This window comes from Lycium ferocissimum, chromosome 1, assembly GCF_029784015.1.
Source record: "Lycium ferocissimum isolate CSIRO_LF1 chromosome 1, AGI_CSIRO_Lferr_CH_V1, whole genome shotgun sequence".
NCBI classification, from domain to species: domain Eukaryota; kingdom Viridiplantae; phylum Streptophyta; class Magnoliopsida; order Solanales; family Solanaceae; genus Lycium; species Lycium ferocissimum.
The window spans coordinates 71,267,945-71,340,033 of NC_081342.1; the positions used below are offsets into that span (position 1 = coordinate 71,267,945).

Below are 72,089 nucleotides of genomic sequence, written 5' to 3' on the forward strand. Positions count from 1 at the left end.
TCTTTAATTAAGACTTGATCAAATTTCTCATGCCACTGTTTAGGAGCTTGCTTAAGGCCATAAAGTGATTTCATTAATTTACAAACTTTATTTTCTTGTCCAGTAACAATACATCCCTCAGGTTGAACCATATAAATCTCTTCTTCTAAATCACTATTTAAGAAAGCTGTTTTTACATCCATCTGATGGATAAAGAGCTTGTTAATTGATGCCAAGGCAATTAAAACTCGAATAGAAGAAATTCTAGTCACTGGTGCCAACTCCTAAGGTTTTAGAATTAATGTCTGATGAGATTTAATTTGTTAGTTGAGGTCGTGTCGAAAAGTTCACTTTAGAAGTAAATCGCTCATCACTAAAGGCGACTCCATTCCCGAATTCTGGAGTCCTAACTCGAACTCTAGTTAAGGTTTGTAGAGGTACTTATCTCCCCACAACAATCTTTGGTGGTAGTTAATGGGAAAAGGTCCAAATTTGCTCTTGAACTTCGTGAAATGGTTTAAAAGTATCATCCGTTAATAGTTGGGGTCAAATTATATACACTCTTGTCGTTAAAAGATTGGTCCAAATATGCCTTGTTCAATAATGCAAAAGCGTTCCATACACGGACCTTTTCTTAATTACAAAGGAAAATGATCAATTTTGTAGTTGAATAATGTAAAATAGTCCAAATTTGCCACAAACCTTGTGAAATTATGCAGATTTTATTTTTCTAATCAGCCACCATCCATCACCACTCTAAATCAATCACCACCATAACAATTGATTCTCACAAAAAAAAAAAAAAAACATGAAATTTTCACACAAAAATTACACCATTCGAGCGATCTATCTCATACCTTCGTCGATCATTATCACTTTCCCTTATCACCATTTTACAATAGACCATTGTCTCTCAATCATTGTAACCGCACCTCGACAACCACAACATTGCTATAAATGATTTAGAAGCTAAATACATTTAACTAGGTTTGTGGAATTAGGAGGTTGATGTGGAGCTCCAACATCACTATTAATAATTTGAGAAGGATCATTAATGTGTTCCGGCAGAAGTGAAAATCCAGCTAAGTGGTGCAATTAATTATTGTTTGAGTTTCATTTGGGGTGATTTAAGGCTTGAGGGTAGTAAATTTGAGCTAGGAAGTAGAGACCTTACTATTAGAGGTAGGTAGGGGTGTACAAAGTAAACCGACAAACCGCACCAAACCGATAAATCGAGTCAAACAGAGAAAAAACACTGATTAGTGGTTTGGTTTGACTTGATTTGGTGTTGAAAAAAAAAAACTCGACCATAATTGGTTTGGTTTTAGCTAGTCAAATCGAACCAAACCAACCCGACATTACATGTATTCAATTTTTAAAATATTTTATACATAAAAAATATTTATTTGTAATGTAATTTATAAATATTTCTTAAATATTTTCGTAGTTTTTTGGCTATTATCATATTATTCAAGCTTGAACTTAGAATTTTGAATGTGAATAAGTTTTACATCCTATGGATGTTAGTAACTCATATAAAGTCCAAATCAAAACCAACTCAACACTAATACTAACAAAAGAAATTTAATTTACCACTAGGAATGACAATAATGCTGGATATCTATTCTTTAGTTTTGCATAATTGGTTTAGAGAGTGAAAATACATAACTTCAGTTTTTTTTCCTTGTCATGTAATCAATACGTATTAGCCGTACTTATTTTAGCATGACTTTGTATTTTTAGATTATGGTCATTTTCTTTATGGCTTATTAATTAGCAATATTTATTTTAACCGATTTTATTATCTTTTGTTGAATATTTTAATACAATGTCATCTCTCTTCTCACATTTTGTGTTATTTTCTTATGAAACACCTTAATTACATAGTTGTATCTTACTAAGACTAAAGAAATATTTGAAGTAAAAGTTATATGTTTTGTATCAAGACTATTCCGAGAAAACCCGAGGTTGAAAAACCCGAATTTTATTGGTTTGGTTTGGTGTATAAATTTAAAAACCCGACGCAATTAGTTTGGTTTGGTGTTTAAAAAATCCAAACCAACCCGGTCCATGTACCCCGCACGGTTCAGATAGTTGTTTTATAAAATTTATATCATATCAATTTTTTGATTTTTTTAAAAAAATTTATATAGCCAAAATTAGACTTTTTGAAATGTCCCATCATCTCGGTTTCTCTTCCATATCGGTATGATTCGATTAATTTTCGGTATTTTTCTTAAAAATGTCATGTAAAAGCCACAAGAAGAAGTTAGAACACGATATCAAGCATATTTTTGTAGGACTTTGGCAAAAATTCTTAAGACATTGTTACCGTTTGAAAGGTGATAAATCAAGAAAACATGAAAGACAATATGAATAGAGATCCATCCTACTATTTTACAGTAGTATAAAACAAAATTTAGACAAAGACAACATTTTGATTGCATCAGCGAGAAGAAATCAATCAACATGGGACTCAAGAACTAAGTCTACTAAGATTAAGTATCTAATAAGAGAAATTTAAATCATATGAGAGGAAAGATATCTATTATGTTGTAGCTTGCTACTCAAGATCGTTGGAATATCTTGTGGCTTACTAGTTACTAATTGAGATGCTAGAACTAATTTAGTTTCATAAGAAAAAGCATAATACAGGCTTTGAAGTTGGGACTTTGGGTGTTAATTACCAGTTGACTTGAAGTTTTTTTCATCATCCCAGGCCGAAGGCGTAAATTGTAACGTTTCGTTATTTTTTGTACTTAATATATAAAGTATATTTTATACATATAAATTTATTCAGTAAGATTCGGTGTTTTTTCAATTTAGTTTTACAAAATTAATACCCTACCTAATTTTTTGGTATAGTTATAAATTTATATAAAAATCTATGGTTTTGTTAAAAGAAACGTAAAAATTGATTCGGTACGGTTGGTTATGTCGGTTTTTATAAAGCCATTGACACCCCTAATCGGAGGTTCTGACTGTTGAAGAATATGATGTTGCTACTACCGAAATAGTGACACCCTTCTTCAAAGTTCGGGGGAAAATCTGGACCATTTCGCATAGTTCAAAAACAAATTTGAACATCTTCCCATGTGAAAAGGTCCAACTGTTGGATTGCTTCCACTATTAGTAAATAAGGATATATTTGGACAAATCTTGTAATGAAACGGGTATATATGATCAAAATTATTGACGGGAGCATATTAGGGATATATTTTGACTTTTCCCTATCAGTGAGCATAAGTATGGTTGATATTAATTATAAAAAATATATAAGATATTGATGATAAAATTTCATAATTATTTAAATTCAATACATATATTTAATTAAAAGACCAATTTCTTGAGTTAGTCCATCTAGTTAGGCTACTAACGATGAGCACAATTTTTTTTGCCCATGGTGCATTAAATTTCATCTTACCTAACGATTTAAATTGTGTTACGTGTCAGTGACAATGTGACATGATGCACCAAGTCAAGCAAAAGGAATAATAAGATTATGCCATATATCAAATAATGTGACATATCAAGCAAACTTAAAAGACCAACATGTACCCCCAGTTGTCACTGTTTTAACTTAATTGATCAATGATACAAATCAATCAATTAAATCAAAGTATAGAAATTAATCTTCATAGCTCTTATTCTTTACAACTAACTCTATGGGTCCTCCATAACCAAAAGAGGGTCAAAAGTATCACGAAGCTGCAAGAGATAGTTGCGAAGAACAAGAATTAATCAAGCTATCAAAAGTTTAAGATCAAGTATAAATCTCAAGCTCAAGAAAAATGATAAATCAAGATTCAAGGTGTACGAGCTCAAATCATCTGTTGTTTATGCTAATTAAACTCAAAATTATTGTTTGTGGCAATAGTAGTTGTCAAAGCACTTGACTCAAACTCAATATTATATTCTATGATAAGCATTCGCAAGCACTTAAATTAAATCCAAATCTATCAAACTTAAAATCAAGTTTAAGACCCTTACCTCGTTTGAAAGAGAAGAATCAGAGGATATTCTTCGCTAAATTTAGCATCAATAATATGGTACTCTAGCTTTCTTAGTTCATATCATTATTAATATAGTCTTAAAAAATTTAAATATAAGTGTTTTTGCTAATAATTCTTGTTGTATGGGTTCAGATTGAGAATTTACGTGGCAAAAAGGAAAAATAACATTTTACAATAATTTTTACAATCCAAATTAAATACCACTTACGAAACATGTTCATCATTTTAAAGTAGACCACACACTAGCGTGTGCAGATCCTTGATAAAGGATTTAGCTTAATCCAATATTTTCGACGAGTAGCATGAATTTATATTTTTAAATTTATCAAAAATTTCAAAAATATTAAATTGTAATCCATAATTCTAAGAGCGCGATGAGTTCAATATTAAAGAATTTCAAAAGATCATTTTATTTATCAATCATTATTGCCCACCATGCATTTAGTATTACACTAGTTGTTCCCTTTTTGCAATTGTCATGGAAAATAAACAAATCTTGTCCATCATCCAGATTGAAAACATATGCCAACCTAATTGAACCATATTCGAGTTTCCTCTTCTCAATTTCAATTCAATAATTTAATGCATTGTTTCATTCAAATCACAGTGTCCATTTTTCTAATCTTTCATAGTCGAATTCCCTCTTCACAAATCATACTTTCTGTTGTATATATACAAACGCCAAAGTCCATTTTCCACTTCTCAAATTTGCAAATTCCTTTTTATTTATGACTCGTGATACATTTTCCCCTTCTCAAAAGGCAATTCCCCTTTATAGCGACGACCAAAATAATTTAAATTGCATTTCTTAAATACACAACTTATAAACTAATTATTTTATGTGCATTATTGTATTGGCATGCAATTCTTTCCTCCTGTCATATCCCAATATTCATGAATGACAATTTTTTCTATTTCTTTATGAAATGTTTTCTTAATTAGTTCAAAGAATTCTTCTTGATTTTGTCTTATATTTTCTTCAACTTGAGAGGAGCTGCTCGCTAAAGGAGAAAAAGGTAATGAAATGCATGCATTCTTTGAATACACATTGTAGATAAATTTTGTAAAGATTAAGAAAAGCAAATCTATTTTTTATATGTAATTATGTGCAGCAAGCCACACAAATATCATATTACCAATCGAACAAACGTTCTAAAATAAAATTAATTAAAAATACGATAAGTAGAGGATTTTACATGGATTAACCTCGAATCATGGCCCTTTATACAGAAAGTGCACGAGAGACGAAAAAAACTCTCACCATTCTCAGTATATAGCATAATGATACAAATCCAATTAATGAATATGACAAAAATGAAATAGCTATTAGGAGAGCGAAAGATGAAAAGTTCTAATAGATATGTATTTTTACAATGGCTATTAGGAGAATGAAGATGAAAAGTTCCAATCAATGAATACTCTCTCCATCCATGTTTACATGTTCATGTTTGACTTGGCACGCCCCTTAAGAAGCAAATAAATAAAATGTAGTTTACTGTATTATTCTTAATTATTATAAGTCATCAATGTTGAAAAATGAATTGGAGTACTTAATAATATAATAAGCGTAAAATAGGTATAGAACGAATAATTATCTTTTACTTTTTCAAGCAGGACTAGTAAAGGCAGTGGCGGAGCTAGGAATTTTGTTAAGGGTGTTCGAATTCATATAATCTATATATTAAGGGTATTCAATATGTAATATATGTCTGGAACACGTAATAATTGACATGCCTACACTGTATAATTTATCGGCGAAGGGTGTTCGGTTGAACACCCTTGTCGGGCTGTGGCTCCGCCACTGAGTAAAGGTGAACATCTATTTTAGTATGGTGGACAAGTAAAAATAGATGGAGAGAATAATAAATAATTGTCTTACGAAGGGTCATGCATGCATTCAAAAGGACGAGCGGAGACTAAAAATGAGAATTACGGCTCCAAATCGAACTATGAGACTCTCCAAAACTAATTTATATGCGTCTTAAGATGAATTCAAAATAGAAATTATGCTCTAAATTTTTGCCATATCAGCATCGACACATGCCCTGTGATACAATCCTAAGTGGCACAAATGACTCAACTACTCAAACTTCTCCAAGGATTTATGTTGGAAGCAGATTCATGAAGGATGAAGCTTTGGGAGCATTTAAATGGAGTCATTGGAGGGCCTTCAAGCTATAGGAGATAGCATGGGAGAAGAAGTCAAGAGTCCAAGTCCCAAGGCTTGCCTCTTAAAGTGGCTGTTGCAAGCTTGGGTGATTCAAGGCGGAAGATGGCTATTTGCGCAAGGGCTATTTGTGCAAGTGGCTACTTTGCGCAAGGAGGGTTATGATTGCGAAGGCCATGCGTGCAGGTTGATTAGAGGGCCATCTATGCAAGGAGGGACGTGTTTGGCGAATCATGCGCCATCCGAATCAAGCTACACTAAGAAGACTAGCCAAACAAGGCCCTTACTTCATTAAGGGTAGCATTGTAATTGCCTATTAGTCTTCTTTACTTAGCTTGTCTTTCATTTCATTTGAGGAGCTTTTGATGAATTATGAATATTTTGAGTGTTTTAGGGTTATCTCTAGAGAGAGAAATTTGTGAGAGGCCTTTGGTAGGCTCTTGTTGATTCTTGTGTTGTTGAGAGGTTGGTTGCTTGGGATTCGATTCCCTTGAGGTCAACTTAACAATTTGGTGTTTTTTTTTATGATAATTTAGAGGTCTTAGTTTTATATAACTTTGGTTGCTAAATTGAATCTTAAGTTGTGTCAAATTATCTATCTTTTCGTTTCCTTTTTGTTTATCTTCTTAATTTTGAGAAATGGGAGTCCATAATTAAGAAGATAAACAAAAATGAAAAGAAAAGATATATAATTTGACACAACTTAAGATTCAATTTAAAGGGAGGCGTTCTCTATTAAGAATTTTTCATTCCTAAAACTCGAACCTCAAACATTTGAATAAAAGTGGAAGGATCTCATTCATCCCACCATATTCTTTGGTGGTGCTCACTTCACATGATAGTTGAGTCCAGGGGCGCATTTATGCTACAGGGATTGAGTTGTTGTGAGTTACGTTGTGATCCACTAAATAAAAGGTTGGGTCACTGAAATGGAGAATTCATGCTTAAACTCTTTCTTTTTGGCTGAAGAAGAGACTGTATCTATATATTTCTAGCCATTAAAAACTCTTTTCTTTTTCTCTGTGTGCATTGGGCACTATTTTTGTGTCATTTCATTTTCCTCAATCACTAGGATATGTGTTATATGATATGACTAATTCCACCTTCTTTGTCAACGGGAATGTCATATTCAATGAAACAATGTCTTCTTTCCAAAAAAGGACAAGAGTGGATTCTTCCTTTGTGCATAATCCATCTAGATCATACGAAGAAGACTAGAATCCTATTCACATATAGTTCATCAACAGCTATGTTCAATGTACTCCTGATAATGCAGTAATGAATGACACTATCACTAGCTATGACCACACTAGAAAGATACCAGCTGATGTTTCAAATGAACCTACACAGATTCCATAACCAAATCCTATACTTCCACAACAACCACAAAATCCTGGTCCTATAATTTGACTGCCTCAAATCCAGATACTATTGCTCAACAACAACCATAAAATCCAGATCCTATAGTACAACAACCACCAGTGGCTAAAAGAAGATCACTAGAGGGAAACAACCTGCCATTTAGATGAAGGACTTTGTTTCTCTTAATATGCACACAGATGTCCCATACAGTCTAGATAAATACATTGGTTATGATCAAATCAAATCAAAGTACCAAGCGTGTTTGTCTGCTTTCTCTAGCATTTCAAAACCAACAAGATATGCTGAAGCTGCAAAGGATCCTAGATGGATAAAAGCCATGCAAGAAGAAATCAGTGCATTAGAAAGCAATCACACATGGGACTTAGTCAAATTACCTTCCGGAAAGCCAACTATAGGCGGCAAATGGATATACAAAGCAAGTGGTGATGTTGAAAGCAAAAAATATCATATAAATTGGGACGGGAGGAGTATATTGAAAATGAGATTTACGGTGCATAATCTGAATCGTGGTGACAATTTCAAATCATAGTTAAAAAATAATAATTGGGCAATTAATCCCATACTTTATAAATTTCAACAAACTTGTTTGCTGTCCTTTTCATTAAAACCACCAAAGTGGACAAAATCCTAACTTATGTACTCCCTCCTTTCACTTTTGCTTGTCCACTATTCCTTTTATAGATTTTCATTTTTACTTGTCAATTTTCACATAACAAGGTAAGACAAAAAAAAATTTCGGTTTTACCCTTAACATTTATTACTCATTTCAAATTATTTTCCCAACTCCAATACAATTATACACCATTTAATAGGGGTATGGTGGTAAAACACCTATCTTAATTATTGTTCCTTAAACAGCATGAAAAGTCAAAATGTAACAAGTAAAAGTGAATGGAGGGAGTACTTCCTATATTTATGGTCTATATATGCTCATTGATTGTCTTATAATTTTTCTGTCCATTACATCAAATCTCCACGAAATACAAGACTCTAATTTATGTTCCTACATTTTGGTCTATGCTCACTGGTTCTCTGTATAATTTTTTCTCGTTGGGGATGTAATTTATATATGCTTTGATAAGAGATATTTACTCTTGCTAAGCATTTAAGTAATTGCAAGATAATATATTTTAGGATTCAAATGATCACGAGTCAATTAATAGATTAGCTTTGAGTTGAAATTAAATCTTGGACCAACCAACTTTCACGACCAAAATGAAAATTGAAAAACCATTTCTTCGTCGCATAGACTTGGTTCCAACCAATCTTCATGACATAAGAAAATAAGTAAATAAAAAAATATCCTTTCTTTTAAAAAAATTCATCTAATCTACTAAGTAACAAATTATCAAAAATTATATTAGCTACGAGCTATTTAGTGATGGGCTAACTATCAATTTTTTTTTTTTTTATTAATAGTTTGAACATGTGACCTCAAGATCATAGAGTCTCAACCTACTCTACTCAAGTCATACAAACAATCTTAACTGAGCTTAATTAAGTTTTATTTGCGATGTAAAAACTAACTGTAGACAAACTAATTGACGTTGACAAAGTAAAAAAAGAAGAACGGTTATCTAGCGGAGTCATATAAATTACATTGAATTTCTAACATTTTTTGCTTTCAATAAAATTAAACATCTTAATTCTGAGGTGCATTTTAGAATTTTTCATGTTATTGTTAGATAAAATATGAAACGCATGCGACCTTAATGCTTATCCTACGTACTCTTACTTGGACTTATGTCTTTGTTGTTATTATATATATATATATATATATATATATATACACACACACCTCCATTGACTTTTATTTGTTCACTATATAAGTAATAATTTTTTTTATTTATCTTTTATCTAACTTAATTTTGGAGGATCTATAGTGTGTCCAAACTTCCCCTCCGGCGTGACTCGAATCCTGGACCTACTGGTTGTGGGTGGAGGCACTTTATCAACTGAGCAACCCTCACTTAGTCTCTTGTCAATTGTCATTAAAAACAAATTTTCATTTTTACTTGTCCACTTTAACATATATCAAGGAAAAAAATAATTTTTTTTGTCTGTTTTACCCTTAACATTAACTACTAATTCCCCAAATCGCTTTCTAAGATTCTTTGTTATGCTAATAATCATGGGTATTACAATAAAATATACACTTCATTAGAAAGAAAAAAAAAACTACAAAGTTCATTGTAGATAAGTAAAAGTGAACGATTGCTGAAGTATTGCAGCACATTTACTGTGCTAGCTTTAAGGCTTTGTTTGCCTTTTCGGATCCAATGGGCCCATCTCCAGCTTATAGTAAATGGGTCCAATGGACTCTCCCAACCTACAAAACAAACCCTTATGTATTTGCATAAATGGCCTTTTTGAGATTGATGGCTAGCGATAGTTGTGGTGCACAGTGCAGCGATAGCTAGTGGCGCTTGTACGCAATGAGGCTAAATGTTATGAATTTAGATTGGATATGATACTTTTGGTTTGGATTTTCAATTTTTGAATTGTAGAAATTACAATCCAAAATAAACTCAGATTTGGATCGAATTTTTTAAGTTTAGTTTCAGATTGATTGGTTTGGATGTTTCCAATTTTTGTTCAGGATCTATGAGTTGAGTTTTTTTCTTCTTCTTTTGCTAAACATTCAAATAAAGTATTCATGTAAAGTTGCTTTAATAATTCCTCATTCCCACCACAATCATCCAAATATATAGTAGTATTCATGCAAGCAATGAAATCACTATTAAAATTATGATACAGGAGAATTAATAAGGCTTTGAGATCTAACAAGTCCAACATAATAAAACCATATACAAAAATAAAGTACTCTAACAATAACTTAGAGCCCGTTTGGATTGACTTATAAGTTGCTTATGTTCTTTTTTTTTTTTTTGAGTGTTTGTTGGCACAAATTTTTTAAAACATTTTGTCTTTAAAATAAGCTCAAAAAAATAATTGGACCCATTTAACTTAGCTTTATCTAAAAGCGATAATTATGTTCGAAAACAACTTATAAGTTCAAAAAAATAAGTTGGACTACCCCAACTTATTTTTTTTCAAATTATAAATTGAAAAATTTTTAGTATAAGTCAATCCAAACGGGCTCTTAGTAACTAGTACGGGATATATGGACGAACGTCCACTCGAACAGGATATTGAACTTATTAGTATGGGCCATGTAAGCAATACATGTTTTATTTTTGGATGTCCCAAAATTCGAAGTCCCAAATCAAAAATCCAAACTAAAAATCCTAAAAATATATATTTCAGTTTGGATTTCGATGTTTGTCCAAACTATGCCCACCTCTACTTGTTGGCAGAATTTTCTTATACATGCACTGGTAGAGATAACAGGTACTCAAAAAAATAATCAAGGTGCGTAGAAAATGACCCAGCACCGCCCTAATTAAAAAAAACTTAAACAAATATAGGTATGGAACTTCCATTTTTTACTAGAGCGAGCATCAAACTTCACTTTTACAGTCAGTTTCAAAATTAGTACCACAAAACATAAGTAGGCAACCAACATGTCAAGGACCAACTGCTGTTAAATATAAGTTATCTCACTTTTTTTCCTCCCAAAATAAGATCTTGCAAGAAGCAAATTAAATGAACTGGATGATAAAAGATAATACTACTAAGTAGAAACAAAGGGAAGCTATGTTGCTCGGACTCACATATCCATATCAAATCCTTCACAAATGCACTACTTTTAGAGGATGTACTTTAACCAAAAGTCAAATTCCCAATTGGTTTTGCACTTCTAAGATGGTCTTAGCAGAGTTCCTAAGTTGCTGACTTTCCTCATCAGTAAGATGCACGTTGGTCACACCCAAAACTCCACTTCTACCAAGCTGTGCAGGCAAACTCAAGAACACATCGCCGCCATCAATACCATAGAACTCCTTCGCAAGGACTGAGACGGGGTGAATCCTTCTCTGGTCTCGAATGATTGAATAAGCCAAGTTAGCCACAGAGTAACCGATTGCCCACGATGTGTAGCCTTTCAAACTGATCACTTCATATGCACCTTGCACAACTTGTTTGTGGATTTTTTCTAATGTCTCCTTCTCAAAAGCAATTTGTTGCCTCTCCAAAAAGCTAAGTACTGGAACTCCTCCAACACTAATACTGGACCAAAGTGCCACAGAGCTGTCACCATGCTCCCCAACAATATATGCCTAGTATAGACATCAAACCAATTAAGCTAAATTGTATGCTAAAAGTTGCCTCAATAACTATATTCAAGAACAAAAGTGGAGTTGAATATCAATATACAGCTTGACCTCTCTATAACAGTCATACTCTATAACGATATTTTAATGTAACGTCCAAGCTTTTTTTTTTTTGGAACCGATTTTTCATGTTGTTATAGTATATGTTCTCTATAACAATAAACCATAAATAAACATAAATGCAGTTTGAAGAATTGAAAGGTAATTGTAGACACAATAAAAACCATAAATTCAACTCCTTCACACCTATACTTTGAAGACTGATAGGTAATTGTAGACACAATCAACCATAAATTCAACTCTTTCACACCTATACTTTGAAGACTGATAGGTAATTGTAGACACAATCAACCATAAATTCAACTCTTTCACACCTATACTTTGAAGAATTGATAGGTAATTCATTTGTATAGTGAATTTGCAGTCTAAGAAAAATAAACATAAATGTAGTTTCAAAATAACCATGCAAGAACTTATCTTCGAGCAACTTGTGTCGGCCAATTTGTTAGTACTCACATAGAGACAAGTTCCATCCTTCAACAATCTTTCTACAGCCTATTTAGTCAAGCTTCTGAGAAATCAAAAGTGCATTTTTTTTTAAAATGCTTAATTTAGAAAATTGAAAAAAAAATGCTTTTGAGCCGCAGCAGAATTTATTTTCATTTTTCAAAAGCTGAAAAAAGTAGCTTTTCTGAATAAACACTTTTGGAACCTTAGCCAAGCACAAATCGATGCTCTAATATTGACGCAATTGTGTTTTCTAAGTTGATTAGCCAAATATAAACCGCTATTCTTCAAAAATACTTTTCAAAATAAGCAGTTTTTCGAAGCTCGCTCAAATAAGTTACTACTACAAAATCAACTTACATAAGAAGAAAAGAACAAAATTGGTGACATAATTTGTACGAATATTTTGTGTATCGTTAGGTGTGACCAATTGTCCAACAATTACAACTGGTAAAAGACCAACACCATAAGGACAGATGCATCCTACTTTGTCCACTAAACTTTAAATAATAAACGCTCCATCTTTTTATATGACACGAATCAAAGAATTTTCTCTTCGATTTAAAAGTTTTCAATTTTTTTTTCAGATTAGACCATCTCCGGTCCATATTTCATTTTTGCTCACTTCTGAAAAAAAAAAAATTAATAGCTTAAATAATTATTAAAAAATATTTACCTAAACTAAACTTTATCTCTCTACTCATTTGGATCAAAGGTTTTAACTTTTATGGATTCTAGACCATAAACTTTTCTATTTACTAATATATAAATTCTGAATATATTATTTATTCATATAAGTGAATTTTTAACATAAATATAGAATTTGGACCAAAATTATTGATTCTACGGAACCTGTAATCAATGTTTCTTGGTTTATTACACTGAGGTAGTAGAAATTATGATTTATAAAAGAGCTTAATATTAGTATTAATTATATACTTTGTAACCAAGAGAGAGTAAATAAATGATAAAATCCAACAAACATTAATTAAATAAATAAATAAAAGAAATTTAAAGGAAAATAATGAATGAACTGACCTGCACATCCTGGGCATTAACATCTAAATGATCAGCAATCAAAAACCGAAACCTAGACGAATCCAAGTTGGTACCCGACCCGATAACCCGATTCGCTGGAAACCCAGACAACTTCCACGCAACATATGTCAAAACATCCACTGGATTCGACACAATCAAAAGTATACTCTCAGGTGAATACTTCACCAGCTCCGGTATAATACCTTAAAACATCGCCATCACGTTTAAGGATGTTAGTTTGAGGGGTATTCTTGAACAAAAAATATAACTAGCGTTCGATCATAGATTTGGAATCAAATTTTAAAAATTTATCTTCAAATATCTGTTTGGCCGTGAAATTTGATCGGATTTTGAAAATTTATGGACATCAAGTTTTTAGTTTTAAAAACTGGATAAGACCATTTTGGGGAGAAATTTCACTTTCACTCACAAATAAAATATATGTCCTAACCCAACTTTAAGTTCCAAAAATCACAACTTCAAAAACTCAAATTTTCAAATTTCAGGTTTCAACTTCAAAATCTAAGCCAAACAGGAGATATGCAAGGTATTTATGAGCTATTTTGGCCATTTTCCATTATATTATTATATATTAACTTAGGACCCATTTGGCCACGAAAATAATTCATTTTTTTCCTCTGAAATTTTTCACTTTATTTGAAAATTTCGACCATGGAAATTTCTGATACAACTTGAAATTTGGAAAACATCTATAACTCTATTTTCACTTCTTCTTTTTTTCCCAATACATTCGAACAACCAAATTTACAAATTTATAACCAAACACAACTCCAATTTTTAAAAATCCCATAAATTAAAAAATATTTGGTTTCTATGGCCAAACGCTACTAACTTAGTACCCGTTTAGCCATGAAAATTATTCACTTTTTACCGAAAATTTTTTGCACTGTATTTGAAAAATCAGCTTTGGCAATAAAAATCACCTAAAATCCTATTTTCACATTTTCACTTACAGTACATTCAAAACAACCAAATACATAGTTTTTTTTTTTTTTTTTTTTTTTTTTTTTTGGCGAAAATAATCAAACACAACTCCAACACTCCAAATAAAGCGAAAAATATTTGATTTCTACGGCAACAAATAATTACGTACAATAAATACCTTTATACATAGCCAAATTCCTCTGGAGCAAATTCAACCTACTTTCCCCGGGGTTCTGCCGGGCACCAGCAGTAACAATACACAAATCCGACCCGGACGTAACAGAATAGTCGACAGATGCGACTATTTTCGTCCGGGGGAGAAACGCCGCGGCGTGCTGGAGATCCAGCATTTCGCCGCGGAGTTTATCAGGTTTCGCGTCGACGAGTGCTAGCTCGTCGACGAGATCCTGTGTTAAGATCGTTTGGGCTATTGCCATACCAACATTGCCAACACCAATTACTGAGATCTTTGTGTGGCGTTTTGTTGGGGGTGGTGGATCAGTGTTGGAAATTGGTTTGAAGAAGGCTTGGTTTATGTTAAGGCCATCAGGACCTAGCGATGATGCTGATGAACTGTTATGCATATTGAATGTGTAGATTTGGTGATCTTTGGTACAGAGTAATGTTTATGTAAAAGGACAGGGGAGAAGAATGAGTCACTGGTTATAAAAAGGGAATAAAGTAAAGGAAAGTTGGCAATATGGTATTTTGGATTTTTGATTGGTCAATGGTGTTGGAAGACTTTTCTTGTTGGATTTTGAAAAAAAAAAAAAAAATTGTGTACCAATTTATGATTGAGGGTATGTTTAATTATTTCCTTAAAAATATGCACTGAATAGCTTAGTTTTTTAAGTAGCCAAAGTTAATATTTTTAGTCTCTATCAAATATTATCGGACTCTATTTGGAAGATTTAACAGAAATAGTAGAAGAAAAAAAGATTTAACGATAAAAAACGAGAAAGTCCCACAAATCTTAAAATATGCAATAAAAAAAACTGCACTAGACACGGAAAAGATATTAAAAAAGTAATGAAATTATACCTCAAAAAAGTTCAACAGATTCTAAGAATAAATCAAAAATAACAGAAAAAAGTGTACATCTAAATGTGGTTTTTGCTAATTTCCCTTTTTTTTTTCATAATTCCAGTCAAGTATAACAGACAAAGTTTGATAAATATTTAACGGAGACTAAAAATGTCGTAACTTTTGGCAAACCTGAAGAACCAACACTGTTAATTCCATTTTTTTTTTTATCGGGTTTAAGCGTCGACGAGATCCTGTGTTAAGATTTTGGTACAGAGTAATGTTTGTTTTTATGTAAAAGCACAAGGAAGGTCACTTTTATAAAAAGGCAGTACTAATTAAAGTAATGGAAAGTTGGCAATATGGTATTTTGACTTTTTTTTTTTTTTTTAATTATTCATGGTATTGGAAGATATTTTGGGTGAAATAAGGAGTACTCACAGTTTATATATTTTCTTTTGATTCATATACACAAAAATTTTAAGTTCTAAGGTAGGTTTAAAATAATCTCTTAAATATGCACGGAATAGTTTTAGTCCTTTAATTTCACCAAAAATTAACACTTATAGTCTTATTAAATATTAGCGAACCCTGTCGGTTAGATTTAAATGCAATAATAGAAAAAGAAAGATTCAATCATTAATATCGAGAAAATATGCAACATCAAAAACTATAATAGACACTAAAAAGGTTTAAAAGTATCAAAAATTACATCTAAAAAAGCTTCATCAGACTCCAAGAATAAATCAAAATAGCATAAACTATAAAAAATTATACTTCTAAATATGAATTCCTACTAATTTCACTTTTTTCATAGTTTTTGTCAAATATAACAGATAAAGTTTAATAAATATTTAATAGAGAATAAAATATTGTAACTTTTGGCAAACTTAAAGAATCAAAACTTTTTTTTTTTTTTTTTTTTGTGAATCTGTAGATATGGTGATCTTTGGTACAGAGTAATGTCTATGTAAAAGCCCAGTGGAGAAGACTTGAGTCAATTATAAAAAGGGAATAAAGTAAAGGAAAGTTGGCAATATGACATTTTGGTAAAGGAAGATATTTTGGTTGTATTTTGACAAAAAATATTTTTTCTGTCTAAATTAATGACACTATTTTCTTTTGATATCAAGTCATATACACGATTTTTTTATGTTTGAGGGTAAGAATAATCTTAGTCCTTTTTAAGTTCACCAAAAATTAATATTTTTAGTATTTGTCAAATATTTATGGAATTCTGTTGGTTAGATTTAATATAAACAGTATGAAAAAAAAAAAGATATAATCATAAACATCAGGAAAGTCTCATCAAATCTTAAAATATGTGACACAAAAATTATATTAGACACTAAAAGGATATAAAAATAGCAGAAATTACACATCAAAAAATTTCACCAGACTCTAAGAATAAATTAAAAGAGCAAAAACTATATAAATTGTACCTCCAAATATGAATTAGTAATAAATAAAAAATTTATAGTTTCCGAGGCTAGCGCGCTAGAGCGCAATGGCTGATGAAAAGCCAGCAACTTCTTAGGAGTCCGTTTTGACTTGTCCCTCTCCTTAGAGTCAAGTGGCTGAACGCCCCTTTCCTCTTATTAGTCAGATAGGTTTGGAACCCTATACAAGGGGCTGCTTGCGGCTCGCCCCTATCTCTAAAGTGGCTTATGCACTCCACTTGTTACCACTAAACGACGAAGCCAGAAGCGAAAGGAGGGACTTGAACCCTCAAATATTAACCAATAAAGTTCAGTAAATATTTGACGGAACTTAAAAATGTTAACTTTTTGACAAACTTAAAGTCAATGATCAATGGTCTTCACGTTTATACAGCGGAGGAGACTTGACTCCCTGATAAGGGAAAAGGGAATAAAGTAAAGGAAAGTTGGCAATATGAAATTCTAGAATTTTTTGAATGATCAATGGTCTTGAAGACCTTTTTTGGGTGGATTTTGACAAAAAAATATTCTTTCTGTCACAATTTATGATGATATTTTGTTTTGAGTTCAAGTCATATATACATGAATTTCTTATGTTTATACAAGAATAGGTTCGAAATAGTTTCTTAGAGTCTGAACCTTTTTTAACCCAAAAATTAACTTTTTGGAACCAAATTAATCCATTAAAAAAAAAAAGAATCAAAGTAGGCTTAACGCACAGAATTTGTGCGTGAAGGGACCAAACTGTAACTTTTTGAGTTCGGTCCTTTCACGCACAGATTCTGTGCGTGAAACAGGGTGTTTTTTTTTTCTTTTCTTTTTTTAAGCTATCAAAATCACGTTTTTTCATACTTTGGGCAAAGATTAGTCATGTTTCAAAATCCCGAAATATCAATATGTTATACAGAACTTAATATATTTTTTTGCGTACAATAACGTCGGCTCATTACATCAAGTATACCTAAACGTTTGGATCGTCGTTTCAGGGGTTGTAAAGTGTTCCGAAGTAAGTTTTGTTTGCTTGGAAACTTGTCATCTTTAGATCTAAGTGTCATATTTTATAGGGTTTTGATTTAAGTATTTTGAAATAAATAAAAATATTATATTAAAAAATAATTTATCCAATACGAGAGATTCAACCAAGGTATAATATATCTCATTCAATGCTCCCACCAAGGTTTGATCCCATGTTGTTAGCATAAAAAAGTAGTGAGTAAAAAAGAGAGGCTAAACCACTAAGCCAAATTGGTGAATGTTACAAAGTAGACACTTTTTATATTTTATATTGTTCACTAATGCTATCTAACTCGTTTTCATAAATTGTCTTTTGAATCTCGAAATTGACATTCAAAACATCATTACCGCGGGATTAGCATCTCGAAATAGATTTTTACTAGAGATGAATGAAAATTGTGCACCAATTTGGGGGAAAATTCAAATTGAATGCGATAATGGGCGTTTTTTGAAAAATCGATCCCGCCAAACCGCCTATGGCTAGTTGACCCTCTGGATCTCTAAAAAATATGCTGGGTCAAAAAAAAATTGCGTAAATTGGACATCCGAGCGCAAAGTTATGATCATTTAAAGTTTCAACAATTTACAACTAGTTTTCTATCTATGCTCATGTCCGTATTTTTTATTTACGTGAGTGAAGAAGCATATGTATACCTGATGTAATGAGCCGATATTATTGTACGCTAAAAAAAATATTAAGTTCTATATAAAATATTTATATTCCGACGTTTTAAAACGTGACTAATCTTCGGTCAAAGTACGAAAAAAAACTTAAAGATAACAAGTTTCCAAACTTACTTCGAGGTACTTTACAATCCCTAAAACGACAATCCAAACATATATGTATACTTGATGTAATGAGCCGACATTATTTTACACTAAAAAAAATATGAAGTTCTATATAAAATATTTATATTTCGGTGTTTTGAAACGTGACTAATCTTCGGTTAAAGTACCGAAAAAAGCTTAATTTTGAGTTTAATTTCCAAAGAACAAAGATGATAAGTTTCCAAGCAAATAAAACTTACTTCGGGGCACTTTACAACCCCTAAAACGATGATCCAAACGTTTAGGTATACTTGATGTAATGAGCCGACGTTATTGTACGCAAAAAAATATATTAAGTTCTATATAACATATTGATATTCGGAGTTTTGAAACATGACTAATTTTTGCCCAAAGTATGGGAAAAACGTGATTTTGATAGCTTAAAAAAAAAAAAAAAAAAAAGGCTCCCTGTTTCACGCACAGAATTTGTGCGTGAAAGGACCAAACTCAAAAAGTTACAGTTTGGTCCTTTCACGCATAGATTCTGTGCGTGAAGCCTACTTTAGTTCTTTTTTTTCTAATGGGTTAGTTTGGTTCCAAAAGTTATTTTTTGGGTTAAAAAAGTTCCGGACGCAGTTTCTTAAGTATGCATCGAATAGTTCTGGTTTTTTAAGTTTATCAAAAAAATAATATTTTTAGTCTTCGTTTGTATGTTAGATTTAAGGCATAATACATAAATGGAAGGTTGGCCTCATTTTTTAACTATGCACTCCTCAACTTGTAAAAAGTTAAACACGTAAACACAAATGTTGACGTAGCGCTGACGTGTCACATAAATTATGGAGTGCCTAGATGATTATTTTGTAAGTTAAAGTGTTCAACTGATAAAGTGTACAAGTTAAGGTGTCTACTTGTGCACACTAGACTATTAGAATAAATAAAAAATAACAGAAACTATAAAAGTTTACCTCTAAATGTGAGTTCCTGCTAATTTTTCCTTTTTTTTTTTTTTTTTCATAGTTTCCGTAGACAGAGTTTATTTATTTGACGATGAGTAAAAATGTTAACTTTTGGCAAATTTAAAGAACCAAAACTGTTAATTTCATTTTGGTGGACCCGTGTCGGAAAATGATTTGAAGAAGGCTTGGTTTAGGTTAAGGCCATTAGGGCCAAGTGAAGATGATGATGAACTGTTATGCAAAGTTCATCAAACAATGTGCTTTTTTTTTTCTTTTCTTTTCTTTTTCTTTTTCTGTGAATCTGTAGATATGGGATTTTGATACAGAGGTTAATGTGTTTTTTGTATCTTATAATTAAAAGCAAGCGTGGGCGAGACTATATGAGAGACTGACAGGGTAATGGTAATAAAGTAAAGAAAAGTTTGCAATATGGCATGTTTTGAACGGTCCATGGTCTTGGACTTTCTATTGGTTGAATTTTGAAATGAGTATTAGGAAGTTGGATATGTGTTTGGAGTTAGATTTTTAATGAGACATAATGAAATAATAATTTCAAGTGATATACTTCTCAAACTAGTTATTCAATCTCAATTTTCTATTTCATGTTAAAATTAATACAATCAATATGAATAATTAATACTCACTCCGTCCATTTTTAATTATCTTGTATTTACTTGGCATACTTTTTAGGGAGTCATAAATAGAATAACAATTTTATTATATCATCCCTGATTATTATTAAGTCGTTTAATGATTGAAATCAATAAAATATACTTTAAAGTTGTGTAGCCATTAAGAATTTCTTGAACTTTTCAACTCAATAATTAATAATAAAGGTGAAATAAGTATGAAATAGTAAATTATCTATGAATTTTTCAAACTGCATAAATACAGGACAATTATTTTGAGTATACAAGATAAGTAAAAATGGACGGAGGGAGTAGCATTGAAGGTGAACTAATAAACCACATTATGAACGACATTAATATATGCAATAATGTGCATGCATGTGACCCAATAGTTGGGGGTTCGGCTACTCCTTTTTCCTTTCTCAAGTTGAATATTTTTAACCAAAACTAGACCAAATATCTTAATACAATACTCCCTCCGTCTCAAAATATTTGTCGTCCTTATTAAAAATATTTGTCTCAAAATATTATCATTTTCGGAGTTCAAGGCAATATTAATTATGTTTTTCCTATTTTACCCGTAGTAGAATTTTTTTCGAAAACTACAAACTTCTTGATTATCGGGTGCTATTACTCTTGTGCAAGTACAAACAACAGGTCAACCTTGTCATCTTAACACTTCATCACGTGTTATAAGAAAATTTTGGTGGGAAATTCAAATTTCAAATGACTCCTAGAATAATTTTAGTTGAAATTTTTCAATCATTTTGAAAGATTTTGAAGGCAAAGAAGATGAAAATCGTTCCACTAAATTTATGGTGAAGTGTTGTTTCTCTCTTTCTTCAAGCTGTAATTTTCTTTATCCCAAGGAGTCTTGTCACATGTCCTATGTTGAATTGTTAATCGTTCTAATGGAACAACACTGTTAATTTGCATTTACCAGTTGATTTGCATTTAATTGCAGCACAGATTTACATTTACATAGATAATGTCATTCACACATAAATTGATTTAAACATTTAATGTAAATAGATGATAGCTTAGTCTCAAATAAGGTTAAAATAGTAAAAAGAACCCTTCCAATCATTATTTCTTAAGGATCGTGTAAACTAAAAAAGGCGACAAATATTTTGAGAGAGAGGGTTATCATTCGTTATTTATCCCATTCATACATATACTGCTAGTAAATCATTTCATATTTGACCTAGCATACCTTAAAACATGATCTGTAACCGAAATATAATAGTGGCATATTGGTGGGTAATGAGTAATGACAACTCACAAGACAAGAGACAAATCTAAATATTTCCTAAAATATTTTGATACGTAGAATCTAATCAGTCTATGCTGGAATTTCATTTGAGTTAATGACAAATATAAAACAGTATCAATGTAAATGAACCAAAGATATGGCTGAGGACAAAATTAAGATGTTTCCCATATAGTTGCATGTGCTTCCTCTTAAAAGGGGTGTACTTCTAGCTCTTTCATTATTTCCCATACACAACATGAATACATGCTCGTCCCGATATTAATATTACATTAATGAAAACAACCTTAATAGTTAGAAATTAAATCTATACTAATATATACTGTATCACTTAACATAATTATTAATTAGATGCGTACATGAAAAAATCTTAATTTTCTTTTATTTGTTTAATAGAAACACAAAATAGGGAGAGAAAAAAAATAGTGTCGCTCCTGGTTTTTAATACCATAATTAGTTTCTGTGGGCGATGAAAGCTAATTCCATGGTTTGTTTAAAAAAATATTGAAGGCCTTTTCTCCTTCCCATAAAATGTCGTCTTCTTTACGGCCTGCTCCTAATTAGGTTTTTTGTCATAATTTAATACAATACGTGACTAGATTAAGAGCTCTTAAATAGACACCACAGCAAAATATTATGTGAGCAGATAGATTTAGAATTTGAACTTATGAGTATCTTCTATTGATTCAAATAAATTCATGTAACTTATATTTGCGACATGTCAATAATTAAGCTCCATCTACCGCTTTCTTAACAAGGAGTTATCTTAAAAGAAGAGAACTTAAAAATTAAGTAGGCCTTTGGAGAATGCAAATGAACAGGAGCCGATTGAAATTTGAAAAAAAAAAAAAATTGATGTAGAAACCCAAAAAGAAAAGAAAAAAGAGTGTTCACTTATCAAATCAAGAATTAATTTTATTATTTCAGATTTATCCTTGTTAAGTGATATGTGATCAAAGCTCCATACCTATTTAATTAGGGACAGTTTAGTCAAATTACTTATATTTGTCTAGGAGTTATTATTTTTTTAAGGAATGTGCAAATGGCTAAGTGAACACTCTTTTTTATCCGAAGGCAGTATTTACTCCGTCCCAATTTAAGTGTTTTAGTTTGATTGGATATAGAGTTTAAGAAATAAAGGGTGATTTTTGAATTTTGTGATCTTAAATTAAAGATGTATGTATATTTGTATTAAATTTTTTTATTAAATATAGAAAGAGATAATCTTTTTAAAACAGATAAAAAAATAACAGTAAAACACTTAAATTGGGACTAATGAAATACTAAACCAGACACTCAGACAGAGGGGTTTGAATTGACCAGGACATGAGTAGGTAGTGGATGGCCAGTGAAAGTGGCAAGAGTCAATTTTATAATTTATTGCAAGCCATAATCATATAGGAATGGGTTTTGAATCTGAGAGCCTTTTTGGATAGGCTTAAAAAAAACAACTTATAAATTGCTTCTTTTAAGCTAAGTCAAATAGCCTAATTTATTCTTTTAAGCTTATTTTAAATATAAAATAATTTATAAAAATTTGTCTAAACACTTAAAAAAAGCCTAAATACGGTACATAAAAAATATTTTCAAACTTATAAGCTAAGCTAAAAGGGCTCTAACCATAATCGTGTAGAGATTAAGTTTTTGATTGCCAAAAGGAATTGGAGTTTTACAATTCAGTTTTGTTTCCTTTTTCTTCTATTTGTGATAGTTTTCACCTTTTCCTATCCGAAATCTTAACATTATTGTATTTGAAGCATGTTGCTTTATTTTCTGGTACACTAATCTTTTAAATATTGTGGGGTCATTTGCACGATTGGCCTTCAAAGGCACAAATATTTAATTTTTGTCACTCAAATTAGTGGTCTTTAATTTTTGTGATTCTCTAATAATCTCTTGGTTTTTAATTTGAATTTCTACTCAGTCAAAACAATTTTTTTTAAAATCGTAAGGTAGAGTTTGGATTCGCAAGGCAGAGCACTGCCTCAGGTAGAGTTTCCAATAGTTTTGCATTCAGAAGACAAAATTTTGCCTTATTTGTAGCAAGTCTTTTTTTTTTTTTTTTTACTTAATTGAAATTTTACAAACCTCTACCTTAAGGCCTAGCTTTTTCCAGAATAGGCCTAATTTTGGATAAAAGTTCGCCTTAAGGCAAAACTCTACCTGAAGGCCTAACTTTGCTACAAAACTCTGCTTTGCAAAATTGACCTTTTTTGTTTACTGAACCGGAGTTCGAACCCCAAACCTCATGGTATTAGGCGAAGGACAAAAATTACAGACCACCAATTTGAGGGACAAAAAATTAAAGATCAGTGCATTTGAAGCACAAGCCGCACAAAAAAAATGAATATTGTGATGGTCTTGCTTGTACCTAAATGGGTTGGTCTTGGGCTACATGAATGGACCAGTAGGTAGAGCTGGATTAGCTTGGGCTTAAACGTCGGGGTAACCGGGCAAGCGTACAAATAGGTAGAAATAGAGGTAAAATTGGCTTCTTATTTGAATATCGCTATTTAACCTGTATTCAGTTTTTTTCTATAAAAAATTATACGTTTATCCTTTTCAGAACAACTTCAGACATATAGTGTCTGAACTTCAAATATATGTGCAAGAACTTAAGGGAAAAATCGCTGAAGTTCAATAAAAATGACCGGTTTTCGGCCATGTACGACTGAAGTTCAGGCGAAAATGGTTGAGTTTCAACCAAACGTGCATGAAATAGCCATAGTCATGTCTAAACATGGCATAACTAAAATAGTGGCACCAAAATCGGATATATTCGTTTGAAATAGCTCCTACCGATCCCTTTTGACCACTATTTGAGAAATAGCCACAGTCATGCAGTTTCAAATTCCACAAGTAAAACTTCAGTGCAGCAATAAGTTGATATAATGCTCACTAACCACTTTTTGATCTTGTTTTTTTTTTTTTTTTTTTTTTTTTTTTTGAAAAATAGTCAATGTTGTGGATTTGAAACTCCGTTATAAGAGCCATTTTTCAATTATAAGCCCTAAAAAGTGGTTAATTGCAAATTTCGTCCCTTAAATAACCACTTGGGGCACCACTATCTTTTTATATATAAAAGCAGAGGCAGAAGCAGCACAATAAGCCAAGTGTCATAAGCAGATTAAGACATGTGTACAATTTTAGGACAAAGCTCCAAAAAATTTGGAGGTTGAAAATATTAAAAATTAAAAAATTTGTAGTTTGAAAATATTAAATAAAATAATTAGAAACTTACGGTTGGCTCAAAAGAAAAACGGACGTTTGTGTCAAAAATGGTTAAACACACTTTTAAATTATGAAAAGAAAAACAAAAAAAAGGGATAAAATAAAAGCATAACCCAAAAAAATGGGTTGAAACTGAAAAAGGAAAAAGAATAAGAAGAGAAAAAGACAAATTCATAAAATATCTCCTCAAAGGAGAAAACAAAAATAAAAAAGAACCACATCTACAACTAATTATTGTATACTAAAAAGTACTATTTGTTAATTACCATGCACTAGAAATACGGTAATTAACAAATAGTACTTTTTAGTATACAATAATTAGTTGTAGATGTGGTTCTTTTTTATTTTTGTTTTCTCCTTTGAGGAGATATTTTATGAATTTGTCTTTGTAAATAGAGTGATTTGTCTTTATCTATTAAGAAGTTCTAAACCAAATTGTATTAAGGATTTTTTCTATACAATTTAAGTCACAAAAGGAGCTATTATTTTTCGTTTAAAATAAATAATAAGTATAACAGTAAATTTGGTCAAGTAGATAACGTTCTTACTTCAAATTCCTACTCATTACTCTCGTTTTTCAAAAATAAATTTCAGACGTAAAGTACAGTAGAAAAGTTCAATTTACGGTTGTGTTGGATATATCTGAGTTTCATATGCTTAGCTTTAAAAATATCTTAAAGTCAGTTTAGTACTCACTTTGTTCAAAAAGAAAATGCTATCCAATATCCCTTTTTTTGTCAATTTTTTTATGAACTAAGTATTAAATACTTCTAGATCTGCTACCGTATTAAATGAAACAAATCATAGAAAATTATCATCTTATTTGTTTGATATAATAAAAAAAAATCATTGACATACATAAATTAATAAATGTGTGCATATTTAATGATATTTTTTCTTAAATAATTTGAACACATTAGATTATATTAATTTAACAAAATCTAAATCTTGTGATGATTAACCTTGTTCATTATATACAATCCTGATTAATGATGACATATAAGAAATCATATCTTTATAAAATAAAAAAGTTTATTTGACATTCAAAATATGATTTGAAAAACAAAAGAAGAACTTATAAATGCTATGTTTTAGAGTTATCCACATGAGAAATTATTATATGTTCTTAAATTTGTAATATGATAATTGATTTTCTTTATATTCAATATTTTTAATTTTGGTTCTAATTTTTCTATTATAATATAATAAAAAATATTTTTTATTTCAAATGCTAATAGATTTTATACTCTGAAAGCTTATTTGTTAAAAGTATTAAGGCAAACATTTTGAGTGGAGTATGAGCTCTCTCATTTCCCCTCCCCCCATCACAACCCCTCAATTTGCCTGATCCCCCAACGTTTTCTATTTCACTTATTCTTACAATAGTGGACCAACAAATAATAATAGCTTTTATTTTATGCCACTTCCTAAATAAATGGCCGTAAGTCATTGACATATCTAATTTGACATCTTTTTTTTTTTTTTCCTTCTGTAATTTTAGTAGAGTGATGTGATGTCGAAGCAAAATCATTGATTGAATTTGATCATAAGTCCACACAAAAATATTCCTATGTGCAAGACATATTTTCTATCAAAAAATTTCCAATATTAAATACAAAAAATAAAAAAATCCATATGTGCTCGTGTGCACTCATTCACATATAGGTTTCAATCGCTTTCAATTCGTCCTCTTTTACTTTCTTATGAATCATGTCATATTTCCCAACGAATCTATTTGAGAAAACAATTAGTATAGAAATTGAGTTTCCCATTAAGAACTTTTTCAATCGAAGTTAATCCTAAATAAATTGTAATTTTTATTTAACTAAGATTACATTGAAAAAGTTGTCACTATAGCAAGGTGGAAAATTCAAAGTGGGTGGATGAAATAATAATAATAAAATAAAACGTACCTGAATTTGATGCATATTACACTGATCTAGTCCCTTTGCTTGAGCGATTAAACATCACCACGGCTCACAAACTCTCCTCTGATATATATATATATAATCATATCTGCTTCTAAACTTTTATTCTATTGCCAAAATCATTTCAATAATACTTTTGAGTATTATTTATTTACTTTATTTTATTTACAGATTAAATTCAACGTATAAATAATCTTAAATTATCTCTAGTCTTCTCTTTAAATATTATTTTTCCCAATATGATTTTTAATTAGCTTTTTCCTAATCTAATAATGTTATATTGTACTAAAATCGTTATTTTGAATTTATCTAACATATACATAGATATCTATAAAATATTGAAATTATGAAATCTACCAATATATCGAAAAGATTTGAGTTTTAATCAATTATTGAAATTACCAACATAATTTTTAAATTACTTTGTTGCTTGAATTTTTAATTATTCAATATTTCTATTTTTAACTTAATCATTAGGATTTCAGTTTATGATCGTATCCATAGTATTATCTTTTTCACCATAATATTTGAAAACTTTCTCATCTCAAATTAATTCTTATTCTTCTATAACATGTCACCTTCACATTATTTATATTTTCTTTTCACTCATGTATACATGTTTTCTAAAAGGTTAGTGTCACTACCTTTAGCTGTAAAATTAAAACAAATGATAATTAACAGCTTATAAAATCATATTTTCCTTTATTTGTGCATTACTTTTTTATAATATCTTTGTTTATACTTTTATTCCTTGAAGTATTTTTGTTTGTAGAGAAGAAAATAACAGTTTTGTTTTTATCAATAGAGATTTCCGGAACTTAAGACTTTATAATTTTTCTAGTACTCTATTTTACTAATAAAGACTGTTTATTAATTTATGAAATTTAACCTGAACTTTAATAATTATTAATTATTATTTCACGTGATTAGCAGTTAATATTTGTTTCTCTTTTATTTTCAACATGAAAGATTTAACTAGGGGTGTCAATGGGACGGTTCGGTCGGTTATTTTAAAAAAATTATACCATCCCAATTCTTCGGTTAGTTTATTTTGTATAACCAAAACTAGACTTTTCGAGACCGTCCCATCATCTCAGTTTTTCTTCGGTATCAGTACGGTTCGATTAATTTTCAGTTATTTAGTTTTAAAGTGTCACCTAAGAATACACCACCATTAAAATGTAACGACACAGACCTCCACAAACTTATTTGTAGTACACTATCAAATAAAGCTTCTATTTGTTTCTTATGAATATTTAATGTAAAAGCTATTAAAAAAATTATACAAAGTAATTGAACTGAAATGTGTTATATCAAGAAGCAAGACAACAACGATGGCACCATCGCGACGTGAATCCTCACTGATTGACCAAGGAGAAGAATAACTTGCCAAAGACAACAATGTTGAATTGAGCCAAAATAAACATTAGCTCGTAGGCCACATAAACCACAGCTTGAATTTGATATGTATGCATTAAGCAACATAGTAGAGGAGACCAAGATGGACGTAAACTTCTGTAGTGCTAACTATAACCAAAAATGTCCACTTAAATCATCTAAATCTATGACCGTATGACTATGTATATGAGGTATCCTTTTGAAACTAAATCCAATCAACTAAAGACCCAAAATTTAGTGGCCGAAATTCTTTTTTTATATTTGAAACAGAACTTATAAAATATATTTTATATATTCAATTTAACATATTTGTAATACATAAAATATATTTCATACATGTAAGGCTATTCGGTTCGGTTTGGGAATTTTTCGAGTTTTTGTATAAATTAAAAAGACCACCCTAATTATTCGGGACGGTTATAAGCTTAAATAAAAATTCACGGTTTTATTGAAAAAACACTATAAATCGGTTCGGTATGGTTTGGTTCGGTCGGTTTTTCATATTTTTTTTGACACGCCTAGATTTAACGCAATCATATCGATAGTATGACTTTGTTCAATTATAACTTTACGAAAAAATTTCCTGTCTTAAATTCAAAATAATTTTATTTAAAAGAATACTTGTGAAAGTACTAACACGAAATATTTCAATGGAATATGAGCAACAGGTTACAGGCCATCCAGCTCTCTAATTTTCCTTAAATACCGTGCGAAGATTAATGGACTATATTTTCTCAATCGAAAACGACATCCAATTCTTCTTCGATTGCATGATCTTGCAGGGTTCATTTCCCCCGTTTAAGTAAGTGTCCTATTAAGAAACACAAAATGAAAACAATATCAAAATAAGTTTGCAACATCATTCAATTTCAAAGATGAATAGTAATCCACAACAATTACAATAAGATTATGATGATACAATACAAAGAGCGTATATAACTTGGTTTTTCTTTGTGTCCTTCAACAATTAGGAGTAGCTAAGCTCACAAGAATTATTTGGCACGAGCTTATATGAGCTCAAATAGGAAATGAAACTAACAACATCAGTTCTCTATCTTATTTGACACTAAAATCTGAAATAGAATTTTGTAAGGTTGCATCAACTAAAATACCTCTTGACTTATCCAAGAAAGAGAAGCATGATCCGAAAATTCGCTCTGTGTCACAAATATGAGCAAATGGTCTTTCATCTTTCTTAATATATATTGTTATGCTGACTTGACACATGACATATATAGTAGCTAGAATTACACAATTTGGTTTCCAACCATTAACCTTATCAAAACAGTTGAAAGCAAAACCTCGGATTGAGTTTTATTTTACCTGAAAAAATAACATAAAAACATTAGTTATTAAAGATTAGACTTGTATACATTAGTTATTAGCATGAACTTAAGGCACTATTGGGATTTCAAGTGTTATAAGCATCTATAAATAATTTACAGCTACATAAAGATAGACTTCTGGGAAAAAAAAAAAAAAAAAAAGGACTTCTGGATTAAGCATATGCAAAAACAAAAAGATCTAGACTTCTGGATTAAAGAGTCACAACCTACAGAAAAAGAAAAAAGGGTTTTGAATGTAGAAGAAAACAGAGATAGTAAAACTCTAATAAACACCACTTCCCAAACTAATGTTTTCATCTCTTGGTTTGCAACGGGACCCACCAAGTCAAATATCTTCAAGCTATTTAATAATACGTATTACATATTTTACATTAAAAACTCTCATGAAAATTAAACTAACATTATTGATTAGTTAATACTTTTTATTATAATCGACGGTTACCTTAGACTACAATTTTTCCTATAAGCTACGCTATCGGGCAACCCATGCTTTGGACAACTCTTGACTTTATTTTTAAATCGAGCCCAAGCCTCAATCGGAAGTTAATGAAAGTTGTTGATTTCGTCACGGAGTTGCAATATCCGGGATGGAGGGAAGAACTTCTTAAGGAAAGCTTGAGTCAATTCTGCCCAAGTAGTAATAGACCCTGCCGGAAGATCATCCAATCATGCGGTGGTTTTCCCCGTGAGAGAGAATGGGAAAAGCCTCAGCTTGACTTTCTCGCTTGAGACGTTCGGATGCACGTTGGTGGTACATACCCCAAGAAAGTTCTTAAGGTGCCTATTCGGGTCATCATTGGCTAGACCTCCGAACAAGCCCTTAGTGTTGAGTAGGTGTAGCATGGTATTATTTACATGGAAACTTGCGTTAGCTTGGACCGGAGGTGGGCGGGTAGCGGTAGCATACCCAGTCTTCTCTACCATTCCATCATCGGAATCGAAGTCCGTCATTTCACCTAAATCAACAACAAGAAAGTAAGAAGAGAAATAAAGACTAAAAGTAGAGTTTTACACTAATTGGTAAATTTCTAGACCTTATTCCCCGACAACGGCACCAAAATATGATACGCCCAAATTACACGTTTTAAAATAGGAGTAAGCGGTCGTTGTTAAATATAGAACCCAATAAGGTTGGGATCGAATCCCACAGAGAATACAATGAAGAAATATATTTGCTAAGTGTAATGCTCGACTATTAGTCAATATTTCTAGAGATAGGGTATAATAATGATTGGCTTGGAGATTGTTAATTTAATTCATCGCTAATTGTTGTTAAAAAGATAATCTATTGGGAAAAGGACTAAGATTGTGGTTACAATGAAAAGTAATGCAATTGGGTATCAATCCAACTCATTTATGTGTCTAGATGTGATTAAATATGGGTTACGTTGATTTATTAAAAGTCTGTCGACCAAATTGATAAATGTCATTACTAAGCTTTCTCAAGTCTTATAATGTAAAAAATGTGAACACCCATTTTATTTCAAGTTAGCTTTCCTATCTCTAGCTCAGGCTATTAGATGGGGTTTAAAGCCCCACATCCTTGCCATTTAACTCTTTTCCTAATTTTTACTTTCTTTTTCAAGCAAAAAAAAAAATATTTAGGCACAAATTAATGTTGGCTACCATTAAAAGTCAATAAAGCTTGAAAAGTTAATGGAAAAACATCTTTAACATACAAATGTAGTTGAAATATAAAACACAATCACATAACTAACATATTTGGTCTAATAACCTTAGCTAAATGGTTTTGCTACTTATGTTCATTAAATACACAACAATGATAAAGAGAATATTCATAAAGCTTACAATAATTAATGGAAGAAGATGACAAAAAGGAAGAAGATTCTCCTTAAAAGCTTCAACCACCACTATTCAATGGCCCTAATGGCTAAAAGACAACAATAAAGTCTATCAAGGAATATTTAATAATGTTCACAAAAACCTAGGCACAAGTATTTAAAGATAGAGAACAAAAAGTACAAAAACTACCTAAATGACAACATGCAGCGCCAAGTATGCGGTCGCATCAGGAGTATGCGACCGCATTTGGAGCTTGCGATGTTGCATGTACTTCGCATTCTAGTGCACTTTGCCTGATTCACTGGTTGCTCAGAGCTAGAGTATGCGACCGCATATGGAGTTTGTGGCGCCTCATCTTGCGTTGCATCTTGTTGCATTTTGAAAATCTGTCTGTTGATTTGCGTAAACAATTTGCAATCACATCTTAGCCGCATTCTCATCATTTTTCTCTTTTTTCTGCCAACTTGTTCCTTTTATGCCCTCAAACTCAGGAGTATGCGACCGCATCTGGAGTTTGCGATGTCGCATGTACTTCGCATTCTAGTGCACTTTGCCTGATTCACTGGTTGCTCAGAGCTAGAGTATGCGACCGCATCTGGAGTTGTGGTGCCTCATCTTGCGTCGCATCTTGTTGCATTTTGAAAAACTGTCTGTTGATTTGCGTAAACAATTTGCAATCACTTCTTAGCCATATTCCCATCATTTTTCTCCTTTTTCTGCCAATTTGTTCCTTTTATGCCCTCGAACTCAGGAGTATGCGACCGCATCTGGAGTTTGCGATGTCGCATGTACTTCGCATTCTAGTGCACTTTGCCTGATCCACTGGTTGCTCAGAGCTAGAGTATGCGACCGCATCTGGAGTTTGTGGTGCCTCATCTTGCGTCGCATCTTGTTGCATTTTGGCAAACTCTCTGTTGATTTGTGTTAAACAATTTGCAATCACTTCTTAGCCGCATTCTCATCATTTTTCTCATTTTTCTGCCAATTTGTTACTTTTATGCCCTCGATCTCACACAATCTTAAAACACACAAAAACATAATAGAAATAGAGAAAAATACTTGAAATGACTCATAAAAAACATAAGTAGTGGATGTACAAAGCCTGAAAATCCACCACTTATCACTGTCCCTTCCATAAGTTTTTGTTTTTAACGATAGAAAACTTATTTTAAGGCTTAATTTTTGCTCAAATCAAATTCCAAAAGATATATTCTATTTTCACTAAAAAAATGCACTTTTTTTTTTGTGCAAAAAATGATATATCTATTTGCATATAAAGTGGAGCGTTCAAAAGTTAGGGCCTAAAGCCCTAAGCGCCTGAGGCACACCTTCCGACGGTAAGCGCATGAGACAAACAAGTTGGAACATTCAAAGAGATGTATGTTGAGTTTTCACAGAGTCCAGTAGCCATAGATTTACAATTGATGGATATATACTAACATAGTTCAATTATGTATAAATATGGAAAATGGTTTTAAAATCTATATAAACTTCTTCATTTCTGTATTTCATTAGACGTACACATGCACCACTCTTTCAAAACTCTTTTTGCTAACTGAATTGCTAAAGCTAGATCATGAGATGAGAATTGCTCAAGACGGTAAATACCACGTTCCTTAAAATCCAAATCTAACACAAGGGAGACCTTTGAGGCGTGCCCTTCCGACGGTGCGTGCATGATCCATCGGATTTTGATAGACAAGTCGATACATTTAGAGATGTATGTTGAGTTTTCACGGACTCAGTGACCATAGATTGACAATTAGGTGTCCTTTGGTCATCCATAAAGTCCATTGAACTTTCACACTTGCTCGTCACCTTTTGATACTTTATAATCAAGTTAACATTAGAACAACTTACCATGTGTTGCACCTGTAACAAATGAACATGAGGATCAATTTATTGGGAGAAGAGTTAGTTACATTATATGGCTCCCGCTTTTTCACTTTAAATTAATATGCTTAATTGACAAGTAATTTAAATAATTAAAGAAGACTTGATCAAATAGTCCTTCCATTTTAATTTGTTTGTTTGGTTTGACTTGACACGGAGTTTAACGAAATAAAAAAGACTTTTGAAGCTTATGATTTTGAATTAAAGATATATAAAATGTACCAAAATGCCCTTTATCTTTGTGGTTTTAAAAATGCATGTAGACAATTGGAACAAAAGAGTTGTCAAAAAAGAAAGAAGCATATTTGTTGAATCGGACTAAAAAAAAAAGTAAGACGAACAAATTGAAATGGAGAGAGTATATATAAAGTAGCAAAAATATTTTAGTAAGACGAAAAAATTGAAATGGAAAGAGTATAATATATATATAGTAAAAGCATTCTTTTAACCGAGTGGGGGTGAAAGTCAGACACATCTTCTCATTTTAGGTGGAATACGTCAATAGCCCCTTAAATTTGTTACTAAATTTTATTCAGACACGAACTATGGTCTGTTTTAATTGAGCACCTGAACAAATAATAAAGTGTTACTATCACAATATTTTGGCTCAAATTTTTAAAAAGCTTTTGCATGTGTTCTCAAACGGCTAGTACACAGACTAGTTAATTAACCACTAAAAACATGTTACTTTTCTTAATTATATGCATCAATGCGCCATAAACCTCATATTTGTTTCAATCAAGATTGATGTGTATAATTAAAGAAGGTGATAAATTTTATAATGTTAACTTATCTACCAATAGGTGTTTGATAACATGCTCAAAAAAATATCCGAAATTTGAGCATGAAGTGCCTAATAGAAATATTACTAGGAAGATGCAAACCTTGCATGAGATGGAGCAAAAAATGTTTGGACGTTGAAGGCTTCTATGACATAGAATGCAATTGTAGTTTGAGCCCTTGAATTGGCTTGAAAGGGGCCTTTGGTGCAAGAACACCACTTTAGCACTATTAGTTGTGTAAGACTACATATATTTAAACCAAATAAATTAAGTGAAATATATCATTTAAGTCTTAGTAGCCTCTGATGCTAATATAAGTGATCAATCAGTATAAATTAAAGAAGGATTAACTGAATTTGTTTTGCACCCAATGTTTATATTAAATTAATTATATAGTCTTTGACATGATTTATAGTTAATCAAATGTTCATGACTTGTTTTAGTCTATTCTGCAATATAATATGGGAGAGTTAAGATGAAAACTAGCACTTCTTCTGTCTCAATTTTTGTATCATACTGTTTAAATCTATTTCGAAAAGAATTTTCATATTTATTTAACTTAAATTTATCATTTTATCATTAATGAAATACTTTATATTTGAACAAATATTCATAATATGTTTTAGATCACAAGTTTTAAAAGTATTGTCATGGACTTTAGATCTAACTAAATCCCAAAGCTAACTCAATAGGTGAGGACTGTCTAAGACTATATAAAGAGACAAATTTCTCATCATCCACCAATGTGGAAATCAACAGTGTCCCCGTGTTCAAGGCTGGAGATCTTGAACGTGAACAATTTAATATAAGGATTTAATACCTGTAAACCAAGAATTGGATGGGACTGACTTTGATAACATGTTATTAACTTTGGATCTAACTTAACTCCAAAAACAAGTAGAAAGGGTTAGGATTGTCCGAGGCTATATAAAGAGATTAAGTTCTCCCATCGATGTAGGACTCAAACACCGTCACATAAATTAAAACGGAACATAATTATTTTGATCATTTGGAACTTACTTGAACAAAAGAGCAATCTAAGAGTTTGTTAGCGTCTTTCAAGCATAAAACATCTTGATAAACATACCTTCTAATCTGCAAAACCAATAAATACAAACATAAAATCAACATTACAAGGTAAATGGTCAAATTTGCTATTGAGTTACGCGATTTTTTATAAAATAAATTTGTCCCTCCGTTAATAGTTGGAGTCAAAATCTCATTTTGTGGGATTTCACTTATTATGTTATTGTTATAATAGTTGGAGTCAAATATGTCCTCACCGATACTAAAATAAGCTAAATTAGCCCTTATTTTCAAAGAGCAAAAGCTTAGCACCCAGTGATGCTATATTTCTCATTGAGTAAAGAGAGGGTTTGTCGGTGAGTCGGGCAGTTGGTGGCTCAAGAATTGTGGGTCCTTGCCGCTGCATGAGTGTTTGCTCACGCTTAAACTCCAGCAATCAATGATTAGTTTTCTTAAATAGAGGGCAAATTTAACTTTTCACATAGCACAGGGGCAAATGTGACTCTTTTCTCTAATTTTAAATTTTTATATAGTATTTTTTTTTCTCCCCTTTCTTTTTCTCTGCCACAATCTCTACCACCAATCACCTTTTCTTTCTTCTTTTTCCTTTGACCCCTGTGCAACTATAATAATTTAAATCTATTCAAAGGAAAGAAAAAGAGAAATTTCAATAATGTATAGTCTAGCATACAAAATTACATTTGCGTAGTAATATTTTAAAATTACACACACGCATAGCCACTTTGTCAGGGTGTACAACATTATACAATAATATACAACTTTATATATCTGTAGTGTATCAATCTTGTATAAAAGTGTATAATAAGATATAAGAGGTATTTATACACACTTTTACACTGGATATACAAGATTATACAAATTTAAATTAGAGATGTAAAACACTTATACACTAATAATATTATACAAACTTATCTTTGTGCTTATACATAAGAGGAATTTACACATAATGTATAAGAGATATCTATACATACTTGTACACCGTATAAAAATATATAATAATTTATAAGAGGTATTTATATACATTTTACCCACCCACTCCCCCCGCATTTTTTTTAGCAACCACTAAGAAATGTAATGAGATATTTATTAACAATAAACAAAAGCAAAAAATATAAGTTCAAAACAAATAAAGGAACAAAAAAGTCCAACAGTGCCAACACAAAAAAAAAAAACCAGCTGAAAGCCTAAATTATGAAAGTGAAGACACTAGTGGTCGCCTGCAAAATTACGGCTAACACGTGTATAAAATAAAAAGTGTGCTAAACCAGGTACATATTTTACCCTAATTATCATACCGTGTTATTTTTCCAAAAAAAAAATCATGTCCAAACAGATCAATAGTTTAAAGATGTTAGCTAACCTGCAAAATTTTATGACCTCTGTGAGAAGGCATGCAATGGATGCATAACCCAACACAACAATCCAAACAAAATACATTCTCTTCATTCCTCCTCTCTAATTCATGAATTGAACATGCATTGAAGAATTTCAAAGCTAGAAGTACTTCAAGCCACCTTGGAACAATTGAAATTGAACCACTTCCCGCCTTCATAAAAATCATAAATTAAGTACATACACCATATAATATATCAGAATTGAAAAGATTAATAAAATTCTGTACCATTTGTGCTTTGGTATTCTTCTTTGTTATATATATTTGAGTAAGAAGAGCATGAGATTTTCTGAGTGTTGCCTTGTATAAAAGGAACAGAGGGTGTACAAGAGAAGAAAAACAAAGATACCTCTACTTTGTATTTATAACAAATAAATGATGCGTATGTTATGCATATTCTTATGTTCCATTTTACTTGTCTAATTTATATTTTACACTCTTTTTAAAAAAGTATTAATAGATGTTTATTTATTTAATTACTCATATTTATTATGCTTTGGAAATTTACATTTGGCTATTAGCACTTCAATAAATTTAAAACATGACTACTTAATGAAAAGAGTAAATTAAAATGAATCTTTTTATTTGTTGAATGACCAAGTAAAAGAGAAAATATATTTTTAATATATAGGATAAGTAAAAGGAAACTTAAGAAATAATACCAACTATGTTTATTTTACGTATATTAATTTACTTGGACCTAATTTAAAATTACAAATAAGCTTTTGAATTTTATGTTCTTAAATTAAAAATATGTATAACGTACCGAAAAATCTATTTCACCCTTGAGGTCTTAGATACGTCATGTCATTACTATAGACGAGTATCACTAGGAATAACATAATAATTTTAAGTTTTATTGAAAGTAAAATGAGCCTTTTCTTTGTAACATACTAAAAAGAACACAAATAAATTAATAAAAGATATTTAAATTAATATGAATAACTTAACAATAAATACCCAGTGTAATTTTATAAGTGGGTCTGGGGAGAGTGATGTGTAATTGTGTATGCAACCTTATCCCTTTCTTGTGAAGATAGAAAAATTATTTTCATATCAAATCAGATATGAAAGGGAAATACAGTAGAGCAATTTTGTGTTTAATCATGCTTATGCATGTGTTAATAGTCTTGGTATTGCTAACATCATAATTTGCTTTGTACAATTAATTATATTACTAATATCATAATTTGCTATGTACAATTAATTATACGTAGGGATAGTACTCCTTCCGGATAAAAAAAGTGTCCACTTAACCATTTTCACACCCTTTAAAAAAAAAATACTAACTCCTAGAAAAAAATATGTAATTTGACTAAACTGTCGCTCATTAAATAGGTATTGAGATTTGATCACAAAATACTTAATAGTGACAAATCTGAAAAAAATAATGTTAATTTTTTCTTAATTTGATATGGACACTCTCTTTTACCCAAGAAAAAAGGCTAAGTGGACACTCTTTTTTCTCCGGAGGGAGTGCCAAATAGGGTGTATAATTAATATTTGTATTAGTTGTACATAGGTAGAAAAAGTATACCAAATAAGGGATTGACAATACCAACTCTAATACATGTTTTATTTTCTTTAATATATCCAACCAACAACTCCTAATTATGTTTAAAATTTAATAAATATATATATTTAGTAATTTTAAAACTATATACTATAAATTTTAGTTAAAATTAGTGAATTCAGTGGTGCGCTGTACGCATACGTTACACTTCACATCTACTTCCGACCAAGGTACTCATTACAGACAGTCAGACACAACTAGTTGGCAGTAATTAGTCAGGAAAATGCAACAATAAGATCAAGAATGAAATCTTTTTGGCATTTTAGGCTCAAACCCTATATATTGCCTATGTCATTAAAACACCATTGGAAAAAGGTAGGTATGGGATAAATTGATCATAAGGTCTATAATGGCTGCTGAAAATCCTTTCAAATAGTATAACCAGAAGAATTTGCACAGAGAAGTGCAGAAAAAGCACAAAGAAGTCATGTTTGTTGACTTATCACTACTATTTGATGGAAATAGAAACAAAATTTGGATCTTGGAGTTAAGAGGGACTAGACACCTGCAAAGGCTGTCTGGGAAGCAATTGGTTGATTGCTGAGAAAATAAATAGCCCCTTAAATTTATTAATCAGAAATTTTGATTTTGAGTATGAAATCGCTTTTGGTAGTATTACATTTCAAAGGGAGTTTAAGTTAGGCTTCAAAACAGATATCAAACACTGAGTGTGAATATAAATAGAAGTTCTTTAAATATATATATTAGCAAATTTGTCTTTTTATATATGGTTATTAAAATTGAGCATTTTTAGTTTCTGTTTCTATTAGAACCCTCGACAGTGTTATATTACAATAACATTAGTTTTATTGCATATTTAAAGAGCAATTTTAGACTAAACCTCAAATATATAAGATTAGTTTTATTTTCTACTCCCTCCGTCTCAAAATACTTGTCACGTTTCGCTTTTCGAAAATCAATTTGACTAAGTTAACTTCGTATTTTAAAATTAGATATTTAAAAACTATGAGAAAAGTACTATAAGTAGAAATTCTTCTCATATTAGTATAGTGAAAATATTGATAAAAATTTATATATTTGACTTTTGAGAAAGCGAAATAATGACAAGTATTTTAAAATGGAGGAAATATTTTTTAATGTGTGTTAAAAGAGTTACTCTCTCAGTTCACTTTTACCTGTTCAGTATTTTAAAAATAGATTTTTACTTTTAGTTATCACTTTTAACATATCAAGAGAAGACAATTTTTTTTTTTTAGGTTTTACCCCTAATATTAATTACTCATTTCAAATTATTTTTTAAATCTCATTAATAAATTATATATTTCATTTATTATTTATTAAACAGTGTAAAAAATTTAAAATGAATAAATAAAAATGAACGGAGGGAGTAAAACAATAATAATGGAAGGAGTACACCTTTTTCTTGAAAGAAGATCTTAGGGATACATTAATTTATTAGGTACAATCTGGTTAGTCGAATTTGATAGAGAATCAATCAAATCAAGAAATTACTCTTGATACTGCGGGCGGAAGAAGTTTGTAAAATGTGTTGAAAGAAGTTATGAACCCCAGAGGAAAGAGCTATACAGTCGAATAATCTTACACAAAAGAAGGAAAAGACTACACCTTGTTAGATGCAACAGCTAGTATAGCCCGTTTTAGTTGACAAGACTGGAATAAATAAAAAGTCTTTAAGTGACAGATTAAGTTATTTCAGTATTATAATTCTGAAATTATAATTTTTAGATATTTATCTCACTTGAGAAATAGGATAAAATAATAGCACGCTAGATGGGATAAGATGGATTATCTTAGACTAAGAGCCTATTTGGATGGCCTTAAAAAAAGTAGCTTATAAGTCGAAAACAGCTTACAAGTTTTTGGCTTATAAAATTTTTTTTAATAAAATGTTAAGACGAACTTATTTTTATTGAAGTTATTTTTAAGCATAAAATGACGTATCCATGTTGACTGAAATTAAAAACTAAAAAAGTTGAAAACATAATATTTCAAATTGCTAAGCCAAACGGGCTCTAAGTAGGCGTTTGGCCATATAGAAACCAAAAAACTTTCACTTTTTTTTTTTTTTGGAATTTTGGAGTTAGAGTTATGTTTGGTCATAGTTTTTACAAATAGTATTTTTTTTATTGAAATGTACTTTTTCAACAAGGTTTGGTTGTGAAAAATGAGTTTTTCTTGTTTTTCAAATTTCAAATACAACTTAAAGTTGTATTCGAAATTTTCATGGCTGAATACTAATTTTTGAAAAAAGTAAAAAAAAAAAAAAAAAATGGGAAAAAAGTGAATAATTCTTATGGTTAAACGGGTCCTTAAGTTTGGGATAAATTTTATACTCTCAACCTAACAAGATATAAATTTTATGCTGAGATATCCTCGCTTATCCCGTATACCAAACGACCTTAAGGGATTTATTACCCCTGCAAGCACCTTCGTCTCAAGCGCACGAAAAAGACCACAAACGACTTCTAATGGTAAAAGAGACAATAGTATCATTGCACCGTAGAGTCGATAGACCCATTTGTTAAGGGTGTAGTTATTTGTCGTGGGTTTAGTTTAAAAGTTGGGGCTCGTTTGGTTGGGGAATAAGTTATCCCGGGATTGTTATTCCACCCATTATGTGGGATAAAATAACACTCTAATACCGGAATAACTAATTTCGGAATTAGTTATCTCGTGATTTTATCCCAACCAAACGTGGGATAAGATGGTACTAAATTTTTATTTCAGGACTATTTTTGCTTATCCATCATACCAAACGACCCCTTAGAGTTTTCCTTCTAGTGTTACCAGTTCTGTGTAAAATTTACCATAAACTTTGATAAAATCAACTCTCCATATTATTTATACTCTCTCCATTTATTTATACTTGTCTAGTTTAGACTTTACACATTCTTTAAAAAATAATAATAAATATGAATTTTTTACCACAATACTTATATTAATTAATGTTTAGTCTTAGGTCTTGAAAAATAATTTAAGGGATAAATAATTAAAAAAAAAGATACGTTCTTCTCTTGATATGGTAGTAACGAATAAAAGTGAAAATATATTGTTAATGTGGTAGATAAGTAAAAGTAAACGGAGGGGTGTTAAATTGGAATAAGCTAAATTAAGTATAAGAAATATTTTGTACGACGGCAAAACTAGAAAATCAATAGTTGCAGTTTGTCGTCAATCTAATCGCTACCCTAATATATAATGAGCCCGTTTGGATTGGCTTATAAGTTGTTTTCAATTTTTTTGAGTGTTTGATTGGCCAGTTTAAAGTCATTTTATGCATAAAATAAGCTTAAAAAAATAATTAGACCCATTTAATTTAAATTTATCTAAAAACTAAACTTGTCTCGAACATAATTTCTACTTATTTAAATCGCCACGTCATAAACAGGCTCAATGTCATCTTTTCCCCTCTCTAAAGGGTCTAGAGAGTCTTGAGTGTGTCTTGAGGGAAGAGAAGAGGCTACTCTTTGAATGGACAGGAACGAGCAATTGATATATTATTTAATATGATTTCTTTTTTTGATTTTTCTTAATTGTACTTATCGATTTGCCCTCATAAATAATTGAGAAAATGAATCTTTTACTGTTTTGCAAGGAATTAAGGAGATGAGCGTGTAAATAAAAAAAATAGAATAAGGTGTAAAATCGTAAAAAGATGCATGCATTAAGGGTGAAAATTGCAAATTACTCCACAAACTTTTACGTATTATGAAAACATCCCTCACTTAGAGGAAATTACAAAGATTCAACTTTTTAAAGGTATTTAAAAAGGCCACAACCACTTTCTGAAAATTACATAAATACAATTTATTCAAATTTTTACCTTTTAAATTATATCGTGTACAACTTTTTATGTCCGTAAAATATCTCTCTTAATTAAATAAACAATAAATGAGATTAACTGTATATTAGATTTGTACATTTAACTCTACTCAATAGTGAACATGTTATAAACTGTTAATATAATATATACTGAACATTAGGGGTGTTCATGGTTCGGTTTGGGTCGGTTATTGATTAAAACCCATAACCAAATCAATTTAGTCGGTTTTTAAATGTCTAAAACCATAACCAAACCAAATAAAATAATAACCACCGGTTTGGTTATTGTCAGTTTAATTCGGTTTGGTTTGATTTTTTGGTTTATGCTAGCAGCCATGAGACTTATCAGTAAAACATTAAAAAGTTGAAAAAGACATGTCTTTTTTTTTTGTTCAAACGATAACTTTTATCTATAGTTTAAGGTGGAGCATACATCATAGAAACATTTTCACTATTAGTGATAGTGTAGTACGCAAGTTACCAAAAGTAACTAAACTATTACATATAGCGCTAAAAACTAACTTAGTAGTAGCTGCACCATTTTTGTCATCTTAATACGCATACCTGGAAATAAAGTAGAGCATAGGAGCTTTTAGTTATTGTTACAAACATAGATATTAATTAGACATAAAGACTACCTAAAATTAAAATGAAAATATGTGAAATAAATTTTTTTTGTGTAATGATCCCAAACTTTGGGGCAGTACTTGCATTTTGCTCTCAATTCTCCCATTTTATTAAAAAAAACTTTGTGTAATGATCCCAAACTTCAGATATTTTTCTATTATTATCCCCAAGGCCAGGGTCTTGACTACAAGGAGTTGTTCTTTTATACTTTTTAGGAGGATTACCTACGGAAGAAGTATTAGGCATTACCATGTGCTTGAGTTGCAGCAAATGCTTATATTACTGAAGTATCTTCTATAGGAACCTCTAAATCTACAATCTCTGTCCTTTTCATATGAAAAATATTAGAAGTTTAGGACCCATTCAGACAAGAAAAAAAAAGATATAAATTCGAAAAAAAAGAAGAAATAACCTAAAATCAAATGGCTGACAAAGAAAGGCTAAAAATTTAAGTTAAAGACATTAGACTCTAACGTGAGCTTCTGTTAGTAGGTTTACACTTAACACTTAAAGAGTTAAAAGACTTAAAGACATGGGCTTGGACATATTCTTAAAAACATGAGCCTAGACATATTTTTAAAAACATGGGTCTTAAACAATCATGTGAAATAAGTAGACTAAAAATCAAATTAATGATTAAAAGGTATAAAATATTTATAATTATTTATGAAAAACTAATATTATACATATAAATAATTATAAAATTTATGTATATAATTTATCGGTTTGGTTCGGTTATTTATTCGATTATTTTTAATAGAACCATAACCAAACCAAATATTATCGGTTTTTAAAATTTAAAATCCAATCAAACCAAACCAAACCAAATGTCGATTTTTTTATCGGTTTGGTTAAATTTTCGGTTTAATTTTGATTTTAACCAAAATCGTGAACAGTCCTACTGAACATGATATATTATATATTAGATTTGGACATTTAACTCTACCTAACGGCTAATGCAGATTTAAGTTTAGAATATATGTGCATCAATATACTATATATTTTATACACTGCATTACACACAAAATACTTTTAAATATAATATATATTACCTAACAGCTACCCAATAGTGCTTCCTTATTAATACGTAGTATTTTTACTAGAATGGAGAATTCGTAGGGACTAATCGATTTTATTAAATATACCTCGTACTTAGTAGTACTTTATTAACAACAATATACCTAGCATAATCCACAAGTGAGATCTGGGGAGTGTATGATGTACGCAGACCTTACCCAATTGTTTTTGTGGGATAGAGAGGTTGTTTCCGACATACCCTCGACTCAAAAGAGCAGTTTCGAAGCAGGGTTGTAAGAAGAATGTGACAGCAAAATAATAATATGCAAATCAAATAAAGTAACAGATAGTAATACACATTGAAAAATAAGACACTAAATAATACTACTAGCCCCCTCATCTCCCACATAAAGTGCGACAACACTAGGCTACCTGCTAACATTGTACTCTAATCCTCGACCTCCATACTTTCTTATCTAGGATCATATCCTCAGTAATTTGAAGCTGTGTCATGTCATGTCTAATCACCTCCCCTTCAGTTCTTCTTTGGTCTACCTCTATCTTTCCTAACTCCTGCTATAGCCAACCTCTTACACTTCCGAACTGGCACATCCACGCACCTCCTCTTCACATGCTCGAATAACCTTAATTTTACTTTATTGAAGGCAGAAATATCATCGATCAGATTTAGTTTCCTCATTTATAGGAAAACTGTCATATCCAAAGAGTTTCTCATTTACTCATTTATCTATTGTAAATTATATAATTTAATTAATAATTGTAGATTATGAAATATGTTACTCATTCATTAGTATTTATGAAAGTTCCCTGTAATCCCAAAATTGAATATTTGTACACTTCAGCCCACTCTTACTTGTATTTGAATGGGTTGATTGTGGGCTATATGAGTGGGCCAGTGGGTAGATAGAGCTTCTTAAACGTCCAGCCCAAGAAGAGGCAAGTGCACAAATAGCAAAGGGAAAATGACATAATAATACCTATTTAAGACCCTATATTACAAAATATAAGGATACTTTTTCTTATTTACAAAATATACCAACTTAATTACAAAACATAACGGATTTGAAAAAATAAAAAACCCACCCTTCCTCCCTTTCCCCCGTTCTTTGTATTAATAGATCCCCCACCCTTCCCTCTTTTCCAATTCTTTTGTTTCATATAGATCCAAAAACCCACCCTTCCCCCCTTTCCCTATTCTCTGATTACCAGATCCTCACCCTTCACCCCTTTTCTAATTCTTTGTTTCACTCAGATCCCCACCCTTTCCCCGTTTTCCCTAATCTCCAAATCATACAGTAAAGGAATTTTTCTCTGTCGCTCCGGGAAAGGATCAAGGTGATATACACTGCCGGTAATTTGACAAAATTGTGAAATTGGTATTTTTTCAAATCTGCAGTTTTCTAGATCCGTGTTCTTCAACTAGTGTGAAGCAGCAAAGCAGGAGGAATTTGTGCTAAACAAAGAATTGGAAAAAGGGGATCTGTATGATACGGAGAATAGGGAAAAGGGGATCTGTATGATACAGAGATTCAAATTTGTATTAAAATTGTATGATAGTTGTATGCCGAGTTTGTATGAAAATTGTAAATTAAGTTTTCTATGTTGTTGTTTTAAATTTCCAAAAAGCTAACATGAACTTTATATAAATTTATACAGTTATATACATATTTCATACAGTTTTCATATAAAAACAAATGTGAGAATTCTAAGCCTTAAGCGAGATATACATATTTCATGCAGTTTTCATACACAAAGTTTTAAGCATAATTTTTAAGCCTTGAGCGAAATATACACATTTCATACAGTTTTCATACACAAAAAATTGAGCGAAAACTTCAAGCCTGGAGTGAAAATTTTCGTATATGTTTTGTAAGAACTCTATAGTTTTATTTTGTAAACTGAAAAGTATAGTCATATTTTAGTAAATATACCCTATTCTTATGTATATATATGTTAAACTCCCAATAGCAAACGCATGTTTGAAGTTTATTAATTTGCACATAAAGAAATAACATCAAACACTTAGTAAAATCCATTTTTTTTTCAATAACATAAAAAAGATTCTAAACAAGGTCAGCTTTGATTCAATATTTCTCGTTGATTCCCTCTAAAGTCAACCAATTAGCTTGTTAATCATTTGATAGAAACTTGTTAACTAACTGATTTTAATGTAGGTTGGTGCCTAATTCAATCAAAACAGTCAAATTTGGTTAACTCCCGCTATTAACAAAATATCCAAATTCAGTAGGTAAAATATAATAGAATAAAATGAAAAAGAATAAGAAAAATAAGGAGAGTAGAAAAGAAGAGAGAATCCATAAGAAAGAAACATGAGGGAGTTGAAATGAGAAAAATATTTTTTATTTGATTTTTAACACAAGGAAAGAAAGGAGTTAGTTTCATATACATGTAGTCGTTAACATTACCATATTTTTCTAAATTTTCTTTCTCTCATTGAATATGGTATATCATTGACAAATGACATCTCTAAGACTTCAAAAAAAAAAAATGGTCGAAAGTCGTGCAACGATTCAATAATACGTTTGAAAATATAAAACTCTAGTTCAATTCGATGTTACATCTAGTGAAAAGTATGCTGAGCCAGGACATTTCATCAATGAATATGTTCCAATTTCAAGGATTAAATACATTCTATTTGATTAGTGACAGGTGCATATGTAGTTATTGTTGGAAAATATTATACCAAGAACACAGAAATTATATGAAGAAGAATACAAAGATGAAGTTTGACAACATGAATAACGAGCGGAAAAGGTAAAAATTACAACTTTGAAAAATAGTTAAATATCACTTTAAGTTATCTTTAGGGTCAATTATACCTTCTGATTATCTTAGTAGGGTCGATTATACTTTGTCTGTTTACATTATACACGTGGCATCATCCCGACCCTTCAAAATTTTTTGGTTTCCCTCAAATAATTTTTTACTCACTAAAATAACTCAATCCGACCCAAATTTTTTTTTCAAAGAAAAAAATAATACGGATAATTTTTCCAAAAAAAATATAAAAATAATTCCGTATTATTTTTCTTCGAAAAAAAAAAATTGGTCGGATTGAGTTATTTTGAGTAAAAAATTATTTGAGGGTAAAATAATTTTTTGAAGAAACTGATGCCACGTAATGCAACTAGATTAGTAATATTATAATCGACCCCATAGATAACTGTAGAAGTGGCATAATTGGCCCTAAAGTATAACGAAGGGTATAGATGAACTATTTTTCAAAGTTCAAGGGTAATTTTGGCCCTTTTCCGATAACGAACAAAGGATTGGAAGCTTGAAACACGTGCGAACCTCTTTTCTAAAAACGACATTTGCTCCCTCTCCTCTGCGAGATCTTATGAGATTGTAGGCAAATAGTTTTAGTGGATATGACAAGCCTTTTGAAAATCTGCACTAAGCAAACAGTGAAAAAATCCGTCTTAGGAAAACAAGAACTTTTCTGGTTTTCAAGTGCAGGATTTTGTTGTAGAAGAAAAGAATTTTCACTGAGAAGAAAGAAAAAGTTGTTGACACCCAATTTTGTCCCTCCTTTATTTAATTTTATTCACTCGGGCTTCTAAATTTACTGACGAGTTAAATACCTTATTTTCACTATTTTATTTTTTATTGCTACTACTATTAATATCGCTACTTTTATTTTCAACATTACGAGCATTACTTTATCACAAATTTAAAATGGTTCGTCATCATTTTATTTTCGGGTTTGGACTCGTCAAATCAATTACAAGAAAACACTTTGCTAAATCCTTATTTTTCTACATATTAACTATTAATTATCTTGACATAATATATATTGTACTAGTTATTAAATTAGAAGCCCAAGAATAATTAAATAGAGGAGAAAGGATCAACAATTTTCACCTCATAAACAATTGCTCGGAAGTATATCAATATTGGACTCATTTTGAAGCTCGTATTTTAAAACGACGTGTTATAATTTTTATTTCATCAAAATATTATTTTACAATGGATAAAATCTTGATAATAGCTATCTATCCCTAAAAGAAAAAAAAAAGAAAAAAGAAAAGAAAGAAAAAGGAAAGCTATCTTTTTTTCTCATCTCACGCTACACATCTCCCCACAATCTGATTTCTTTTTCCTTTTTTCTTTAATGGGCTCCACATATTTCTTTATTTATTATTATTATTATTATTATTATTTTTTTGACTACATCTCAACATCTAACCTAATTTCTCTTTCTCTTTTCTCTTTCACCCTCACAGCCGCACACCCCCTCTCCTTTCTCTCTCTCACGCTCCCTCCACTTCTCCTCTGTCCCCGCTCATCTCTCTCATACGCTCCTCTTCATCCTCACTCTATAAATGATGAAGAATTACTCAATTGAAGGGGGGATTCTTCAGTGTTTTTGAGGGACACAACTATCTACCACACTTGGTTCTTCCTTCTCCGGTGAACTTTAGCCGCGGGAAGGGATTATTCAACGTTTTCGGAGAGTACCCAGAAATCCCTAGCATTTCACAATTTTCATTTTTTTTAAAACTACATTTCCCAACTCTAGGATCGTTTAAACACTTATTCGTCTTGGTGGACTTTAGCCACGACAAATCTTCGAATTCATTTGTGTGAGTTTCGGATACGTTCGTAACGAGAGGAGTAGATTCGAGACCTCGACGCCTCGGTTCACTTTGCACACACAAAGGTAAACCTCGATACATTTATCGCTTCTAGCCTTTGGTTCTGGCAGTTAAATTTTAGCCGATTCTCGCTATTTTGCTAGTTAGGTAGTTTCTTTGTCGTCACATTGTTTGTTTGACGTTTGGGAGCTGTTAGGATAGAATAACAATTGCTAATAGACGAATTTGAAAGACATATACTATAGCTTGGATGTTTAGACTGAGTTTCCAGGACTTAGAACCTATTTAAAGTCGAATATACATAGGATATACAGTGGGTATACATTCGATATACCTCTTATATACCCACCTTGGTGTGTATATCTTAGGTATATTGTGTATAAGGTTAAAACAGATCGGCATTGTCTCTTTTTTACTCTGTTTGTTCAAATAATATGCCCCGGGCATAAATGTAATCCGCTTGGTTTAAATACGATGAAACGGTTGTATGATATGTCGATATTGTTTGCTGATTTGATTTAGTCTATGGTTTATGTTCTACGATCAGTCCTATTAGCAACCATGTATCAGGCCTAGTTCCATTTTTAGTCTGATTAATATGTTTATGTGAAAATAAACATGTCTTGAACATGATCCCTGCTCTACCTATGTTTAAAATAGCCATCATGTTTGGTATATTAACATCTTCTCTTTCTGTATACAATGTGATTCTCATTGACATTCTGGGATCATGAGTTTTCACCAACTGGAATAAAACTGTTTTTTCTCATTATTGGCACCATCTGTTTTCACATTCTACACTCTTATGCAACTCATATTGTGCTTTGTTGAGCATATTATATATCTGCATCTATTCATCTTTATATGCTAAGTATACTTGTATCGATTATATATATGTGTGTACATGACAGGTATACTTTAGCCTATACATCTTTATGAATATGTATACATGAGATATACTTGAATATACATATTATATACATAATCTACTGATTTGTTTTTATATTTTACATGTTTAATCTTATCCGTTGAGTAGATACTAATCCTTTTCCTTTCATTTTTTTTTTTGCATGATATCTCGCATACGAGTCCCAACGACCCGTCATCTCCCGCATTCGGTGTTGGGCTAAAAGCCCAACGAAATTCTTCTCGAATCAGCCCGTCCGCGGCAATATATGTTGAGCAGCTTTACTGGGCCGAAGCCCAATAGCAACAGTCTGCAGCATTTGTTAAAACTTCGCTGGGCCGAAGGCCAACAGTAGCGGACAGCAGCATTTCTAAATGGGCTGAGCCCATTTAAATCACTTTACGCCCTCCATTTTATTTCATTTATCTTTCTTTTATGCAATTAACTCTTATTGTATGATTGACACTTTATTTGTTAATTTAGACGCCTTAGAAAAATTAAGGGGTTTAGCTAGTAATGGGTAGTTAAACCATCAATTAACTCTACAAGCTTTATTTTTTCTTTTTACATCAAAGTGATTTATAACATCTATAATATTTACTTCTAGAACAATTAATTTTTTCTTAAATTAGCATGACTATATGTTTTAAAGCTAAAAGGATCAAGATTTGCTCTTACTATCTTAGAACACTCGAAATACATATTTGTTAAAACATTAATATTAATCTTGCAATAACTTTACAAGTACAATTTAATTTGCTAGTTGGCGTAATTCATATTCCAAATACATATAAACATTAAACAATCCCGTTTCTTTTAGCTTATTTATAACTAAACTCTTTTCATGCAATCACTACTTTTCTACAAGTTTTACTTTAAACAACATTCTACTTCTATCTATAACTTTAGCAATACTTTCAAGATATTTTCTTAAGTATTTAAAATACTATATTTGCACTTAAGCCTAACTAATCATAAGTCCGGTTGGTTAACCATTGTTAATGGGTCTTAAAGGATGCCTAATACCTTCCCTTTAGACTAATTGAACCCTTACCTAGAATCTTAAGTTTTACATCTTAAACAGAATTAACTTTAGATAATTACTTTAATAAACTTTAGGTGCCCTAATTCACCATAAATAATTAGGTGGCGACTCCTTAAAACAAACAAAACAAATAGGAATCACCAATATGTCATACTTTACTTTAGCCCGGTTAAAATGGGGTGTGACAAAAGTTACGTTAGATTAAAAGTAGTTGGGTTTAAATATAAATGTGGTAACCTAAGAATGAAAGGACGCACCCTTTCATTAAAAGACACCTTTTCTTTTAAAAATACTTAATTAATTTATATTTGAACGAAATTCCAACAATCCCCCACTTATTTAAATATAAATTAAGACTTAAAAAATCAAATAATATTTATGCGTAGAGTAATGTATCTTTCGATTTATGAACATTACCTTAGTATAACATCACAAGATGAAATCGAAATATCATGTAGCATAATAGCTTTGAACATGTTATTCCTTGTGATAACATCAGTGACACTATACACATAAATATTTCATTCTTGCTTTCCACTCAACATGCTTAACACTTTTATGGCCATGTGCTATCCAAAATTCATGAACATTAATGAGAATAACTCCGCTTCTCAATCGAAGTGGCACCACTTCTATGTTCATATAAGTGGAGTTCTTTCAGTGTCTTTGTCACATTTAAAACACTTGTTCCTTGAACTGAACCTCATTAAGAATATAAGAACTCAACCCTCTAATCTGTGACAATCAATACTAGTATATCTCTTAATTTAGTACTGAAACATCCACGTATCAATAACTTGTTGTTACCCTTTGAACCCATAATTATTGATTTAATAGTATCGGGTAGGGTTGCCATTATGGGTGGATCTAATAAGGAGTTTTAATTTAATCAACTCGAGATTAGTTTTTCACCAATTTCCTTATGAGTGTTTTAGTGATTGGATCACCATTTTTTTTTTTTTTACTCCACAAATATGATAGAAATAATTCCTTCTTGAATTAACTTGCTCACATAATCATATCGAAGATTTATGTGATTGATTTCACATAGCATATTTAGTGGCTCAAGTTGAAGTGGCTTGACTATCACAAAGTTGAGCTCACACTTTGCAAAATCAATGGATTTAAAAAAAAAAAAAAAAATCCCTCAACCACTCAACTCTTCTCCTTGCTATACTAATGCAAGTCTATTTCTTGATTTCAAGAAATTGCACCTTCTCTCAAGGTAATTACCCATCATGTGAGAAATTATGTTTTCTCACGTACTTGATATTTAATCTACACTGATATATCCTTATAAAATATTATGAAACTTAGAGTTTCTCAAATCTTTAGTTTTCTAAAGAAACCAAGAACTAAACTACTGGCCCTTCCAAATTTCCAATAGCGCTTGCTTACACAAGTTAAGCCATAATTTTTCCATTAACTCGATCTAGGATCAAATAGGTTATTGCCCTGTTTTATGTTTAAGTGACTAATTTATTTGGCACTTGCTCAACGTAATGAGATGAACTCAATACATAACCCCCGCTATTTCATATAATCTTGATACCCAACATAGTATCAATTTGTCCAAAATTCTTTATTTAAAATGTGGAAAAAAGAAAACCTCATTGTTTCTATTATGCCATACAAACCTCTTGTTTCTATTATACCGTAGAAATCTCTTTATTTCTATTTTGTTCTTCATATCCCTGCTTGTAATAACATATGAACAAATTAACTAGCACAATAAATACCACATACTATGATGTAAATACAACTTTTCAATTAAAGTCACAACGTAACCTTTCAAGTATTCATGAAAAGAATACACTATTTTAAATGACACCCCTTCATTAAAGAACACAACTTTTTCCTTTTAAAGGCATAAACACAATTATCTTGGTTTCATAAATTAATATTGAGTAATAACCATAAGTCAAACATCTCCACAGTTCATACTTTGAATATTTTAAGTGGCATATTCTTTGGCAATTGAAAAACCTATGTTGCCAAGCATAATGCACAAAACATTTATATTTAGGTTTCTCTTCAGAAGACATCAAACTCATTTAAAAAGGTTTTTCATCCTTTAACATAACTCAAAATGATGCAAATAAAATCATCATTTCTCTAGACCTCAAATTGTTGTTATTACAGCTTTCAAGTTATAGATATGAACCATCCAACAAAGCAATTCACGTATATCATTTCATTATTCATTAATTGAAAGTAAAGTACTCCAATTGATCTTCACACAACATATAGTTATGCCAACATATGATTATTATATTTGGCATGGAATAACAAATTTAAAAAACATATCAAATATATATGCTAGTCCCATACATAGCATGCATTTACATCATCACAAAATGAGTCACCTACCCTAATATTTATGAAAACAAATTTCACAATCACAAAGGGCAGAAATTGATAAGTAATAAGTAAAGTTAAGAAAGTAAAACCCGATTTTAATGTCGTTTCAATCTCTCCAAGCCATAGCAAAATTATTTCCAAATTGCTGGGTACTTATTCCCTCACAAATAAAAGTACTGGAATATTGAGAATCAGCATTAGAAGGTAACTACCTTCATACGAGGGAGTCCCAAAATATCATTCCTACTAAATTAGGAAGATTTCATCATTCCTTTTTTCTTTTCTCAAAAATATAAGAGTATCTTTATTTGGCCAAGTCTTCTTGTGAATCAATTGTTTATTTTGGAGGATTTAGTTTCCCACTCTTACTTGGACATTGTATAATATCTGGCAATATTTTTCATGACTAAACCTAATCTTCATATTAGCGTTCAGGGAAACCAAAGAAGTGAAGCGCTACCAAAACTCAACAAACGGAATTGTCAGACCGTCAAAACAAAACAAATCACAAGTGATTACCACTACTTCTTCTAAAACAAAATTGAGAATTTTGAACACTCTTATTATAATCTGCCAATTGGAATACGACGTCAAACAATCACCACAGACGCATTATCAACACTTCTCTTATCTCGACAATATTTCAAACGTTTCTCGAAAATTGACAGTGTCTTCTTCGTAAAAAATACTTTAGATTGTTGGAAAATATTATACCAAGAACACATAAATTATATGAAGAAGAACACAAAGATGAAGTCTGACAGTATTTATGAATAACGAACAGAGGATTGGAGGCTTGAAACACGTACGAAATGCTTTCCTAAAAATGATATTTGCTCCTTTTCCTCTGCGATTCTTTATGGAATTGTACGCAAATAGTTTTAGTGGATATAATACAGTTCTTTTGAAAATGCACTGACTGAGCAAGCAGGTGAAAAATCCGTCTTAGGAAAGCAAGAACTTTTCTGATTTTCAAGTGCAGGATTTTGTTGTAGAAGAAAAGAATTTTCACCAAGAAGAAAGAAAAAGTTACGTTAGATTAAACGGGAAAGGGCCAAATATACCTTACTTGTCTATCGAAAAATTAAATATCTTTTCTTCGTTATACTTTGGGTTCAATATACACCTCTTGTTATATTTTGTGTTCAAATATCTTCTCCACAAATTAAAGTTGACCCAATCACATATGTAGCGGAATATTTTAATAAAATAAATATTATGTGGCATGCCACCTCACTTACAAACTCAATTTTACCCCTCCCCTCCCTATCTTCTTCCCCCACACCTCCCCCTTTACTACTACTGTCCTTATGCCACCACCATTAATTAATATACCAAGGGGTAAAAGGGATTGTGAAATGTTGCTACTGAAATCCTTTCTTTTTCTGAGGTAACCACTGATCGATGCTCTACGCTTCTGTAAATTCCATTCGAGAAAATCTGGCCCAAAAAGAGATAAGAGCTTTAGATATACTAGCTTAGAAAGAGTTAGACAACTAAAACAATTGAATCTAGAAGCGAAATGATTCGTAATGAAACGCATTTCTGTTTCTTGTATTGATATCTTCATGATTAAAGTCTATTACGCTCACTGTCTCGTGTTATGTGATACTCGTTCATATTTGTAGAAGAGTTAGATAAATGTAATAAAGTGCCTTTATTTTCACTCCTCTTTGTACACATTTTGCATATAATTGAAACTCTCTCTTCTTCCCCCAATCTAACCTACTGTCTTCTTCATCTGAACTGCTTTGCATGAATATTTGATCCAAAAATGTTGTGGGCATAAGGACGGTAGTAGTAGAGGGGGAGGTGTGGTGGAAGAAGATAGGAAGGAGAGGGGCAAAATTGGGTTTGTAAGTGAGGTGGCATACCACATAATATTTATTTTATTAAAATATTAATGTCGTGTAGGATTGGGGTCAACTTTAAAAATGAAGGGGCATATTTGAACCCAAAGTATAACTATGAGGGATATTTGAATTCAAAGTATAATGAAAGGTATATTTGGCCCTTTTTCGATAGTATAGGGGTATATTTGGCCCTTTTCTGTAGATTAAAACTAGTTGGGTTTAAATATAATTGTGGTAAATGAAAGGACACACACTTTCAGTAAAAGACAACTTTTCTTTTAAAAACACTTTAATTAATTTATATTTAAATTAATTCCCAACAGTTATATATGCTATAATATTTGTTAGGCAGAGTTATTCCGTATAATGTGTTAGTTGGAGGAAGCAGATATCCGGTAAAATAATCAAGATGCGAGCAAATTGACCTTAATAGCGTCATTTTTATTATATAAAAGATATTACATCTAGTATACTACAACAGTACGACTTGAGCTCGTACGATAGATATGTTGGTGCACACTCATCTATATTGTCTTCATCTTAAACTATAGTAATGTACCATTGAATAATCTCTCTATTTCAATTTATGTGACACTTTTCACTTTTCGAGATTCAAACTGCATGAATTGTGACCAACATTTTAAGATGGTATTTTCACCGAATTGATATGAGAAAAATTGCAACTTATGGTACTTTTCATGTGGTTTTCAAATATATAAATTTTAATGTTAAAATATTGAGTTAATGTAATCCAATTTAGCTTCAAAGTTTAATTAAATTGATTCTCAAAAAGCGAAAAGTACCATATAAATTGGGACGGAGGGAGTAGTATATAACCATATTTATACAAAATTTGTACTAATTACCCTAAAAAGTAATGGTTGCATTAGATGACAATGAACCAATTAAACAAGCTGTATCCTTTAGCTTGTGTGTTGCGCACTGGCAATTTGTCGTACTGAAATTATTACTTTAAAAGAACAGAAATTGTGTTATTTCAAAACTCTTGATAAATCTAATTAATTTTATATTGTTAATGACACCCGTGAAGCAAGACGACACAAACGTAAATGTTTTTTTTTTTAGAGTAATCCAAATGGTTTTTCCTTAAGATCAAAGAAATTAAAGGACTTGATGAATTCTTGTACTTGAGGTTAAATTTACAAGGGATTTTTACGTTGGGCTCAAGTAGCTTAAAGATGTTCTTAATATGGTTTGATATTATTCGCTTAGCCTAAGGCCATACGATTTTCTCAAAAGGCTTCACATCATTAAAAGTATTCAACACGTTATAATCAAATTCTTTTTCTAATTTTTAGCTATTAATTTAGATGTTGTTCACACACTCAATAACCTTCTCTCGAATTAAATTCCACATGACCCAAAGGTAGTAAACCAACTCAATTGATAAAGGCAATAAGCCGGCCCCCACGACATCACTATATATCATCTTCATACTCTTCTTGCCGAACTATTGGCTCTAAGACTAATTTGTTGAGTTGAAACAACTTAGAAATACTCTCAACATGGTGTGATATTATTCGTTTTGGGTCAATCGCACGATTTTTCTCAAAAAGTCTCACATTATTAAGAGTATTCAACACCTTATAAGTAGCTTTTTTTTTTCTTTTCAGCTAACTATATAAACTTTATTCATACATCCAACAATTTAAATTATATTTACCGACTATGTAAAAAAGAAATTGATAGTATGATCTTACCTGATATAACAAATCATTACCTATTTTGTAGGTTACCATTTATATGCTTAGCTTATTGCTATAAGAATATTAATTACTCGTATTTTAGTTAAACGTGACATGTGAGGGTGAATCTCAAAATTTGCAAATATGTCCAAAAAAAAAAAAAAGAAACATATCCTCTTGTATATTGGTGATTGATCACATGCATGGCTAACTGTAAGTCCCCAATTCATGATCAATCTGGTATGGGATATTCCAACCTGTACGTTATGTCCAACCTCCAGCATTCCATGTGCATTAATAACCCAAAATTTAGTAGATTTTATTAATATAATTGTAATGTCTGTGTTAGTTTAAACGTACCTCAAATAATTTCAAGTTGTATGTGTTACTTTCTAGTAAAATGAGTTTAGGATAATTCTATCCACCAAGATTTAGACATGGACATATGGAAAGAACCAAATTAATGTTTTGTTCCTTTCATATTCTTTTTATTTTTCTCCTAGGGTGGATAAATAAAAGACATATCAAGATTAAAATTATAAGTTCCTACGACGATTTCAAGTTAATACTATAATAATAAACAAGTTCATTGTCGAACATTTATAGATATTTAATCGATTTTGTTATTATTATACGTGTAGGGGCTAAACGATTAAAGGAATTAGTTCACGTGAACTCGTGATCAACCCTCTAGACCGCCCCAAAGCCAATATTTTGGATTCTTTCATACAATTTAATGTTTCCTCCATTCCAACTTCTGTAAAATTGACAACTTTTAAAACTTGCAATCTAAACCATACCTATCAATTTTGTGACAACAGAATCATATTATTGAGTTAAAAGAAAATAAAAATAAAAGAGACCCAATAAAGATAATAAAAAAGACATTTCAATTTTGAAGACAGACTAGCAAAATTCGTACCAAGATTTTGAAAAGGATAGATATTTAAAAAATATTAAAATTTCCGTACCACTTGAAGTATACCCTATGATACCTCGTCAAATGTACCTACAGGGCACAATTTTTAAAGAAAACATAAAATAGTGCCCACACACATTTTTTGAAAAATTATTCCAACTTTCTGCTAAAAGAATTAGTCCAAGAAATAAATATATCCCCATTTGCAACTTTCACGGAGATCTACCTTCAAAAAGAGTCAAGTAATTAAAAATGCCACTTTATTTATATAATGTTTTTCTTTTAAACTAAAGAATGCTATCTTTGAGTGTGCTCGGAGTAAACTTCGCTCCTTGTGCAATTGTCCGCAAACAACATAAGAGAGGTAAATCGCACTAGGCAAGCCCCGTGCGATGAGCTCAGACTGAAAAGGTTGTTAGCAAGGGGACCGATTCCAGATCTCATATGGAAAATCATTTGTTGAACCAACTCAGCCACCCTTGTGGATCCATGTTATTTTTATTCAAACATCACAATCAAAGACCATTAACAAAACGACCTGTTCGATCTCTTTTTAATTATACTTTTGTAATTACTGACCCTTGAAACTCCATATAGCCAGGATTCACAACTTCAATTCATCTGACCTCCCTTCTTCCACATACTCTTTATCTTTTTTTTTTTTTTAAAAGGAAACAGGACGGTGAGAATTAAATTCACTCGTATTACTAGACTATAAGCACGATCCAAACTTCACTATTCTTATTTCCATTAACAAGAGAACTTATATTCGATACATATTATACAACCTTCTTCAAGCTAGCAATTTTAACTGTCGAAGGAACAACGAACAAGGCAACTCGAGTTGGACAAGAAGGAGGGGTATATGTAATTTTACAACAAAAACAACCTCGTCCGGATGGAAGAATCGAACAGAAGACAAGCCCCATTATGATATTTCATGTACGTTTTAGTTAAGGACATAAAAGAAGTCATCACTTGGTGATTATTTTGTTTATTGTTAGGATTTTCCAAAAACAATGCCGACCCGTATCAATTTCTTTAAAAATTTCACTACTCTCATATGATCCAACACATCCTATAATAGTTTTGAAGCGTCCACACAAGATAGATTATTTCACATATTTATTGCTCTTTATAAGTAACATAAAAATTCTCAGTCTTACATTTTTGGTCAAGTCTCACCTTGTTTGTGCCAACCACTACGCCTCCCATCTACCCCACCTCCTACCCTCATGGGCTCAGCCCACCCTCCGTCCCCCTCGCCCCCACCACACACACACAACCAATACTATATATTCTTACATATATAAACTTCCACCATGTTTCACTTGCCACAATACTCCACATCTCATACATTGTCATCTACAACAAGAAAACCTCATTCTTCTCTTGTTTGAACTATCTCTCATTTTTATCGTGACGATAATAGTACGTCTCAGTTCAAAACCAATCAAGAGTCTAATATATAAATTCTCTATATACTTGCTGTGCTTTTTTGTCACATTAATTACTCCTTTATCACCACCATTACTATTCTACAAGAAGCCAAACGGTCCAAAAAAACAAACAAACAGTAGTCTTTAGCAATATTATAAACTCCATTTCATCTTCACGTTTTCAGAATAAGACCAAACATCCACCTCTTTCACCTAGTAGCTATGTCAGTTACAAGCTCTTGACATCCTCTGTGAAATAGCCAGTTTCAAGAATTCCCCATATTTCAGACAAAGAAAAATATTCATACTTTTGATCTCGGGCGAAAATCTTCATAGAGAGTTAGAAAGTGTCAATTCTCGTAACTAGACGGTGGCAAAGAAAAATACTTTTGATCTTGGTCTAAGATCTTCATAGAGAGTCACAAAGCGTCAATTCTCATAATCCGAGGGTGCCAAAGAAAAATTGTGGTACTTTTAATCTCGGGCGAAGAACTTCACAGAGAGTTAGAAAGCGTCAGTTTTCGTGTTTCCATCAAAGAACTATTTGATACTTCTGATCTTGGGAGAAGATTTTCATAGAGAGTCAGAAAGCATGAGTTCTCATAACGAGACGGTAAGGAAAAAATACCTCTCTTGGCAACAAAAACGTCATTGACTGATAGATTATTTCGCGACTCGGTTAACGAAAAAAATGAGGAAAATGAGAGGATTTAGGCTTGGAAGGAGATTGGTGAGAGTTTTCAAGTTGTTCATTCATAGGAGAAGAAAGGGAAAAATCAGCTACAAACGTCTGGGATCCTCAAATTGTGCAACAAAAGCATTTTCAAAGCTTTGTAATTTGGGAAATTTGTTGAAGCATGCGGTTAAAGGTGTCAATTTTAGAAGACCCGGTTCGGGTTATATCCGGGTCGGATCGGATTTTATGGATCAGAACCAAATACCAAAGGGTCATTTGGCTGTGTATGTTGGTAAAAAAGGGGATGATGCATGTAGAATTTTAGTGCCTGTGATTTACTTTAATCACCCTTTGTTTGCTGATTTGTTGAGAGAGGCTGAAATGGTTTATGGGTTTAATCACTCGGGTGGGATCCAAATCCCTTGTCGGATATCCGAATTTGAGTATGTTCAATCAAGAATTGCCGCCACGGGTGGCAGTGGGAGTTGTCGCGGGAGGCGGAGCTGGAGGCATAAATACTGGTGAGTTGTAATAGGGGCGAATCTAAGATTTGGAAGCACATCTTTTCACTTACGTGTGTAGGAAAAAGTAATGATCAAGAATCGCGCCACGTGACAGTGCAATTTGTCGTGGGAGGCGGAGCTGGAGGTAGAAGACTGGTGAGTTGTGATCAGGGCGAATCTAAGATTTAAAAATATAGTACGGAGTACCTTTTTTTTACTTTACCTTGCGTGTGTATGAAGAAAGTGATGAATGTGCTCACTTTCACTAGTTAGATTCGTCTTTGACTATTGATCATGTCGGAATTTGTACCTATTTATGTTTATTTAGTGATCAATTTGTTTGTTTCTTTGGTCTCACTCAGAAAAAGGATTCCGGGGTGTAGTAAGATGTAATTAGTTAATGTATTAAAGAGGTTTTGACATAGATGTCAAATCTTGGGTTATTGGGGTTGTGGAGAATATATTTGTACATAGTATTTGTTGATACTCTCAAATTCTTCAAGTGTAAGTTTATTACGGTCATCAAAAAATCATTACGTCTCTTGTGTTTTTCTAGTTTCTTTCATTTCATTGAATGGTATTTCCATAAATGCATTGCGGGTGGAAATGGAATATCTTAGGATAACTATTACATATTGATTTGAAGAGTCGTAGTAGGATAAGATATTAATAGCTTTCATATTAGGGGAAATTTCAGTAATGTACAATTTAGCACACAAAATTACATTTGGGTAGCCATATTTTTAAATTATAAACCTATGACCCAACAAATTATGGCCGTAGCTTGTAAATACAGCATTATACAACAACGTACAACTTTATACAACAATATACAACTTTATACACCTACTGTAGATAATGTATAAACCTTGTATAAAAATGTATAATAACATATAAGAGGTGTTTATACACACTTCTACAGTGTTATGCAGTGTTTATACAGTGTTAAAAGTGTAACATAGTGTATGTGTTTTATACACACTTTACCACCCTTAAAAAAACACCAACATTAGAAAGAGATTTGGAGGGAAAAAAATAGCATCTTGGAGTTTGATATGGGGGGAAGGGGGGGTGGCTAGCTCGGGTAATAACTTTTTTTAAAAAATGGGATGAAGACCTAAAAATGTAAGAAAAAAAAACTATGGCCATTTTGGATAAATACTTTACCCAAAATGCCATAGAGCGTTATTTTCCCATATTATGACCATAGTTAAAATATCAGCCTTATATTGACTTCTCTAACATGTGTTGCATAGGTGGTCCTCCAAGATCATCAAATAATATTTTTTTCTAAAACTATACGTGCACTTCTTCAATGTCGTCGTGCGAGAAGATTCTAAGTCAATGGGTGTAGAATGTTCAATTCTTCAGTGTGGTAATGAATTCAAATTTAATGTAAGATTTTTCAATTATATACGTAATTCAAGATAAAGATAGTGAATGCGTTCACATCTGCGTTCACATCATAGGAAGCATTGTATCAAAGAAATTACTCAATAAATTTATCACCATTGTGAATATGTGATCTCAGTTTTATGATGATGCCACAAAAAATTGGTCTGGCGATATATTTCTCCAGAAGAGACCATTTACCAACTATTTAGATTTAGGTTTATGTTTTCTGAAAACTCAATAGAATAAAATAGAGATTGATATATTAAAGAAAGAAGAAAAATACAAGAAAATATTTGATATATGGTTATTTAATTCACCACCATTGTTCTATATGCCAATGGGAAGAATGGTAACATATAAAAGTATTCGATTTTCTTAATCTGACTCAGAAACAAGCGAATCAACTTTAAACTCCTTTATCATCACCAACATTACTCTACAAGAAGCCAAACGGTCCTAAAAAAACAAACAGTACTCTTTTAGCAATATTATAAACTCCATTCCAGCTTCGGTTTTTCAGAATAAGACCAAAGATCATCTCTTTCACCTAATAGCAATGTCAGTTACAAGTTCTTGAAATCCTTTTTTAAATAACCATTTTTTCAAGAATTTCCCTGTTGCAACCAAAGAAAAAATTGTTACTTGTGATCTCGAGGCGATAATCTTCCTAGAGAGTCAGAAAGCGCCAGTTCTCGTATATTTCATCAAAGGGAAATTTGGCACTTTCAATTTCGTGTGAAGATCCTCGTAGAGAGTCAGAAAGCTAGTGTGACGGTAAAAAAATATATCTATCTTGGCAACAAACATGACATTGACTGATAGTTTATTTTTTGACTTGGTTCACAAAAAAAAAAAGTTGAGGAAATTGAGAGGATTTAGGCTTGGAAGGAGATTGGTGAGAGATTTCAAGTTGTTCATTTATAGGAGAAGAAAGGGAAAAATCAGCTACAAACGTTTGGGATCCTCCAATTGTGCAACCAAAGCAATTTCAAAGCTTTGTAATTTGGGAAATTTGTTGAAGCGTGGTGTTAAAGGTGTCAACTTTAGAAGAATCGGTTCGGGTTACATTCGGGTTGGGTCGGATTTTATGGATCAGAACCAAATACCAAAAGGACATTTGGCTGTGTATGTTGGTGAAAAAAGGATGATGCATGTAGAGTTTTTGTGCCTGTGATTTACTTTAATCACCCTTTGTTTGCTGATTTGTTGAGAGAGACTGAAATGGTTTATGGGTTCAATCACTTGCGTGGGATCCAAATCCCTTGTCGGATATCCGAATTCGAGCACGTTCAATCAACAATCACAGCCACGGGGGGAGGTGGAAGTTGTGCCGCAAGGCGGAGGTGGAAGCATAAGTACTGGTGAGTTGTGATCAGAGGTGAATATAAAATTTAAAAGTATATTTTCTTATGTTGTGTTTGTAGAAGAAATTAATGAACAAGAATCGCTGCCAACAGTAGTCATAAGTATTGGTAAGTTGTGATCAGAGGCGAATCTAAGTTTAAAAAGTATATATTTTAACTTATGTGTGTTGAAGAAAGTAATGGTCAAGAACTGCCGCCACGGTGACGGTAGAAGTTGTCGTGATAGGCGAGCCGGAGTCATAAGCACGGATGAGTTGTGATCAGAGGTGAATCTGAGATTTGGAAGTACGTTCTTTTTAACTTACGTGTCTATGAAGAAAGTAATGAATGCGCTTGCATTTACGACTTACTAGATTCGTCTTTCACTATTGATCATGTTCGAATATGTACTTATTTATGTTTATTTAGTGATCAGCTCGTTAGTTTTTTTTAACCCACTCAGTAAAATGATGCCGGGAGATAGTGTGTGTGTGTGTTATTTTTTTTTTTTTTTGAGGGGGGGGGGTGGGTTCTAATTTAGTTATTGTATTTGTCCTTTCATGAAGAAAAATCAATCTCTTGTGTTTCTGTATTTTCTTTCATTTCTTCCATTGAATGATAATTTCATAAATGCATTGCAGGTGGAAATGAAATATCTTTAGGATAAATGTTAAGATTGATTTGAAGAGTCATTAACATAATAGTCATGTACATATGACGTTGGAAAATAAAACGTAGTGGGATAACATACTAATAGCTTTCTTAGTATAACCATAGTTCAAATATCAGCCATTATGTTGACTTCTCTAACAAATGTTGCACAGGCAGTGCTCCAAGATCATCAAGTAATATTTTTTTTCTATAACTATACGTACACTTCTTCAATGTCATCGTGCGAGAAGATTCTAAGTCAATGGGGGTAGAATGTTCAATTCTTTGATGTGGTAATGAATTCAAATTTAATAAAGATTTTTCAGTTATATATATGTAATTCAAGATAAAGATAGTGAATGTGTTTACATCTGCTTTATTCTGTATATGTATCATAGGAAGCATTGCATCAAAGAAATTACTCAATAAATTTATCAATATTGTGAATATGTGATCTCAGTTTTCTGGTGATGCCACAAAAAATTAATCTGGGAATATATTTCTCAAGAAGAGGCCATTTTACCAACTATTTAGATTTAGGTTTATGTTTTCTGAAAGCTCATGTAATGAAATACATATTGATATATTAAAGAAAGAAGAAAAATACTAGAAAATATTAGATATATGGTTATTTAATTCACCACCATTGTTCTATATGCCAATGGGGAGAATGGTAACATATAAAACTATTCGATTTTCTTAATCTGACTCAGAAACAAGCAAATCAACTTTAAGCTGTCCATTACTTCATAATATGTCACTTCTCCTCCTAGGAGTAAGTTAAGTTCTCACGCACCCATATTTGTTCCTTCAAGTAAGGCAAATTCATCTATGACATTGACAGGTCATTCTTCTAAATTATGTCCTACAAAAGATATGGGAGTATTGGCGAAGAGCCATGAGCCAGGAGCTGTAGTTTCAGGACTTAGTCCAACTACAACTTATGATATTGACTTGGGTGATGACATTTTCGATGGAGATGACGAGGATGAGGATGCTATGCTGGACATATGCTTTGATAAGGTGTCCAATGATAGGGATCTCTCACCTAGGCGAGCAAAGAAGTGGAAGCAACAAAAGCAAAAAGAAGACACGTGGAAGGCGACATAGTTAGGATGGTAAGATTATTGAGAAATTTGTTTCAGGACACCTACCGATGCAACTAGCAAAGCAAAATCAGATGATAGTGTCAACAACATCAACAAGATCCAATAAATTCAAGAAGTGATGAACTATCAAGTGTTGTTGTACAAGTTGGACCAAGAAGATAAGATTAAAATACTTCAGTTTTCTTTAGACGGGCAGACTATCTTTTTTAGTTCATACATATATAAAATGAAGTTTGAGATTGATAACTCGACTTTATTCTTGGATTTTATATTTTTACATTACTTAAGCATCCTCATTGGTAATATCATCATAGAGTGTATTATAAACTTTGAGATGATCATAGAATACCTAGTTTTCTCTAGTTCTTATTTTTCTTCATGCTTGTTGATTAGTAGATTTGTTACCTCATTAGGATTAGTAAGGCAAGGCCTAGCCCCCCTTACTTGTACTCTTCTCGTTGAGGTTTGTTTTTGTTTATTAATAAAAAACTCGCTCTAGGCACCCACCTAGTGGATTCACACGGTCATACATTGTATTGCATAGTTATATTTTTTTTTCCTTTTTTATAAAACATGCCACCTCGATTAATTTACTGAGTAAATCATCTCCTGTCAATATAGGTTTTCGATATTCTATCTACCAAGGCTTAGGCACGTGAAAAATACTCACTGAGTGCTTTATCTATGCTACGATTTAAACCTTGTTTTTTCACGACTTTTACCATTTCATTAGCCTCTAGACCACACCTATGATTGCCACATTAATTTTCTTTTAGTTACCCTACCTACCATATGCTTGTATTTTTTTTTATTTTTTTTTGTAAAGACCGTATTATTAACCACCCGTATGCTATATGACAGCAGAATGAAGAAGAAAGAAAATTCTCTCATTTTCACTCTGAACCAGAAACAAAGAAATGCTATGTATTTATTTGACTTGTCACAACACTTCACATCTTATACATTGTGATCCACAAGAAGAGAATACATTCTCATTCTTCTTCTGTTTGAACTATCTCTCAATTTTATCGTGACAATGTTAATTACGTATCAGTTCAAAACTAATCAGAGTCTTTTGTATAGATTCTCTATATACTTGCTGTCCTTATTGTCCTATTTATAGTTAGTCTTTGGCTCTTTGCTTCATCTTAATTCATTACTCCTTTATCATCTCCATTACTACTCTACAAGAAGCAAACGGTCCAAAAAAAAGCAAACAGTACTCTTTTAGCAGTATTATAAACTGCATTTCAACTTACACGTTATCATAATAAGAACAAAGAACCACCGCTTTCACATAAGCAACTTCAGTTACAAGTTCTTGAAATCCTTTGTTAAATAGCCATTTTCAAGAATTCCCCTACTTCAACCAAAGATAATTTGATACTTATGACCTCGAGGCGAAAACCTTCCTAGAGAGTTAGAAAGCATCAGTTCTCATATATTTCGTCAAAGAAAATTTGGCACTTTTGATTTCATATGAAGATCCTCATAGAGAGTCAGAAAGCGTTAGTTCTGATTGTGTGGCGGTAAAAAAATATCTATCTTGGCAACGAACACATCATTGACTGATAGATTATTTTCAGACTCGGTTAATGAAAAAATGAGGAAAATGAGAGGATTTAGGCTTGGAAGGAGATTGGTGAGAGTTTTCAAGTTCATTCATAGGAGAAGAAAGGCAAAAATCAGCTACAAACGTTTGGGATCCTCCAATTGTGCAACCAAAGCAATTTCAAAGCTTTGTAATTTGGGAAATTTGTTGAAGCATTGTGTTAAAGGTGTCAACTTTAGAAGACCTGGTTCGGGCTATATCCCGGTGGGGTCGGATTTTATGAATCAGAACCAAATATCAAAGGGTCATTTGGCTGTGTATGTTGGTGAAAAACAGGATGATGCATGTAGAGTTTTAGTGCCCGTGACTTATTTTAATCATCCTTTGTTTGCTAATTTGTTGAGAGAGGCTGAAATTGTTTATGGGTTCAATCACTCGGGTGGCATCCAAATCCCTTGTAGGATATCCGAATTCGAGCACGTTCAATCAAGAATTGCCGCCGCGGGGGGCAGTGGAACTAGTGCTGAAAGGAGGAGGTGGAGGCGTAAATACTGGTGAGTTGTGATCAGAGGCGAACCTAAAATTTAAAAGTATATTTTCTTAAGTTATGTTGGTAGAAAAAATTAATGAACAAGAATAACCACCAACGGTAGGCATAAATAATGGTAAGTTGTGATCAGAAGCTAGCGAATCTAATATTTAAAAGTACAGTTTTAACTTATGTGTGTCGAAAAAAGTAATGAACAGGAATCGCCACCACGTTGACGGTGGAATTTGTCGTGGAGCGAGCTAGAGTCATAACTCATAAGTACGGTGAATTGTGACCAGAGGTGAATATCAGATTTGGAAGTACATTCTTTTTAACTTGCGTGTCTATGAAGAAAGTAATGAATGTGTTTGCACTTACTACTTACTAGATTGACTTTCACTATTGATCATGTCGGACTTTGTACCTATTTATGTTTATTTAGTGATTTTTCAGTTATATACGTAATTCAAGATAAAGATAGTGAATTTGTTGCACTTGCTACATTCTATATACATCCTAGGAAGCATGGCATCAAAGAAATTACTCAATAAATTTATGGTTATTGTGAATATGTGGCCCCCAACTAAATGATTTAGGTTTATGTTTTCTGAAAGCTCGTAAAAGATAATGAGATTGATATTATAGAAAGAAGAAAAATACTAGAAATGATTCGATATATGGTTATTTTATTCATCACCATTATGCCATATGACAATGGGACTAACGGTAACATACAAAACTTTATTCCATTTTCTTAATCAGACTCAGAAACAGGTAAATCAACTTTAAGCTGTCAATTATGGCCATACATTGTTTTTAATCAAGATAATATGGTCATACATTGTATTGCATAGTTCTTCTTTTTCCTTTTTTTTGTTATAATAATTGGCGGCATCCAGATCGCATGCCACCTCGATTATTTCGCTGAATAAATCATCTCTTACCAATATAAGTATCCAATAATTCTACTTACCAAAGCTTAAGCACGTAAAAAACACTTAGTGTTTCTTCGTGATTATCTAAATGAATCAATTCTCTCATCCCATTTGTTTCAGCAACTTATCCGAAGATCTCCTCGCCAAAAGCTCCCCAACAATGATAGAGGAAGCACCCCGTCAACTAAGGGGGGTGACTTTTTTCTTTCACAATAAGGCCTAGACAACTATCTCTACCTTTTTGCGTTTACAAGTTTATGTCTATCTTGCATGGTAGGGTAAAATTTCCTTTCGATTTCTTTTGTCTATGCTGGGATTTAAACCTTGCTCTTTCACAATTTTTACCACTTCATTGACCACAAACCCACACGCATAGTGGCGGGGTATTGTACTCTTTTTCTTTGAGTTACTCTATCATATACTTGTTTTCATTAACCATAAGTATGCTATATGACAAAGAGAAGAATGGGAAAAAAATAAAAGTTTTGCTATCCTTTTCAGTAATAAAGACATCCACTTTAAGCTGTCAATTACTTAATCATAAGATAAGATGGGCATATATGATTTTTATAAACTATTTTACTTCTGGTAATTCTATTGTTTTTATTCACCACTTCCACTAGTATGCTACATGACTGACAAAAATGAATTACAAAAAAACTTTGTGTCACTTTTTCTATCCTAATCAGAAACAAACAAATCCACTTTAAGCTGTCAATTTACCTGATTATGAGACAATTCTGATACACCTATCACATAGTTGTTTTATTCACCACCAGTATGCTCTATGACAATGGGAAGAAAAATTGAATCAGAAACAAGCAAATAAATTTAAGCTGTCAATTACTTTATAATATGGTCATACATGCTATTGCATTATTTATCTTTCTGGGAATATTTTATTTTCCACCAATATGCTATATGACGGAGAAGGGAAAAAAAATAAAAAGCTTTGCTTGCCTTTTCATTATGGATCAGCGACAAAGAATCCACTTTAAACTATCAATTACTTGATCATGAGATATCATGGCATACAAGGTTTTTGGTTGTTTTACTAACCACAAGTATGCTATATCCATTTTTTTTTTTTTTTTTTTTTTTTAATAACGGGGATGTTAGAGTCAACTTGCGTGTACCTCAATTATTCTGTTGGGTACCTGCTACCCCTCACCAACACAAACCGAAAAACTCTGTCCACCAAAGATTAGGTAAATGGGAATAAATCACTAGCATTTCTAGATCTCCACTGTAATTTGAACATTGATCTCCCGTGATTTTCACCAAATTCATCTATCACTAGGCCACACCTCGAGTGCACCCGATATTCTATACGGAAAAGGGCCAAATATACCCCTGTACTATTGGAAATGGGCCAAATATACCCCTCGTTATACTTTGGGTTCAAATATACCCTTACCGTTATATTTTGGGCACAAATATACCCCTCCACCATTAAAGTTGTCCACCTTGGACATCCTATGCTACATGGCAATGATATTTGATGAGGTGGATGCCACGTGGCATTGCCACCTCATCACCCCTAACCCATTTTATTCCTCCCATCTTCCACCACTAAAATTTCCATTACTCTGACCTTCGATGGACTGATAGAGGCTTTAATACTTCATGGCATGTCTTAGGTTTTGGTTATAAGAATGTCGATTCCAAATTGATAGAAAAGGGAGCTGTGCTGCAGTTTAATGGCAACTCAAAACCCTGGCTGAAGATTGGTAACGAGAAGTATAAGCCACTCTGGGACAAATATGTTGATTATGGTCATCCTTTATTACAACAATGCAATTTTCACTAAGTTGCCTTGTTTATTTATCATAGTTCTGACAGAGGTGGTAAGTTTATCTTTCTCGAAAGCTGTTAGGGGTTCTGTGAGATCAAGAAGGTTTAACTATTGTTATCTATGTGCTTATTCCAATTTGTTGTAGTATAGGTTTGCAACAAACATCAAGGCATCAGTATCACCATCTTGTTATAGTCATCAGTATCACCATCTTGTTATAGTTTTCTATTAGCCAGAATGGATAGAAAAATATTCTAGAGCTCTAACTATATGGCAATGATGGTGGAAATGGTGGTGGAGGGGGTGGAAATTTTAGTGGTGGAAGATGGAGAAATAAAATGGGTTAGGGGTGAAGAGGTGGCAATGCCACGTGGCGTCCATCTCATCAAATATCATTGCCACGTAAGATAGGATGTCCAAGGTGGACAGCTTTAACGGTGGAGGGGTATATTTGTGCCCAAAGTATAACGGTAAGGGTATATTTAGACCCATATAACAAGGGATATATTTGGCCCATTTCCAATAGTACTAAGGTATATTTGGCCCTTTTCCGTATGCTATATACCAATGCCAAGAATAAAAACATATGAAACTTTACTCACTTTTTCTATGCAGCATGCTATATGACAGCTAGAAAAATGAAAAACATAGAACTTCAAGCCTTTCTCAATCAGAATCAGAAACTAACAAATCCACTTCGAGCTGTCAAACATTTGTGCTCAGTTCATAGTAGAGGCTTTTTTTCCTTTCTAGTTGGGGGGGGGGGGGGCGGGAGGGGTTATTATCACAATGATTATAAACTAGAACCTGTGAAATACTTTCTCTATTGCCAGCACAATTCACCAAAGTGGAGACACTGTTTCCGATAGACCATCCACTCAAAAAAGTAATCAAAGCAGGATTGAAAGGATAATGACAACAAAAAAGCTAGATAGACAAAGCAAATGAAGAATAAGATACTACTTGAATACCAAATCTATACATATAATAAAGCTAAGTATAGACAAGGTGATGTGGCAAGCCTAGAAAACTATTTATCTTTTTTCTCCTTTTTTTGGTATTTTCTCTATTTTTTCCTCATTTATGTGATATGTTAAAAAAAACTAAAAAGTCATTCTTTCACAGTAGTGCACCCACGATCTTATCATCGAATTCAAGACAATTGTTACTCTTAAATAACACATAAATGAGACTTTAAAGTTTCAGTTTTTTAACCTTTGATTACCTATTAATTACCTACTTTTAAGACATTCATTATCAATTATCCCAATAGTTACAGAAGCAAATATATATGTAACTCACAAGTTCTCTTCAGAAATTATTTATCCACCATGTGTAAGTAACAGATTTAATCGTGAACTAATTGCTACCAATCATGTTTGTCATTTCTTTAGACGCCAGGTGATTAGTTTCTTTGAATGTTTTGTTTTTGTTTTCTTTTCCTTTTTAACTTTTTTTTATAATAACATATTGTTTTGGTACGTGATTGTGATTTTTTGCAAACTGAAATTAGGTGATTAATGAGGTTATATGTTGATGTAATATTACTCTATTTTGTTTGGTAAGTTGTTGATATTTTGTTTTTGATGGATTGATATGATTTTCTATTATGTTACTCTCTTCTTCTTTCTATTTTGATCTCAAATGTGTATGAACTTTCTTGAATCGAAACTAGATTTTTTCGGGTACTAAAGTTATTGGTGTCAATTGTGTTCTCATTCTTATATCATGTATTTTTATAGATAGTATAAACATTTTTGTTGGTTAGCTATTAACTGCTATAATGTTAGAAGTGAAGATGTTATTTTAGAATTAGTTTACCAAAAATTCTCCATATTTTCAATGAAAAGGAATTACGAATTGATAAATTTTCTCATTTGTCCAAAATAGGATTTTCCATGAAATTAAACTTGAATATTTTGTTGTACTTTGAATTCTTTCCCCTTTTTAGTGATGTCGTGTGTTGAATTCATAGGAATCTTTATAGAAAAAAATGAGTAATTCTTTTTACATTTTATAAATTTTTAATATATTTGATAATTTTGAGGACAAAAAAAGAGTAGCTTTAGAGTGAAGTGCATGTTATAAAGAATGTGATTTTCCTGTGAGAGCAGATAGGAGAAGGTAATATGTGTTCTTAAAATAAAGGGACAAGAAAGCAAGAAAGAAAGAAAGAAAAAAAATGAACAAAAGGAAAAACATAACGCGAAAATTGTTCAAAAAATTCTGTTTGTACGTCTTTTCCCCTTTTCCTTATTATTTTTGTGATAGACATTGTAGTGGCGATGAACAAGTAAGAATTGCCTCAACCAAAATAGATGGAATTGGCCCTAAAAAGCCATTCAGGTACGCATTTAAAAGAAACATTAAAATGGAACTCTTGAAAATTAGTGGCGGAGCCACATAGAGCCGAGGGTGTTCATCCGAACCCCCTCGGAGGAAAAAAATACTGTTTCAACAAGGTTAAAATTATTTTTTATGTATATATAATAGATGTTAAATTTTAAGCTTTTTCGTATGTTTACTTTTTTATATTTTGAACCCCCTCGGCGAAAATTCTGGTTCCGCCACTGTTAAAAACTATAGATGAAGAGTTAGATAAATACTTAATAGAATAAATAAACAAAAGAAAACTACGTTTAAATTTTATATATCAACATAAAGGGTTTTCTTCATCTCTTTCTTTCATTCTTCATCTCTTTCTTTCATGATTCTTTAAGAGAAAATATAAAGGATAGTTTCACCTATTTAGATTATTATATAAAGTTCAACTATATATAGATGATTAAAAATCTGTAATTGATAAAAATAAATAAAGAAAAAGAATAAAAATTAATGATAATGATAAAATAGCTTAGAACCTAAAAGGGATAAGGCACCATTACCCCCCTGAACTATACCCGAAGTTGCTATGACACACCTTACCTTTCCCTGGGCCCTATTACCCCCCTAAACTTATTTAAAACGGAATAATTACCCCCCCCTAAACGCTGATGTGGCAAAGAGAGTGTGTTTCACTCTCTTTGAGAGAGTGAGAAACATAAAAAAGGGGAAAACTTAATTTTTTTTCCTTAAAAATCTGCGTTTTCTTAAAAGTTGAAAATAAATCTAGTCTTCCACATTTAGTTTTAAAAAACGGGTTTTCCACATGTTAAGAAAATAATTAATTTTTTCAAAATTTTATAAAAATTCAGTTTTTTTCACATTTTGGCAAGAAAACCCTTTTCCGAATTTTATTTGAAAAAATAAAAGTGTCCTAAGAAAATGAAATCATGAAAATCAAGATTTTTTAAGACATTTTAAAAAAATAATCAAGTTTTCCATATTTTTAACAAATCCATTTTTCCATATTTAAAAAAAATAAATTATTTTTCAGTTTTTTTTTTCTTTTTCAAAAACGGGTTTTAAAAAAAAAAAAAACAAATTGGCAATTTTTTTTTTTAAATGGGTTTAAAAAAAATCAAGTTTTCAAATTAAAAAAAAAAAAGACGGGTTTTAAAACTCATTTTTTTTAATGAAAATT

General features: G+C 31.7%; 4 protein-coding genes and 1 pseudogene across 4 annotated transcripts; 3 read left to right on the top strand and 2 right to left on the bottom strand.

The window, feature by feature from the left end:
• Positions 1–10,956: 10,956 nt before the first annotated feature.
• LOC132059396 (L-lactate dehydrogenase B-like) lies at positions 10,957–14,848 on the bottom strand. Its single transcript, XM_059452007.1, has 3 exons — positions 14,443–14,848; positions 13,320–13,522; positions 10,957–11,720 (listed from the first exon to the last, which is right to left on the bottom strand). The coding sequence occupies exons 1-3, from the start codon at positions 14,846–14,848 to the stop codon at positions 11,277–11,279; spliced, it is 1,053 nt and encodes a 350-aa protein (XP_059307990.1). The 3' UTR covers positions 10,957–11,276.
• A 17,163-nt stretch (positions 14,849–32,011) lies between these two features.
• Positions 32,012–36,346, bottom strand: LOC132060592 (protein RGF1 INDUCIBLE TRANSCRIPTION FACTOR 1-like). Its single transcript, XM_059453590.1, has 5 exons — positions 36,155–36,346; positions 34,768–34,842; positions 33,850–33,990; positions 32,718–32,944; positions 32,012–32,090 (listed from the first exon to the last, which is right to left on the bottom strand). The coding sequence occupies exons 1-5, from the start codon at positions 36,344–36,346 to the stop codon at positions 32,012–32,014; spliced, it is 714 nt and encodes a 237-aa protein (XP_059309573.1).
• A 21,618-nt stretch (positions 36,347–57,964) lies between these two features.
• Positions 57,965–59,658, top strand: LOC132059374 (auxin-responsive protein SAUR36-like). Its single transcript, XM_059451973.1, has one exon. It carries the CDS (start codon positions 58,770–58,772, stop codon positions 59,277–59,279), a length of 510 nt encoding a protein of 169 aa, XP_059307956.1. The 5' UTR covers positions 57,965–58,769; the 3' UTR covers positions 59,280–59,658.
• Positions 59,659–61,434: 1,776 nt separating this feature from the next.
• Positions 61,435–62,466, top strand: LOC132031188 (auxin-responsive protein SAUR36-like; annotated as a pseudogene).
• Positions 62,467–65,143: 2,677 nt separating this feature from the next.
• LOC132031195 (auxin-responsive protein SAUR36-like) lies at positions 65,144–66,132 on the top strand. Its single transcript, XM_059421079.1, has one exon. It carries the CDS (start codon positions 65,359–65,361, stop codon positions 65,863–65,865), a length of 507 nt encoding a protein of 168 aa, XP_059277062.1. The 5' UTR covers positions 65,144–65,358; the 3' UTR covers positions 65,866–66,132.
• The last annotated feature ends 5,957 nt before the right edge of the window (positions 66,133–72,089 follow it).

What these genes read in the sequence shown, in the direction of transcription:
- LOC132059396 (XM_059452007.1), bottom strand. Translation starts at nt 14,848, where the DNA reads ATGCATAACAGTTCATCAGCATCATCGCTAGGTCCTGATGGCCTTAAC. An exon ending in GAATTTGGCTATGTATAAAG is followed by an intron (nt 13,523 to 14,442) that starts GTATTTATTGTA and finishes CGATGTTTTAAG; the next exon opens with GTATTATACCGGAGCTGGTG. An exon ending in TTAATGCCCAGGATGTGCAG is followed by an intron (nt 11,721 to 13,319) that starts GTCAGTTCATTC and finishes TGTCTATACTAG; the next exon opens with GCATATATTGTTGGGGAGCA.
- LOC132060592 (XM_059453590.1), bottom strand. Translation starts at nt 36,346, where the DNA reads ATGAAGGCGGGAAGTGGTTCAATTTCAATTGTTCCAAGGTGGCTTGAA. An exon ending in TAGATTGCTCTTTTGTTCAA is followed by an intron (nt 33,991 to 34,767) that starts GTAAGTTCCAAA and finishes AAATATATGTAG; the next exon opens with TCTTACACAACTAATAGTGC. An exon ending in CGGAAGGGCACGCCTCAAAG is followed by an intron (nt 32,091 to 32,717) that starts GTCTCCCTTGTG and finishes GTGTGTTTTAAG; the next exon opens with ATTGTGTGAGATCGAGGGCA.
- LOC132059374 (XM_059451973.1), top strand. Translation starts at nt 58,770, where the DNA reads ATGAGGAAAATGAGAGGATTTAGGCTTGGAAGGAGATTGGTGAGAGTT.
- LOC132031195 (XM_059421079.1), top strand. Translation starts at nt 65,359, where the DNA reads ATGAGGAAAATGAGAGGATTTAGGCTTGGAAGGAGATTGGTGAGAGTT.